Genomic DNA, 72,089 nt, shown 5'->3' with positions numbered 1-72,089 from the left:
TGCACCTGGCCTGAAATACTTTTCATTTGATATTTTTGGTCCATGGTTGCCTGCAGTTAACTGAAGCCACAGGCAGTGAAATGTGAATAATGCGAGAGGACTACTGGACAGTTGACCCTTGAGTAACATGGGTTTGTGCTGCATAGATCCCCTTCTACACAGAATTTGTTTCTCTATCTGCCATCCCGGAGATCTCAAGACCAACTCTTCCTCCTTATCATCCCCTTCATCCTACTCAATGTGAAGATGAAGTGGATGAAGATCCTTATGATAATCTACTTTCACTTAATGAATAGTAAATATATTTTCTATTCCTTTTGATTTTTAATCACATTTTATTTTCTCTAACTTTATTGTAAGAATACCTTATATAAAACATGTAATATACAATATATGTGTTAATCGACTATGTTATTGGTAAGGCATCCAGTCAACTACAGGCTATTAGTAGTTAAGTGTTGGGGAAGTCAAAATTCATCCAGAGATTTTCTACTTTGAGGGAAGCCAGCATCCCCTACCCCCATATTGTTCTAGAGTCAACTGTATTTTAAAATACTTTATTAATATAAGTCAAAAGATCTAGAGATAAGTTTCATAGATTTCGTAATTTCAAAATAAGGATAAGCACCAATAATCTTTCAAAATGTCTGCAGGAACCACAGTGTTATATGAGAGTATGTGAAGTTTACATTGGTGATATTGTGTTCTGTTCTCTAGGACACGATGGCTCACACCTGTAATCCCAGCACTTTGGGAGGCTGAGGCGGGTTAATCACTTGATGTCAGGAGTTCGAGACCAGCCTGGCCAACAGGGTGAAATCCTGTTTCTACTAAAAATATGAAAATTAGCCGGGCATGGTTGTGGGGACCTGTAATACCACCTACTCGGGAAACAGTGGCAGAAGAATCACTTGAACTCAGGAGGTGGAGGTTGCAGTTAGGTAAGATTGCTCCATTGCACTCTAGCCTAAGTGACAAGAGTGAAACTCTGTCAAGAAGGGAAGGGAAGGGAAGAAGAGAGAAAGAGAGGAAGGAAAGGAGGGAGGGAAGGAGGGAGGGAGGGAGGGAGGAAGGAAATGGTATTTTAAGAAGTTACTAAAAATAATGACGTATTATTTTCTCTCAAGATCACAGACCCCTTGCTTCTCTCCATGGATTCCTTAGGTGAAGACCATTCTCTGTAGATCAACCCCTCCTCATCCCTATTTACTAACAGTTTATATCATAATGCTTCGTAACAAATAATTTTATTCCCTTTTTCACTGATATGATTGGAAGCTTTTTGAGGTCATCAACTTTTATATGTTTGATGACATTGCCAGTGACGAATCAATAAATATTTTGGAACAAGTAGAAGAGATCTTGCTGTTCACTCCCAGTGTCTCTCAAAGAAATCCAGCCCTGTGTAGGCAATTGCTAATAAGACTTATCTGTTCCTAATATGAATGTGAGATGTGGTGCAGCATCAGGATTATGACAAATTCCCAAAGACTTTAGTCCTCCCGATACTTTGGAACCAAGGCTAAAGTTTAGACTGTCTCGTATGTCCACCCTCAGTAAGTAAATAAACTTATTTATGTATCTCATAAATTACATTAGGATAAAATGTAAATGTTCTTAGTCAAGGAGAGGGAGATAAAGAGGAAGGGAGAAACTGTCTTACTTGGCCCTATTTATAACCCAGAAAACATAGGAAAATAAAGATATAAGAACAGGAATTTATGGAATATAAATGGAGATGAGACACTAGCCAAGGGAAATTCAACCCCAGGTCCCTTTGAGTTAAGAAAGAACAACATTAAATTGGCCCAGTTCTAATAATTCTGATAGACATACCTCTTAACAAAAACAAATCATCAAATGCTTAGGAATGAAATGCCTCAATTTTCAAGTCTTTTTTTGCCATGTAGAGAAGGCCCCTCCTCTGGAAAATCTCTCAGGGCATATGTCAGTCATGTTATCTCGTTATAGTCAAAGCAGTTACCACCTGGAAACCCTTCAAGATCAATGACCAAATGCTTAAAGTATCACTCAGTGATTGTGAAAGGATTAAATGTCAATAAATGGCTAATACTGCACCTGGTAGTGAGTATGGTTGAGTTTCTCTCCCAATTTTCTTTTTGAAAATTTACAGAGCCTTGATTACAAGCAATGTACTTGATTCAGAAACATCAGTCAACTTGGAATTACAACTTGCACTGCTGGGTTTGTTTGCAAATAAAATAAAAGCAAGAAGAAAAACACAGAGACATGATTATGAAAGACACTAGAATTTGGAAAAGAGATTAAATATTTATTAAAGTATCATTCATAGGAATTAGAAACAGTCATATAAGGAATAACCTAATAGTTGACTGCACAAAACGCCATAACGGAAATTAAATTTTCGTTTGTGAACAGGAATAATGCGGTAATATAAAAGAGATGGGCTTAGATTTTTTTGCCACTAAAGATTTGTAATTGTCTAAGGTTTGTATTCAGAATTAAGATGCACATTTGGTTCTAGAGAAGGATCTTTTATTAGGTGTGCACATTCTTTAACCTTGGACCACAGTCATGGCATGAAATAGATGCAATTTCTATTTCATCACCATTGGTGTCAGGTTATTTCAATACATATACTAGATAAAATATGTATACTAGATACAATATATATTTCAATATATATACTAGATAAAAGTAAAGGTGTCCTTTTCAGAGAAAAAATGCAATATAAAAAGGGCATATTATGGCTGGGCACGGTGGCTCACGCCTGTAATCTCACTCTTTGGGAGGCTGAGGCGGGCGGATCACCTGAGGTCAGGAGTTCGAGATTAGCCTGGCCAACATGGAGAAACCCTGTCTCTACTAAAAGTATGAAAAAAAAAATTAGCCAGGCGTGGTGGCACTTGCCTGTAATCCCAGCTACTTGGGAGGCTGAGGCAGGAGAATCGCTTGAACCTGGGAGGAGGAGGTTGCAATGAGCTGAAGATCGTGCCATTGCACTCCAGCCTGGGCAACAAGAGCGAAACTCTGTCTCAAAACAAAACGAAACAAAACAAAAACATAAAAACGGGCATATTAATAAAAAGTAGTCCTTTTCAAGATGAATGTTGGACACGATATTGTCAAGTTAGTTGTTGGGAAAGATTGACATCCAAAAGGTGCTCTAACCGTTTTGAAAATAATTTATAATTATGAAATTATTACTCTAAAACCATATTGTATTGGCATAATGCTTTACTATACTTTTATTTCTTCAAGGCTTTAAAATCATTTTATTGTGTTTCGATTCCGTATAGTGTATCAAATAATACGATATTTATTTTATTTCCATGCAAAAATGTAGAGTTTATATTTTTAGTTGTGGTGTATCAAGATTTATTTGAAAACTAAATATATAAACTATAATATTCAAAATATGTAAATTATACTAAGTGGTCAATTTGTCTCAAATTTTTAATTGTAAATTATCAGTATCCTTTGCCTGGATATCCCTATAGACTGGGCTGTCTGTTTCAGTTAGATAAGTCAGCAGGTTCAGCAGTAGATAGGAGTTGATATTCATTAGAGGGCTAAGATTACACCAGTTTTCATCGTGTTTCCCATTATATCCCAAAACATTGCAGTAAAGTAGAATGTTCTGTCCATGTTACAGATGAAGAAATTAAATCTAATATAGATGAAATAACTTAGCCCACAATTTTAGGCTAAATTCAAATTTAGTCCAGAATCCAATCCAAATCTGTATAGTACATTTTGAAATAAGAAAGTATGATGCCTCCAGCTTTGGTCTTTCTCAAGATTTCCTTGGCTATTCTGGTGTTTTGTTTTTTTTCTCTATATGAATTTGAATTTTTGTTTTCTATTTTTGTAGAAAATACACAGCTCTACCATTCATCCTAGTCCCTTGCATGATACGTTGGGTTCCTAATTTGCTTGAGACATTAAAAATTCAATTGCAACACTATCACAATTTATCATTCTTTTCTGAGTTCAACAGTTTTTTCCAGCCCTTAGACTAGGATCATGGTAAACTTATGGTAAATTATGTTTCTTGGTGGTGGTGTTATTATTTTGGATTTTTCAATTTGTATATGGCAAGAGAATGTTTTCCTAATAAGTACTGTTTCTCATTCCTAGATTCTTGATTTGGGGTGGGAGGAGAGGGTTTTTTCCCAGGACATCTCCATTCAGATCTACGTTTTAGCCCTGCCTTCCAAATATAGAATATACATATGTGAGAAAAAGACTTCAGATTTGTAAAAGTTTCTTATGTATTTTGAAAATTAACCACTTAATTTTGTCAATCAGGTTTGGAAATGTTTTCTCCCATTCTGTAGCTTGCCTTTTCATTCTGTTGATTGTTTTCTTTGCTGTGCAGAAAATTTTACTTTGATGTCATTCTATTTTTCTATTTTTGCTTTAACAGCCTATTCTTTTGGTGTCATAGCTAAGAAATAATTACCAAAACCAATTTCAACAAGTTTTTCCCTGTGTATGTGTGGTTTTTTCCCCCCTAGGAGTTTCACAGTGTCAGGTCTTGTGTTTAAATATTTATCCATTGTTAGTTGATTTTTGTCTATAATCAAGATAAGGATAAAATTTTATCATATTTGCATATGAATATATAGTGTTTCCAACACCATTTGTTGAACTGTACTCAACACCACTGCACTCTTCTCATTGCATGTTATTGTCATCCTTGTCAAACCTCAGGTAACCATAATTATTAATATATGCACAGGTTTATTTCAGGGCTGTATATTCTGCCCTATCTGCCTTTACATCTTTCTTTATGTCAGTACCATACTGTTTTAATTATTATAGCTTTGAATTTTGAATTTTGAAATAAGAAAATGTGCTGCCTCCAGCTTCGGTCTTTCTCAAGATTGCTTCGGCTATTCTCATTTTTTTGTGACTCTATATGAATTTGAATGTTGTTTTCTATCTTTGTAAAATGTGCGAGTGGATTTTGACAGAGATAGCATTAAATCTAATAGAGAAATAGCTTTGGGTATTGTAGATATTTTCACAGTAATAAGTATTTTAAGCCACGAACATGAGATATTTCTTTCGTATGTTGTGTCCTCTTTAATATTTTTCATTGTGTTTGTAGTTTTCAGTGTACAAATATTTTACCTCCTTGGTTAAGTCTATTTCCATATCATTTATTCTTTGTTGATGTTATTGTAACGAAGACTTTTAATTTCCTTTTTAGATGTGTTCTGTTAGTACATGGAAACACAACTGACTTTTGTATGTTGATATTGTACCCTGCAACTTTACCAATTCCTCTGGCTAGGTATTCCGGTGCTATGTTGAATAGAAGTGGTGAGAGTGGACATTCTTCTCTTTTTCCTGATTTTAGAAAAGCTTTCACTTTTTCGCCATGAAGTATAACGCTCCCTGTGAGCATATCATATATGACCTTTATTATGTTGATATACATTTAATTATTACTTCCATGAATTCTCCAAAGATGGAGGTCTGGAACTGAAGAAATACGCAAAGACGCATAAAATGCAATTTACATACAATTATATGGCAGTAAGTAAATGCTATAAGAATAATGGAGAACAACAGGGGACAGAAAAGGATAGTGTAGTTGTTGGGAGCTCTTTCTTGAGGGTAGTCAGATTCTAATTGAACAGAAATGTGAAGGTAGCTGGGGGCAGGTCAGGTGGATAGCTGACAGAAACCTGTTGCCAACAAGGGAAACAACAAGTCCAGAAGTTTTGAGGAAGCTGTGTGCGTGACTTGTTTGATGAATAGCAAGGAGGCCAGTAATGCTAGAGTTGAGTGAGCAAAGAGAAGTGAAAGGAGATGAGATCTTGCAGGAGGGAAAGTAGCTCATGAAGACTTTTAAGTTAGTGAATCGCGAACTCCTACCTGCCACAAAAAACTTGCCCACGTGCTGGAGGCTTTGGCCAAACTTTAGCCCAGCTTCCACCCGCACTAGACTTGTCCTCATGGTGGCCATAACCCCTGAGCAATGTTATTCTACCAAACCACAAAATATAATTCATACCAACCCACATTGTCAAACCATGTTCAGTAATTTTTTACTCACTCTTCTTCTGTAATTTTTCATTTCCTGGTAGCCCCCTTTTTGGTTCCTCAGGCACCCTCTTTTCCCCATCCCTTCCTTTTCTTTTTCACATCCCTGTGTCCCCTTCATGTTCTCTCTCAGTTCTTCCTTTAAAAACCTTAGTCGGCCAGGTGCGGTGACTCACGCCTGTAATCCCAGCACTTTGGAAGGCCGAGGCGGGCAGATCACGAGGTCAGGAGATGGAGACCATCCTGGCTAACATGGTGAAACCTGTCTCTACTAAAAATACAAACAATTAGCCCAGTGTGCTGGCAGGTGCCTGTAGTCCCAGCTACTCGGGAGGCTGAGGCAGGAGAATGGAGGGAACCTGGGAGGCGGAGCTTGCAGTGAGCCAAGATCACTCCATCCTGGGCGATAGAGCGAGACTCTGTCTCAAAAAGAAAAAAACAACAAAAAACCAAAACCGTAGTCATCTTTATTTTAGTTGGCATTGAGTTCATTCCATATTGGACTCTCTCTTCCTGCTATAGTCTGAGTATTTTGTTCCTCAAAATTCATACGCTAGAATCCTAACCCCAAAGGCGATGGGGACTTTGGAAGGTGATTAGGTCATGAGACTTCTGCCCTCATGAATAGGATCAGTGCCCTTTTAAAAGATGCCCAAGGAATCCTTCTCTCCTGTTCCACCATAGGAGTTACAGTGAGAAAGTGATATTTACAACATGGAAACCAGACCCTTGCCAGACACTTAATTTGCCAACAACTTGATCTTGAATTTCCCAGCCTCCAGGACGGTGAGGAGTACATTTATGTTGCTTATAAGCTACCTAGTTCGTGGTAATTTTTAAATAGCAGCCTGAAATGATTAAGACACTTTTCTACTGCAATAGTTTAAATAAAATTTGTCTTGCTTTTTCATTCTGGCAACCATAAGGATTTTGACCTATATTTCACGTAATAATGGAAAGTCATTGAAAAGGTTTGGACAAAGAATGACATAACACTTGTGTTTTATACAAACATCTCTAGCTATTATAGGAAATAATAGAGAGCTTCAAAAGCAGAAACATTCTGAAAGACCATGGGTTTGCTGAATTCTCCTGAGCTAAGTCCAAGGCCTCCTTCAGACCCAGGAGAGTTTCCTTGACATTGAGTGCTGAGGCTGGGTTGATTTAAGGAATAAATACAGCAGAGATTTAGGAGAATGGAATGGCCAAATATAGCTGTTCAGTCATTCAGTGTCACAGAGTCCAGTCTCTTCACTTAAGTTGATAAATTTGGGACCTAATTAGCACACATAGGATAAGCAAGATGAGCCTACTGCGAATTGAGATAGTGTTTACCCATTGCGATGTTAGGGACACTGTGAAGGACGCACTCTCTTAAAATCTTTAGTCCTCGGCCGGGCGCGATGGCTCAAGCCTGTAATACCAGCACTTTGGGAGGCCGAGGCCGAGATGGGCGGATCACGAGGTCAGGAGACCGAGACCATCCGGGCTAACACGGTGAAACCCCGTCTCTACTAAAAAATACAAAAACTTGGCCGGGCGTGGTGGCGGTGCCTGTAGTCCCAGCTACCCGGGAGGCTGAGGCAGGAGAATGGCGGGAACCCGGGAGGCGGAGCTTGCAGTGAGCTGAGATCCGGCCACTGCACTCCAGCCTGGGCGACAAAGCGAGACTCCGTCTGAAAAAAAAAAAAAATCTTTAGTCCTGAATTCCTAAAATTCCTCAGTTAGGTATCTATATCTTTGTATTTAGAACTGCTTTATCTACAGTCTCCTGTTCTAATTTAAATACACCTAGAAGAGTATCACGTGAAGGTCTCATCTCTTTACTGTGAATACATTTATGAACACATAGGAAAAGCAGATCAGAATAAAAAACATTGATCCCTGAAATATGGGAGTAAAAATATGCTGAAATAAGATAAAAGTGTTAAAAGCTGGGGGTGTCAATGAGCCACATTCAATCTCTGCCTGCTCACAATTTTGCCAAGGCCTGGCCAGAGAGCAGAATAAAATCTTGAACTAGCTGTAGTCAAAAATAATTTTTCAAATAAATATAAACAGATGCAACAAATTATGAGAAAATTGACTGGAAAATTATGTATAAAAATATTTAACAAAGAGTTTTCAGGAAGAATTATAATAATAGCTGAAATTTATTAACAGAGCAGTTCACATAAGCTAGTTACTGTTCTAAGGTATGTATACATGTATTTATATAATGTGTACATGCATGTATGCACACATGTATATATATATATGTGCACATATATATTCCTTTTGTCTTTATCACAAGCCAGTGAGTTAGAAAATGCTATTTTACCGTTTAATAGTTGTAGAAAATAAAACACAGAAAAATTAAAGGACTTACCCAACCCTATGCAGCTAATACTTGACTTAGCAGAATTTGAACACGAGTCTCACTCCAGAGTCTATGAAATGTAACACTGCAAAGCGTATCTTTAAAGAGCAACATAACATTTTGTTTCCTGCAAATATAGAAACTCTTCATTTCATGTAAACACCTACTTTTATGTAAATGCAATCTTTGAGTGCAATTGATAATAAAATCAGACACACACACACACATACACTCCAATTCTACCTCTCAGGTATCAGGAAAAAGAAAATAAATGTAAAAATGTTTAAGAATAAGATAATAACTGCACTCGGGGAAGTGACTCATTGTACATAAAAGAACTTTGGAAACTCTTTGAAGTCTGATAGACCTGGGTTTCAGTTCTTCCTCAGCAAGTTAATAACAGTGACAATAAGTGAGTTCCTTTACTTTTAACAGTCTCATTTTTTTGTCTGTAAAATGGTAATGATAACCATCTAAAAATATTGTGTGAAACAAAAATAATATGTATGAAACAGCTGGTACTTAGTAGACAAACAAGGAAGAATATTTGCGTGAATAAAAAGTAACCAGAAAAATTTGGTTTTGTTCACTTTTTTAAGTGTTAATAATGCCACACTGGAAATGAGGATTTTAGTTCCAGCATTAGCTTTTTGATAACAGAATAGAATATCTACTGTGGGCTCTCCCACAAGGAAAGCCTGTAACATACTTGGAAAGTTATAGGCTCACTTACAACGGAAAAAGAGAACAAAGAGCCTCAACTAGAAAATATGCCTTCATGTTCTCAACACATTTTGAATTATAGTAGACCCAAAGGAAAACAACACAGATCTATTGAAAGCACTAAGACGTTACAACCACTCTGGGTAAGTCTCTATTTGCCCTATATACAATGTAAATATAATATAATACTACCATTTATTCCATATATTTTAGCTGCTAGAAAACAATCAGGATCTCTGGCTTTAAGAGAAATGGATTTCTTGGCATTAAGAGCCTGAATTATCAACTCAAAATAAAATAGCAATTTCCCCACAAATCAATTCCTCATTAGGGAGAAAACCACTGTTCTAAATTATATAACAAGTGTGAAGTGTTTCTAAAGGCTTCATTCAGAATGAAAGCTTTACAATTACTTATATTATCTATGACAAAGTATTTTCTAAGTGCTGATCACAACCACAAGTTGCATACATATCCTCAGATTTGGGTTGGGATATAAGAGATTAATGTTTAGGCTGCTTGCATTTAATTATTCCATATTTCTTGTAGAAAAGAAAGAACCATATAGCCCTTATAGCAAAATACTGGTCCTTGAAGACCACCATTTGCATTTGTAGCTCCTTCATAATTTAAAATAAGCAAAGATGGTCTGTTTCTATGGAAAGTACACGTCTGCCTGAATTAATTTTCTTAGATTCTGATTTTTAAAAACAGTACATTTTTTTGTTTTATTCCAATCTTCAATGAAGAAAGATAAAAAATGTAGGGCAAGAAATAAATAGACAGATTTCTAAAGGTGTGTTACATGATTTGACTGTGTCCTGACCCAAATCTCATCTTGAATTGCAGCTCCCATGATTCCCACATGTTGCCAGAGGGAACTCGTGGACGGTAATTGAATCAGAATCATGGGGGCTGGTTTTTCCAGTGCTGTTCTCATGATAGTAAATAAGCCTCATGAGATCTGATGGTTTGATAAAGGGGAGTACCCCTGCATACACTCTCTTGCCTGCCGCCGTGTAAGATGTGACTTTGCTTCTCCTTTGCCTTCTGCAATGATTGTGAGGCCACCCCAGCCATATGGAACTGTGTGAGTCAATTAAAACTCTTTCCTTTATAAATTACCCGGTCTCAGGTATGTCTCTTATAAATTACCCAGTTCCAGTTATGTCTTTATTAGCATCATGAGAACTGACAAATACAGTAAGTGTGTGATTTTTGGAAAAGCATATTGATTTACAGGATGGAGATATAGAGAAAATAATCAACAACAACAACAACAAAAACTAAGAGTGTTGGCATTTAAAAATATTTATTGTTCCTCACCTATTTGCATTGGCAAAACTCCAAAAGTTTGACAACATGCATTGTTGGTTAGGCTGTAGGTCATACATTAGCTGGTGAGGATACAAAATGGTTCAATGTCTATTATGGAAATTTGTTGATATCTAGCAAAATTGCATCTGTTTTTCCCTTTGAGGCAGCAATCTTACTTCTAGGAAACTATTCCCAAAATACAAAAGAACAAACACAATGCTACGTATTCAATGAAACACTGATTGTCATAGCAAAAGACTGGAAATAACCTAAATGTTGATAAACATGTAACTGGTTGTTAAATATTGGTAAATACACAAAAGAGAGTAGTGCACAGCTAAAACAATTACAAAGGACTCTTTCTATATAGTATTTAAGGAAAACTTCCAGGATGTATTGTCAAATTAACAAGTTAACTTCCAGGATATATTGTGAAGTTAACTTTAACATAAAGTGGAGAAAAATATTTTTTATTTATAATTCACATTGCTTCATTGTAAATTATATTTTCATTCTAATTTTTTAATTTTCTATTTTTGTAGGTATATAGTAAATTTATACCTATGGCATATATGAGATATTTTGATACAAGCATACAATGTGAAATAAGCACATCGTGGAGAATTGGTGATCCATCCCCTCAAGCATTTGTCCATCATGTTACAAACAATCCAATTGTATTATGTTAGTTACTTTAAAATGCACAATTAAGTTATTATGACTATAGTCACCCTGTTGTATATTCAAAACATTTTATCATGTTTTATTTTATTTATTTATTTATTTATTTTTATTATACTTTAAGTTCTAGGGTACATGTGCACAGTATGCAGGTTTGTTACATATGTCTACATGTGCCATGTTGGTGTGCTGCACCCATTAACTCGTCATTTACATTAGGTATTTCTCCTAGTGCTATCCCTCCCTGCTCCCCCCACCCCACCACAGGCCCCTGTGTGTGATGTTCCCCACCCTGTGTCCAAGTGTTCTCATCGTATTGTTTTAGAAAGTGTTTAATATATTGTCTGTGTCTCTATTGTGGGGCTGAGCATGGTGCTTCATAAAGATCTCATAAAGATTTTTTCCAATTATTTTGCACAACAAGAATTTAAACTTGAAAAAGAAACTTACGAGATTCATTATGTATATGTCTTCATATCAGTACCAAGTTGGACAGTTGTAATTTTCATCTTACCACTTTCATCTTTTTTTTTTTTTTTTGAGACAGAGTCTCGCTCTGTCGCCCAGGCTGGAGGGCAGTGGCGCGATCTCAGCTCACTGCAAGCTCCGCCTCCCGGGTTCCCGCCATTCTCCTGCCTCAGCCTCCCGAGTAGCTGGGACTACAGGTGCCCGGCACCCTGCCTGGCTATGGCTAGATTTTTTGTATTTTTTTTAGTAGAGACGGGTTTCACTGTGTTAGCGTTAGCCAGGATGGTCTTGATCTCCTAACCTCGTGATCCACCCGCCTCGGCCTCCCAAAGTGCTGGGATTACAGGCGTAAGCCACCACGCCCGGCCCACAACTTTCATCTTAAAACTATACTAAACAGTATGAAATCCAGAATCCAATGTTAATGCCTAAGAGTTTTTTCCTTTTTGTACTTTTCTTTTGATTTCCATTATTATCCACTTAGACTGTATGCATTATCTCTATCCTGTGTGATACGTTTCTGATTTCTGTAAGGAAATGCCAAATATATTGGCAAATGTCATTATTTAAACAGTCTTTATGAGAAATTGGATTCAACAATCTAATTTCTCATTTGTTACTATGACCAAGATTACAATTAACAATCTTGCAGTTTGTCCAACCATGTCAATGCTTTTAAAAAATAATTGATTAGATGAGGCAATGTTTTATTGTTTTGATAAATAACACAGAAAAATTGTAAACCACAATAAGCCATAAATTTGTTTATAAGTTCAATGAACAGCTAAAAGAATATATGTATAATGTCGATTACATATATTTTTGAAAGCAGTATGCCAATTATAATCAATTTAATTTTCCTTAATAATAATGTAATATAATAGATATACTGAAATAAACATGCAGCTGACAAACATTTCAAATTCAGGCTTTGTTAAAAATGCCCTTAATGCCAATTTGTTTCAGTGGGAAGAGAAACATAGCAGTGTGTGAAGAGATTGTAAGAAATCACATTTTCTAAACACTGATCAAGCAATAGTCACTGGCTTCCATCTGGAGCTGTCCGGTAACTAGAATAATCCAAAGGAGAATGACACTGATCATGTGACTTGACCAAATTGGGCAACAAAAGTAAGTCCTTCCAGCATGCAAAATTTTTATAGTTTGCTCATTGTATTGATTAATTTTATCAAATTAGATGAGCAATGGGTTTACTGCATTGTCAAAATCAACAACTCACAAGTAATTATCCAGAATATTTTTTCAAATGAATGATTAAATTCTTCAGGTTAGCAAATCACTTTAGTTAATTTGATTATTTCCACTGTTCCACTGCATTTTACATTGCATTGACCAAGAGTGAACTTTTTTATGGCTAGGAGAACATTTAATTACATAACCGTGGTCACAGCTACACCAGTGTGCAAAATTCTATTTTTAAAATATGGCCTTTTCTTTGTTCAAAAAACAAAATGTGTCCTGCTTTATATCAACAAACCATTCAAACATAAAGTTGAGCTTTGGATGACAGGAATAACTAGCTCATAGGGAAAGGAAATGTATATTGTAATACATGAGACACAAAATATTTTCTTTCTAATTGAGTACTCATTGTTGTAACCCTTTTAGGTGAACAGTGCTTCCCCTTACACTGATATTTGAAAAAACAGTTTACTTTTCCTTGCTGATGCAACGACACATTTTATTAATTCTGAACTAAATGCCCTAATTAGTCAGCAACACAAATGTGAGAACATCTGGCTGGTTTTTTTTTTGTTTTTTTTTTTGTTTTTTTGTTTTTTTTTTGAGGCAGAGTCTCGCTCTGTCGCCCAGGCTGAAGTGCAGTGGCGCGATCTCGGCTCACTGCAACCTCCACCTCCCAGGTTCAAGCGATTCTCCTGCCTCAGCCTCCCAAGTAGCTGAGACTACTGACTCACACCACCACACCCAGCTATATATATATATATTTTTTTTATTTTTTGTATTTTTAGTAGAGACGGGGTTTCACCATGTTGGCCCCGATGATCTTGATTTCCTGACCTCGTGATCTGCTCCCTTCGACCTCCCAAAGTGCTGGGATTACAGGCCTGAGTCACTGCACCCTGTGGAAGGTCCGTATGTCTTGTATCTGATAAGTGACTTTTGGCATTGTTGAAAAACACAAGAAAAAGAAGTGAAACGAATATTATCTCTAGGTTCAGGAAATTTAGGATTTTGATTTAATAAAAGAAAATTTTTCCTTAATATGAAATTAGGCAACTTCTACTATGCTGACTCATAGTTGTAGTTTTTTCTTTTTGTTCTATGTGTATGCATGCACAAGTACACATATTGAGACTAAAAATTAACACAAGGACAGGAAGACCAACCGGATGTGGACATCCAGAGCCCAGGTCATACAGCCTGCTGAAGTATGACATGGTTTCATTCTTGCTTGAAGTTTACCTCTAAAATTTACTAATGTGAAATATTTTTGGGTGTGGATTGCCTTGGTGGTAGGTAGGAAAGAATCACAAACTGAGAACAATTTCTGTGGTAGTAAACAAAGTTTCAAAAGAAGTTTGAAAATATTCGGGATGACTGATGAATAAAACTGAAATTAGGGAGAGAAGGGAAAACCACAAATGATCAGAGTGATGCTAGAGACCCTCAGGGTAGCAGTTTATGACTTGTGTGTGTGTGTGTGTGTGTTTTTCCTTGTTATACTACAGTTTAACACTGGCTTTCGAATTGTAGCTATTTCATACTTCCCTCTAGTTAACCCTAAGCTTGCAGCATTTACATTTGCAAGATTTATGTTAATAGAATTCTGTGGAATTAATTATCAATTAATTATCAAGCAGGTTGCTAACCAACAGTTTGAATTTCTTGGCATCACTCTTCTCCTGAAACTAATGCCCTTGGGAGAAACATCATGTCATGTGGACTTAAGTCCCAGAGTTACACAGAGAGGTCGATAAAAATGCAAAGAATGTTCAACGCAGGTCTGAGAGCAAAAGGAAGAGGGACATGGCAGAAGCAGTCACAATATTGACAGCTCTGTAGTATACTTGAGGCAAACTAGCCCATTAGGATGAAATACTTGTATAAGGAAAATAGCACTTTGAAGACAAGACAGCTGTTTCTTTCTTGCCCACTGATTGTGTATTTGGTGTTGAAGCACTTTTTTTTTCTGAGTTCCTCATGAGAAATTTAATCTCATGATTTAACCACAGTAGAAGCCAGCTCAGTAGAGGAATAAGAAACATGCCTGTTCAAAGCTATAAACAATGCCGATTTTCTCCATGGCCTCTCCATTTCTATTATAATGCTCACCGTGAGCTGTTAACCAAAGATGAATACTTTCGCTAGCACATAGTGGACAGAGACTGATCTGTTTTATATGTGAAATTAAATTTCCTTCTCTTTTTAAACTCCTTTGCTTATTTTTGTTGCTATCAGATAATGTGTTAGCAAAATGCTGCAATATTGAAATGTCAATATTCATTTATAAAATTCATTGAGATACTTTAAATGAATCCAAGCAGGGCAAAATAATTTCTATGCAAAAGGCTCCTTGCCTAATCAGACTCATAAATTTGAGTGAACATTTAATCAATTAGGTTTATTTGATTCACTAGCAGTTTATGAGATTCTCTGATGACACAAATGCAGAATAAATAACAGTACAAAAATTAGGAATTTTTCAAATTAAACTCACTGAGTGAGTTTGTTGCACAAATAATGAACATGCAATTAATAGCAAACAAAGTATTGGGCCATATTCTGTTTCTAAAGGCAATTGAAAAACTAATGAATCATAAGTTGTAAACAAAAATAATAGACTTTTTTTTCTTAAAAGTTTGCATTATTTCATTTATGCCTGGTGGATACGTGGAAAATGGTATTTATATTGTTTCTCAATTGATATACTCTAAATATATTACATTCAAATACTGCTTTAAGCGTGCTATGAAATATTCATGTGATGATTTTACCCTTTCTATTTGTATCCATTAAATGAAATGTAATACAACTGATGCTCAAGGGAAATAATTAAAAATCAGTACTCTCAGGATTTCCTCTATAAATGAGCAGTGACAGACAATTTTATTTGATAGGTACTAGCAGCAGGGTACCAAAGTAGGAATCATTATTTTGTCTTTCAAGCGCTGCAGTACTGGGATAAATTTTGGAAACTGGCTATGTAGATGCTGTTAGAAACACCTACTGTTGTTTTCAAACGAAGACACTCAAAAAGAGCATCTTCAGTGCTGTACCCCCTCATTGAACTTCCCTCACATGTCTGAAAACCAGACAAGATGTCATAGCAGGAAGACGAGGTGAAAATAAATGGGAATTGTTTCAGAATGAGAGGGAATGTAGTGTAATGAATAGCGGAGAGAATATTAGACCAAGAAAACCAGAAGTCTGGAAATTTTATCGCGGTTTTCCTGCTGAGTTTCTGTGAGGCCTTAGAAAAAAAAAGGATAAATCATAACTTGTAAACAAAAATAATGGACTATTTTTTCTATCTAAAAATTTTGCATTGTTTCATTTTTGCCATTCTGGGGCTTACTTTTCTCATCTGTAAAATGAAGTGGTGAAATTAATAATTAACAAGGTACCTTCAGCACTCCCCTCGATCATTGCTACTATAATATTAAGCACTGCAAAAATCTGGTATGTATAACCAATACAACTTCACTACAGAAAATTCAGAAATAATGAAAAGAATCTTGGAAGGTTTGAGATGTGAGGAATGAAATTAATAAGGAATGATGTGCAAGAAGAATGAAACTTGCAGGGCAGGAGTCCCCAACCCCCCTGCCACAGACATGTACCAGTCCTTGGCCTGTTAGAAACTGAGGCACACAGCAAGAGGTGAGCAGCCTAGGTGAGCTAGCATTGCAGCCTGAGCTCTGCCTCCTATTAGATCAATGGTGGCATTAGATTCTCATAAGGGCACGAACCGTATTGTGACCTGTGCATATGAGGGATCGAAGTTGTGTGTTACTTATGAGAACATAACCAATGCCTGATGATCTGAAGTGGAACAGTTTCATCCTGAAAGCATGCCCCCAATTTTTCATGGAAAAAATTGTCTTTGATGATACCGATTCCTATGTCAAAAAGATTGGGGACCGACATTGTAGGAAAATATAAAGGATTGATAGTAAGGTATTAGCCCTTTCTCACGCTGCTATGAAGAAATACCCAAGACTGGGTAATTTATAAAGGAAAGAGGTTTAATTGATTCACAGTTCCCCAGGGTTGGGGAGGCCTCAGGAAATTTATAGTGGTGGTAGAAGCGGAAGTAAACACTTCCGTCTTCACACGGTGGCAGGAAGGAGAAGTGCCGAGCAAGGCGGGGGGACGTCCCTTATAAAACCATCAGATCTCAGGAGAATTCACTCACTATCAAGAGAGTAGCATGGAGGTAACCACCCCCATGATTCAATTACCTTTCACTGGGTTCTTGCCATGACACGTGGGGATTATGGAAACTACAATTCAAGATGATATTTGGGTGGAGACACAGCCAAACCATATTATAATGTAATAAAAATACCCCAATAATAGTAATAACAATAATATCTTCACAATAATATCAATGGTTGATTTTTGAAGTGAAAACAGGTCAAAATATTGGAAAACAACCACATATCAGGGAGAGGATGACCAATAAAAATTCGAAAATAAAGAGTTAAGGTTCTCTGTTTTAAAAAAAGAGAATATAGTATAGATTAACTTTAGAGTCTTCTAGGTTTAGTATGGATAGTAAATACTTTATAACAACTGGTCATCTATGCGAAAAATATGAAAATGGATCCCTAGTTTCTATAATATATTATTGTTCATCTATAGGGAAAACATAAAATTAGATCCTCAGTAAGTTCTTACATTAAAAATGGAAATTTAAAAGCAAAAATATTAATATTTTGTTGATATATAACAAATTCTACAGTCTTCGAGGCTTAAAATCACATCCATTTATGATCTTACAGTTCTATAGATCAGAACCCCAGGTGATCTCAGGTGGATTCTCTGCTTAGATTCTCACAAAGTCCAGCTCGAGGTGTTGGCCAGGTTGGTCTCCAGTCTGGAGGCTCAGGAGAATAATCTGCTTCCAGGCTCATTTAGTTTGTTGGCTGAATTCAGTTTCTTGTGGTTGTAGAACTAAGGTTCGTATATCCTCACAGGCTGTCATTCAGGCACCAGTCTCAACTTCTCAATACCACCTACATTCCTCTTCGTAGGGACCCTCCATGGTCAAACAACCAAAGTCCATCACACCTTTCTAGTCCTTTGAAACTCTCTGGCTTTCTAGTCCTTTGAAACTTTCTGCTGCTGCTGTTGCTGCTGCCACTACCTGGAGAAAACTCAACTTTTAAAGACTTGCTTAATTGAGTAAAGACCACCCAGGAGAATTTCCAAGTTAAGTTGGGTCTTAAATGATATAGTCAGCATTCCTTCATGGCAATAGCTAGTTTAATGTGTGATTAAAAAAAAAAAGTAGGGAAGGGGCAGCAATGCTAGGAAATAAGCATCTTTAGAATTATGACTGCCACACAAACCTTTTAACATTTTTAGGAAAACAGCACAAGAAAATATGCATATAACTTAAAGGTGATAAAGACTTTTTTAAAAACAAAAGCAAGCAAACACAACTAAAAATCAACAAATAAATTAATAGATGACATTAAAATAACAAAGTTTTTTTTTTTAATCTAAAGTTTTCGTAACACGGAGAAGTCATTTTCAATATTTAAAACTGACAAAGGAATCATAGTTAAGATATAGGAAGAAGTCTACTAATTAAGTGGAATAAGTGCAATAATCCCACACAAAAATGGCCAAAAGAGACAATTAGACATGTTACAAAAAAGGAGCTCTGAAAAGATTATTAACAAGTCAAAGTATAATCAAATTCTTTAGTCACCAGGAAAGGACACACTCAGTTCAATAACATTTAATATTACATCTATTAGATTGTCAAACTTTAAGTGTTGGTGATGATTTAGAGAAAACATTTCATGTCTTAATGATGGAAATCTAAATTAATATAACCAGTTTGTAAAGTTAATTGCAATTATTCCATAAAACTGAGTATAAACATATCCTGTGGCCAAGGAATTCCACACTTTTATGTACTCTAGAAGAATTGCTGCCTAAGTGAAGGAGACATGTAAAATAGCAGATTTGGATCATAGCAACCTGTTCATACTAACAAAAATGTGGGCCAGGTGCGGTGGCTCACCCCTGTAATTCCAGCACTTTGGGAGGCTGAGGCAGGCAGATCATGAGGTCAGGAGTTCAAGACCAGCCTGGTCAACATGGTGAAACCCTGTCTCTACTAAAAACACAAAAATTAGCCAAGTGTGGTCACAGGCGCCTATAATCCCAGCTACTTGGGAGGCGGAGACAGGAGAATGTCTTGAAACCAGAAGGCAGAGGTTGCAGTGAGCCAAGATTGTACCACTGCACTCCAGCATGGGCAAAAGAGCGAAACTCCATCTCAAAAAAAAAAAAAAAAAAAAAAAAAATGTGGAAACTATGTGATATTATGCAGGAACAATTCTAAAACTTTTGGTTTCAGAACAAATTTACACTCTGGAAATGTATTAAGGAATACAAAATTCTTTTGTTTCGTGGCTCATGTGCATTGACATTTACTGTATTATTAAAACAGTGAGATTATTTTAATACCTATTCATTAATAAAAATAAGGAACTCATGATATGTTAATATCAATAGCTTAATTATATTTAAAATATGTTTTACAAAAAATGGCTAAGCGGAGTTTTATGTATTTGCATATGTCTTTAATGTCTGTCTTAATAGAAAATAGCTGCTTTGCTTTCAAACTGTTTTTGACATATTGTTCTGGTTAAAGTGTATGGTGAAGAAAATCTTGTCTCACACAAATACGTTGTTTAAAATGGGAGGAGTATGTTAATAGATTTTATGTATAATTATTTATATTCTTCCTTAATACTACATCAAATTCTACATCAAAATTATACTAGTGGTAGTTTCTTAAAAGTAGTTGAATGGTTTTGTGACATCATGCATTTATTATTCAAAAGATTATTTTGCAGAATTTTTCAAATTTCCAAATTTTGACATGTTTCATTTTACAATATAAAAAATTCACATTTGTAGCACGTCATCAAAAATATATCCAAGTATTGAGATATTGTTGAGCTCAGACTGGTGGATACATGTTTTCCAAAGTTATAAATTTATTCTGGAAAGTTGCAACAGTCTCCAATCTGCTTTCCATCTTCCACTCTCACCCTGCTCTTCTGTTATGCAGGAAAGTCAGAAAAATATGATTATATATATTAAGTCATATCACTCTCCTGATCCAAGCCTACTGAAGGCTTTCCATCTTTCTCAAGATGAAACATAATGCCTTAACTGGATTCTGTCTGCACCCTCATCTGTAACCTATTTTATTCTTATTTTTGTTCATGTCACTCATTCTGTTTAAGAACAACCAAGTTCCACTCCCACCTTTGGGCCCAGGCATTTACTGTTCCATCTGCCAAGAATATTCCTCCAGGTTATCTTCTTCCCTTCATTCACTTCTCAGCGTAAATGTCCTCTCTTCAGTGGAGCTGTCCCGATGACCTAATGGAGAATATCAAGGTACACTATTTTCTGTTCTGTCACTTTGTTTTCAGTTTTTATAGCATGTCTCTTTTGTAAATATTTTGGCATAATTACATGTACACATGGATTTTATACATTTAACTCTTTAAACAATATTATATGCATAGGTGTATTAATTTTAAATGTATGATCTATGTCCCTCAGTTTGTTGGAAACAAGTTTGTTTCCAGCTACTTCATCTCCAATACCTAGAACAGTGCTTGCTCATTTTAAGCACTCATTTTAAGCACTCAGTGTATCTTTGTGAGTGAATGAATGTATGAATGCATGAATGAGTGAAGAATTTCATAAGCGATATGTTTCTTTCAATCAACTTCTTTACTTTTTTCTAAATTTTATACTTTCTCACCCCATTGCTGATTTTGTGTGTGTGCATGTGTGTGTGTACAAATCCCCTCTCCCATTCACTTCTGCTTCCAGTGATTTCTCCTGTTCACATTTTTTATTGTCCTGCGGGTCCTGCTGAAAGCCTTCTCTCTTTGTGCCTTTCAAGCTTTATACCACTCAGCAGCTCTGTACTTCTTGTCTTCTCCATTTGGTTCAGGAAGCTGAGACCAAGTCCTAAGCCTGGCTGTGATTTATGTGGTAACCTGAAGCTCTGAAAACTTATAATGAAATCCTGCTCTTCAGCTATATTTCTAAGAGTGAAAGTTATGGGGGGAAAAAAGACACTAAATGAAAAATAATGGGACAATTGCTAAATTATGAATCACAATGTAGTAGCCAATCATGATGCAAAATTATTCCTCACAGTCTGGCCTTTAGTGCTGACTGGCAATTCCACTGTATCTTATAGTCCATGTCTTCTAGGTGACAATCTTACACTTCTTGCTGTATCTGCAAACCTTTAAAATCACCCTCTTAATCTCAATTGACACCCTCTTCTGATCAACTATAGCTTCATAGCAAACCACCAGATGGTATGAAATGGAGCTTAAAACACATTACACTCTCTAGTAACAAATTATTTACAGTATTCCCGTAAGAAAAATGGATTATTGCATCAGATGTGGTGGCTCGCGTCTACAATCTCAGCACTTTGTGAGGCAGAGGCGAGAGGATCACTTGAGACCAGGAGTTTCAGACCAGCCTGGGCAGTGTAACCAGATCCTATCTCTACCATAAAATAAAGAAAGAAAGGGAGAGAGAGAGAGAGAGAGAAGGAAGGAAGGAAGGAAGGAAGGAAGGAAGGAAGGAAGGAAGGAAGGAAGGAAGGAAGGAAGGAAGGAGAGAAAGAGAGAAAAAGAAAGAAAGAAAAGAAAGAAAGAAAAGGAAAGAAGAAAGAAAGAAAGAGAAAGAGAAGGAAGGAGGGAGGGAGGGAGAGTGGGAGGAAAAAATAAAGAAAAAGGGAAGGAAGGAAGGAGGGAAGGAGGAGTGAAGGGAGGGAAAGAAAGGAGGGAGGAAGGAAGGAAAGAAGGAAAGAAGGAAGGAAGAGAGGGAGAGAAAGAAGAAAGAAAAAGAAAAGAAAGAAAGAGAAAGAAAGAAAGAAAGAAAAAAGAAAGAAAGAAAGAAAGAAAGAAAGAAAGAAAGAAAGAAAGAAAGAAAGAAAGAAAGAAAGAGAAAGAGAGGGAGGGAGGGAGGGAGAGAGGGAGGAAAAATAAAGAAAAAGAGAAGGAAGGAGGAAGGAAGGAAGGAAGGAAGGAAGGAAGGAGGGAGGGAGGAAAGAAGAAAGAAAGAGAAAGAAGAAGGAAGGAGGGAAAGAGGAAGGAAGAAGGGAAAGAAAGGAGGAAGGAAGGGAGGGAGGGAGGGAGGGAAAGAGAGAGAGAGAAAGAAAAAGAAAGAAAGAAAGAAAGAAAGAAAAGAGAGAGAAAGAAAGAGAAAGAAAGAAAGAAAAAAGAAAGATTGATTCATTCTACCTTTCCAAAGCACGTATAAAGTCTGCTCAGTGAGCACTTGCTTGACGCCCAAGATCCCATCATCTAACTAAATTCAAGTGAGAATGAGGCTCTTTGATTATGACTCTTTCGATGCAGACACCCTCCCCCAAATTCTGTGTCTTATAGTCTGGAGCACTGTGAACTACAAAGAAAAGATACCTGTCATATCATACTCCCAACTTGCAATAACATGACAGGCATAGAGTAACCATGATTTTAAAAAAACTTCCATTCAAATAGGAGAGCAGAGAGGAATGGAAGGCACATGGAATTCACAGGTTCATAGCAACTTTGAAATCAAGCCAGAGTCACATTGACAGTTTCTTGATTGGGACCCAGGTATGTTCCTTAGGAATGATTCGCTGCGGGGTAGGTCCCTCTGCCTGAGTCATTCTTGCATTTGTATGAGGAGTCATCTGTGATTGCGGCCAGTGAAGTTTGGGAGTCCAATGTCTTCTTTTCCTTCTTGTACCATAACTGATTTTTCTGTCTGTATATACAATACTTAAAAACTCCCCAGTAATACGTGCCTATTTATGGTTATATCTATCAACAAAAATCACAGTCCCTTTGTTTTCCAGACCTGCTATACCTTTGGATTACTCATGAGGATGACGTGGGAAAATGTCTTAAGATTCTTAGAGACTAATATAAGATAGTACATATGGCATAATCTTATATCTTTCTGAAGTCTTAATAAAATGTCTCACAGACATACCTTTGATTTTTTTTTTTTTTCTTTCTTTCTGAGACCACATTCTATTGACGGTGATCTGGGTATTTGCCATAATGCTGTTTCTTAATTTAACAATCTCTCGCTGCAAGGGACTGGAGATGAGCATTGATCGTATTTTATTTATTTTATTTTATTTTATTTATTTATTTATTTATTTATTTATTTATTTTTATTTTATTTATTTATTTGTTTTTCTTTTTTTTTTTTTTTTTGAGACGGAGTCTCGCTCTGTCGCCCAGGCTGGAGTGCAGTGGCGCGATCTCGGCTCACTGCAAGCTCCGCCTCCCGGGTTCACGCCATTCTCCTGCCTCAGCCTCCTGAGTAGCTGGGACTACAGGCGCCCACAACCGCGCCCGGCTAATTTTTTGTATTTTTAGTAGAGACGGGGTTTCACCGTGGTCTCGATCTCCTGACCTTGTGATCCGACCGCCTCGGCCTCCCAAAGTGCTGGGATTACAGGCGTGAGCCACCGCGCCCGGCTATTTATTTATTTATTTATTGAGACAGAGTCTCGCTCTGTCGCCCAGGGTGGAGTGCTGTGGTGCAATCTCGGCTCACTGCAAGCTCCGCCTCCCGGGTTCCCGCCATTCTCCTGCCTCAGCCTCCTAAGTAGCTGGGACTGCAGGCACCCGCCACCACGCCTGGCTAATTTTTTTTGTATTTTTAGTAGAGACAGGGTTTCACCGTGTTAGCCAGGATGGTCTCAATCTCCTGACCTCGTGATCTGCCCACCTCGGCCTCCCAAAGTGCTGGGATTACAGGCGTGATCCACCGCGCCCAGCCTCGCATTGATTTTGTATTTGAACTCAACTAGTCTTTGTACATTTACCTTTTCTCTCAGTTCTTCTGAAAAATAGACCAATTCTGTCCTTAGAACATTCTTTTCATAATTTATTATATGTAGCTTATTCGTAGAAATAAACTTTTCAAAATTTATTATATGTAGTTCATAGAAATAATTTCAAACTCATTTGCATAGATATATCCATAGTCAGATCCAATAATATTTTTTATACTACAGTTCAGGCAATAGTTTTGTTAAGATTTCTGCCTCTACATATCATTAGCTATCCTTTTTTGCAGCCTACAATAACATTTTTCTCACTTTCTCCAAGTTTTTGCAGTAACTGCCGATTCCCAAGACTATACCATAAGTTTATTATTTTGTCATAACAGCACTGAATTTCTAGTACTAAATTATTTTTCAAGCATCTAGTTTTATGTGAAACAACACTAAAAGATGGCAGATTACAAAAACCACGGTCGTTTGATTTATCTATGTATATATATCTTAGGGTTATCTAAGTGAGGGCAAGTTTGTTTTTTCTCACATAATTTCAGCTGGGATGGCTCAGCTTGGGCTGGTTGATATCCTTCCAAGTTAGCTCACAAACTGGCCAAGGTGTTCAACAGAGTTTCACAGTAGTTGTAATACAAATCCAAATGAGGCATCTCCATCTGGGGGAAAAAAATATGTCAGCAAAGAACCACAGACCTTGGACAAATTCCAGTATGCTTCCCTATTGCTTTGCATCCTCAGGACATTGCATTCAAAATACGATCTTTGTCTCTATTCCCCAGTTCCTCTGTAAGATAAGACAAGAAGACAACAGAGAAGTGGAGAGTCCTTTTCAAGTTGCTGCTCACTTCTCAGTATTCTAATCCAGAATTTTCTCCATTCAAAGCACCCAAATAAGAGCTTTCCTAATTGAGCTTTTCTTAAATTGATTTCATGAAACTATAGGTTGTATTAAGTATCTGAAATGGTATGGAATGATGTACATTTTTCTTCAGTGTAAATGCATGGGAAATGTCTTTCTTCTGAGTAAATTCAGTGAGTTAATATATAACTAATAAACTGTTTCCATTACACCCATATTTTTCCTACTCTTCCCTGTCCCTTCATGTCAATATTCCTTTTAAGCTTGTACCCAATTTTTCACCCTAACACATTAGTTGAAATGGATTTCCTCTTTTCTACTTCTATCTATAACTGATTCTTCCAAGACACTTTTAAGAAACACTGGTATCAGAAGTTCGATACCAGCCTGGGCAACATGGCGAAACTGTGTCTCTCATATATATTTTGTTGTTGTTTTTGTTGTTGTTGTTTTGTTTTTGAGACGCAGTCTCGCTCTGTCACCTAGGCTGGAGGTCAGTGGCGCGACCTCTGCTTACTGCAACTTCCGCCTCCCAGATTCAAGTGATTCTCCTGCCTCAGCCTCTGGAGTAGCTAGGATTACAGACATGTGCCACCATGCCCCATTAATTTTTGTATTTTTAGAAGAGACAGAGTCACCATCTTGGCCAGGTTGGTCTCAAACTCCTGACCTCAAGTGATCTGCCTGCCTCGGCCTCCCAAAGTGCTGGGATTACAGGCGTGAGCCACCATGCCCGGCCTCTACAAAAAATATTTTAAAAATTAGCTGGGCATGATGGTGCACACTTATTGTTCCAGCTATTTGGGAGGCTGAGGCAGGAGGTCACTTGAACCTCGGAGGTCAAAAGTATAATGAACCATGATTGCATTGCTACACCCCAGCCTGGGTGACAGAGCAAGACTCCGTCTCAAAAGAAAAAAATAAAGAAGGAAAAAGAAAGAAAAAGAAAAGCAAAGAAATAAAATACTGGTATTATGAGATTTTTTCCTGCCTTCTGCATGCCAAACTGATATGCCTTTTCCATACAATGCCTGTACTTCTAATAGTTCCCTTGCACGACAAAATTCAGATTTATGATTCTAAACTGCCTCATTTTTTTGCCATATCTTTATATTAGTCTTTGTTTCCATGGCTTATACCTGGACTCTGCCTTTTTGTTCGTTTCTTCCAATCTGTTAAGTCCTTTAGATGACATTCTGATATTTTAAATTTAAATGTCAGTAATACTGATCTGGTCACTGTATCTACAATTCCTCCATTTTTCTAGTGTTTTCAATATTTTTGTTATTTAACCAGTATTTGAATATACAATTGACACAATAATGAAATTGTTCACTGAATGAATTGGTAGATATTTCATCTTCCAAACTAAACTAGAAGTCAATGATCAGAAAACACTGAATGTTGCTGGACTAAATATAAGTAAATAAATGAACCGTGTTTGTGTGCATAAGGGAGATAGAGTGAAAGAGAGAGAGAAGGAAAGAGAGAAAGAAAAGAGATAAAGTGACAGAGAGTGTCCTTAAAACCTGGTGAGATGCTTTAAATTTCTAAATGACCAGCTTTCTCCTAGAAAGAACATTAAACCCTAGAAGAGTATGATTCAACATTTTGCTCCTTTTTTAAGACACTTAGGAAAATTTTCATATGCAGCTGTTTTATTTTTACCGTTTCATTTTTACCATTTTAAATGTTAACTCTTGTTCCAGTGATGGCCATAATTTTCTGGTGACCTTTACGTCTAATTTATTAGAAATCCTTTCTTGCTTTCCTGACCCTTTTCAGGATTTATGTTTCAAAATTTTATCATGTTCTATCTCTCTGAAGTTTGATATTGTTAATATTAACCCTTAAAACTCATCTTTAAGGAGCTAAGAAGTTTTTAATATTTGCTTTACTTTCTAAATATAAATTACTGTCTTAGACAGCTTGGGGTGCTATAATGAAATACTGTAGACTGGGTGGCTTAAACAGCACACATTTATTGCTCAGTTCTGGAGGTCAGGAAGTTCAAGATCAAGATGCCAAAAGGTTTGATTCCTGGTGAAGGCTCACCTCCTGATTTGTAGACAACTGTCTTCTCACTGTATTGTCACATGGCATAGCAAGCTGAGAGCTCCGATCTCTTCCTCTTTTCAGAAGGACTCTCATTTCATCATAGAGGCTTTACTCTCATGGCTTTATCTACGCCTAATTACCTCCAAAAACCCCTCCTGCAAATACCAACACGTTAAGGGTTAGGGCTTCAACATACAAATTTTGAAGAGAGAAACCAAGATTGAGCCTATAACAATGATTTGGATTTATTTATAGAGAAGGAAGCTATTCATAGAAGAATAACTAAAATGCATAAAGGCAAGTTGAATGTTAAAAGGGTAAACGTGGGTCTGATTGTTAATATCACTATTAGCTCAGCTACAAATGAGCATCTCAGAGCTATATCATCTCTCTAGGTTTGAAGAGGTGAGTGGCGGTGCCTCAGCCATCTCCTCTGCAGTGTAGGAAATGATGGCTCTTTCTTTCCTCCTGGAAGCGTGGCCACAAAAGCCCTCCTCTGAAAGTGCTCTTGCTACACTGACTTTGCTTGTCAACATGTGGCACTCTTCGCTTAACAGACGCTCCCTACATCAATATTGGTGTCCTCTGAAGGAAGGCTGAATCTTCCCCACCTCTCTTTCCTCTTTATGTCATAACTGAGTTTTAGAATGTGAAAGCCTACACTCCTGGATCTGCTGTGTGGGCTTGACCCTGACCAGGGAGCTCCAAAAACCAGTGGTGATAACATGATGTAATGAAAGTGAAAGGATGGCAACTGAGAGAATAAGAGAATGTGAACAAGAGGTGAGAATATTCCCGAGTTAGTTATGCAAATGTGAACATCATTATATCTTTGGAAGTTATTTCTGGGGTTTGGTCATATCTATGAGAAATGTACCTTTCCAGGGCTGAGTACAGAGCGGACCCTCAATATTTTGCTGGTAGTGGTGTAGTTGTTTTTGAATGGATCAGTGAAAGCAATTGCACAAGGTACTGCTTTGGAAATAAGAAAATGAATATGCATACAGCAAATGTATAATATTTGAAAGAAAAAGAGGATTATCAATCTATTTAGTACTAATTTTGCATTTAAAACAGTTGAGTGGTGACTGACAGTTTGCAATTTTTCTACTAAACCATAATGAGAAAACACAAGTAGTTTGTATTTTGACCTAAACATCATATTACTTTCTGGTGTCATATGCCCTAAATCCTTTCTTTCTGTTTTGTTTTTTTTGTTTTTTGTTTTTTGTTTTTTTTACAACTTCCTGAATGCACTGCATTTCTTACACTTAATAATGTCAAGACTTGTCTCAGTAGGGTTTACATTTGATTTTGCCACACAATAGACAATTTCCAAGGCAACATATAATTCCAAGCCATTAGGCTAATGGACTGCAGCTGCTGTGAACAGTGGGCATGTCATTTTTCAATAATGAAGTCTAATAACACATAAAAGATAAACTGAAAAAAATGACAAGACTCTAAATATAGCTAACATAAGTACTTATTTCTATTTATATAAAAACTCAGTGTTTTTTTCTTCTTTTTGTTCTAGAAAATCCTACTAATTTTACATGGCTAACAGAACTTTTAAAACATGAACATCTAATACATATTGATAATTGCATTATAAAACACTCAAGAAAGTCATTAGAGTGATAGACTTTGACTTTTATAAATCATGTTTAATCAATATTTTTATTTCCCTCCTTTCAATTTCTATTTGTAATAAATCGATTATAATTACTCACCTTCACTTATTTATCACACTGTTTGTTGTTATAGATTTTGCTTCCCCAAAGGAGCAAAGCTCCAATTTGCTACCAAATTGGCAAAGCTATCTGGTGGAACAATCTGTTCTCAGGAAGAGTGAGACCTGATATCACAGCAACACTGCCAGAAGTTCATGATTTTAACTTTGACTGCTTTCTGTCTTATGTTTGTCTTTTTGAGAAAAGTATATTGTTTTACTATTTTCTAAAATTTAAAAAGTGACAATTTTTATATTTATGATTATACCTGACTGTTCTGATCTGAAAACTGAAATCCCCCACCTTGGCTGAAGAATAAAAAGGAAATGTGGCTGGGTGTAGTGGCTCACACCTGTAATCCCAGCACTTTGGGAGGCCAAGGTGGGTGGATCACGAGGTCAGGAGATCGAGACCATCCTGGCTAACACGGTGAAACCCCATCTCTACTAAAAATACAAAAAATTATCCAGCGTGGTGGCGGGCACCTGTAGTCCCAGCTACTCGAGAGGCTGAGGCAGGAGAGTGGTGGGAACCCGGGAGGCGGAGCTTGCAGTGAGCTGAGATATTGCCACTGCACTCCAGCCTGGGCGACAGAGCAAGACTCCCGAAACAAAGGAAGGAAGGAAGGAAGGAAGGAAGGAAGGAAGGAAGGAAGGAAGGAAGGAAGGAAGGAAGGAAGGAAGGAAGGAAGGAAGGAAGGAAGGAAGGAAGGAAGGAAGGAAGGAAAGAGGGAGGGAGGGAGGGAGGGAGGGAGGGAGGGAGGGAGGCAAAGTACTAAACCCACTGGCTTTAGACCTATATATTTATGTGGGTTCCCAATCAACCATATATTCATTAAAACTGCCTTTCTTAAAATAAATATTCTTCCCCCCTTTTCTATAAAATGTGGCTCTGCCTTCATTGTTAAAATGTATTCCGTGGTAGTAGGTAAGTGGAAGTGTCTCTGTCTTCATATATAGTAAATGTCTACCTTCTTTCCATTGTTTATTCGCAGAGTTTTCATTCTAAACTTATATTTTTATTCTTCATCATTATCAATTTATCTCAATATATTTTTGTATTGTTCATGGAAAAGAGATATCCTACTCTGGATGTTTACATGTATATCATATTACATATCACCATATTACATATGGTATGTGTGTGTGTATGTGTATATATATAATGTGGAGGATATATATACACACTCAAACACACCATATGTGGAGGGTGTGTGTGTGTGTATATATATATGGAGGATATTAATATGTAGAGGATATATATATATCCTCCATATATATATATATACACACACACACACCATATGTGGAGGGTATATATATACTATATGTAGAGGGAGAGAGGGAGACAGAGTCAGAGAGAGAGAGAGAAAGGGAACAAGTCAAGAACAGAAAAGAGAAAAGAGAAAGAAAAGGAAGAAGAAAAATGAGGGGGAGAGAAGAAAGGATAAGTACTACAGACCTTGAGTTACACACAATGTTTAATATATATACTTGGTAGGATTTGCACACACATACACACACACACAGACATGAGCACACATGATTCCTAGAGTCAAGAGGAAGGATGTGAGAAAATATAGTTAGTAAAGCCCAGCTAGGAATAGAACACTAGCAACATCTATCTTCCTTAAAGAAATGGAGGTAGAAGAGTGAGATGGGGTATTTGGGAAGGTACGAGGTGTCTTTATCCTGTGGAAGTGCTGAGATGCCCACCCCACCAGAATTTATGGTGACATGGAGGCTCCAAGGGAGAGAGGGTTCTGGATCTCTCCATACTGTAAGAAGAATTAAAATTGGTAACAGAAATGTGTCCTCTATCACCACCTAGAAGGGCAGGACTGAGGATGGCGTGAGCGTGAGAAGCCTGAAAAAGAGTTTCTATGAATTGCAGATGCTGTTGAGAACTGCGGGACCAGCTTCCCGCCTCAGCCAGCCTGAGTGGCCAACACATTGTTGGAGCTCATGCTAGTTCCCACAGAGGGAGCATGCGTAGGTCTGAGGGGACAGCACAGCTACATGCTGGCCAGCAGCAGGGGCGACAGGAGTGGCAGCATCAGGGCAGAGAGCTCAGGTAGAGCCTGCGTGGTCAGCTGCTGGGCTAGAGAGTGCAGGTGACCCACATGAAGGGTGTTGCCTGCCGCAGCTCTTGGGTGTGACGGAGACTAGCCCGTCACACTCCACAGGCAAGAGGTCAGAAATGAACTCGTCCTTGGCGGACAGACTTTAGGGAGGGAAGCCAATGAGGAGAGCTCTTACTTATATTTCTCCTTGTGTTCCCCTGGTACTACCTATCAAGGTCACCAACAGCAAAGACAGACTGAGATGCTGTCAAACTGAAGCCAACAACAAAATGAAACGTGGGATCCTGCAAGGAATCCTGGAACAAGAACCAAAAAACACACAAACAAAAACAACAACAACTATAGCACACAGCATCAAGTTCCACCAACTATAGTAGATATGCCTAAATTGTTTGCTAGTCTTACCACCTACAATTTCATTGGCTCTCCAAAACTATCTTGGGAAGTGGAAAAAGAATGAATTTTTTAGTCCACTTTATATTTAGAAAACAAACAAAAAAATGAATCCTAAATGAATCATTAAGATGAAGCAGAACATATTAGTAATACGGAAAACTGGAATTAAATCTGAAGATGTGGCAATCTTGTACTTAAAGTAATAGTGTAGTGGCAGCTGTAGAGATTGAGTTGCTGTTGCAGCAGCATAATTTATATCAACATGTCTTAGATGTGAATATAATGTAAATATTGCTACTTCTCTATTTTAGCATACCCTGGAATTATCTTTTTGTGTCATATAGAAACAATGCAGTAGAGAGTAACCAATCCACCATGATTGTTTCCTGGCATATTTTCTTTATTCATTATCACATAGCCAACGAATTTATTTTGACCATAATAGTAGATGATTTATTATCTTGAGGCTACAGAATGAGACAACTGAAAGGGGGTTTTGAAATGGAAATTGTGACATTTACTGTGGGAGCAATGATCTTATACAGAAGACAGGTGGTGACTGTTTACCATTCAGACAGATGGAGGTCCTGCAGTGGAGTTATTTGTGTGTGTGTGTGTGTGTGTGTGTGTGTGTGTGTGTGTGTGTGCTTATTTTTTTTCTGTTAGAAAAATTAGCTTAAATAATTCAAGTTTCTTTTTTTCTTCCAGCTAGATTTTTGCACTGTGCAAAATGAAGTATGAAAATACTTTTTCTACTGAGCAAAATGCAGTTCTGTGTATATCGATTTCCTTTTGTGTCACCGCAATTGTTTTAGCCATTTCAAGTTTTTATAACACTGTAATGACCAGTTAACGTGACCAAATGGTAGTAAGGATCCCATGCAACTATAATTATAAAGATCTATGACAATAATACAATAAACATTTGTCTCAGGAGAATTGCCTAAATTGACTTTCTATGTATCTTTCAGACAGTATGAACATTAAAACAATAATATTAATTTTTTCTTAAACATTCAGCCTATTTGCTTAGAAATTTTATCTACACACTGCATGTTAAAAAATAGATGTATATTTTTCATGCAAGTTATGCCCCTTTTTCTTCTTTTCTTATCTAGGTATTTTGGGATTCCCTCAACTCACTTGTATAACTTGGACATCACAGAAGTACTAACAGAGATATTCACTTGCTCACTATCTTGATCTCTTCTGGCTGCTTAGCAAAATATCTTAGACGGGACAATTTTTAAACAACATAATTGTATTTATCACACTTACAGTGGCTAGGGAGTTCAAGATCAAAGCGTGGAAAGATTCAATGTCTATAAGAACATTTTGTTTCAAAGATGGATGGTAAAATTTAGGGAAGAGGGAGGGGTAAATAGGCAGGGCACAGGAAGGTTTTAGGGCAGCTAAACTATTCTGAAAATATTATAATGGTGCATACATGGCTTTATATATTTGCCCAAACCCATAGGATGCATAATACCAAGATATCTTTGTTGGACTTTGATTATGATGTGTCAATGTAGACTCATCAGTTTTACTATATATATATCACCTTGGTGGGAGATATTAACAATGGGGGAGTTATGCATATGTGGGCGTGGAAATGTGTGTGAAACCTTTTATATCTTCTGCTCAATTTTGCTGTGAACCTGGAACAACCCTAAAAATTAAAGTGTGTTAAAAGGAAACTAAATAAACCAGACTCTAAATATTTGTAGATAAGTCATACATAGATGTATCAGTAATTCTATCAGCATGCATCATTGTTATTACTTGACTCAAAAGTTTTAAATAATTCTTTTTGGAAAATGAATCAAGTGACATTTTATTCAAAATGAAAAACTATGTAATAAACCACTGTTGTAATACAGATTACTCAACTCTGTATTTGTTTTCTGTTACCACCAACTTAACATACAAGTTGTCTCACAGTTCCATAGGTCAGAAGTCTGAAACAGGTCTTACTTGACAAAGATCAAGGTATAGGCAGGCTCTGTTTCTTTCTGGAGGCTCTAGTAAGTAATTCAGTTCTTTGTAACGACATTCAGATTGGTGAGAGCGTTCGGTTTCTTGAGGTTATAGGTCCCTGTTTCCTTGCTGGCTGTCAGGGGCCACCTACCTTCCTTGGTTTATTGCTTTCTTGATCTTCAAAGCCAGGAGTGGTAAGCCAAGCCTTTTTCACATTGTTAGATATTTTCTATCTCTTCTTTTGCATCTCTCTGATGTTCCTATTTTTCTTCTTCCATTTTGAAAGCCTCATGTAATTACTCTGGGCCCCGTAGATAATTCAGAATGATCTCCTCATATTAGGATCTACAATGTTAGTCACCTCTGGGGTCCTCATTTTGCCATGTATTGTAATGTATTTACAGGTTTTGTGATTAAGATGTGAACTTTCTGGGTGTTAGGCATTATTCTGCCTACCACAAGTTCACATATATTAAATATACTGATATGGTTTGGCTATGTCCCCACCCAAATCTTTTCTTGAAATTTAGCTCCCATAATCCCCACGTGTCATGGGAGGGACCCAGTGGGATGTAATTACATCATGAGTTCGGGTTTTTCCTGTGCTGGTCTCGTGATATGTAAATAAGTCTCACTAGATCTGATGGTTTTATAAAGGACAGTTTATAAAACTGTGAGGCCTCCCCAGCCATGTGGAACTGTGAGTCCATTAAACCTCTTTTTCTTTGTAAATTACCTAGTCTCAGGTATTCATTCATAGCAGCATGAGAACAAACTAATACATATACATATGTGCATATACTTATATAATTATATTGTTATGTAGTTTCAGAAAATAATTTCTAACTTTTCTGTGCAATAGATGATGGGGATTGAAATTCCAGCTAATTAAGTGGATACCAGGATCTCACTTTATTTAATCTCTTAAGAGATTAATTAAGCATAAACATTTATATATAGTTAATGGTGAAGATTATGTTGCTATTATAAAAGGTAAAATTTTGATCATCAAAAAATATATGAAAATTATTAACCTGAAATTCAGGAAAACTATTTCCCACAATTAAATAAGGAGACAAGAAACAGATACTGTAAACAGACAGGGAAGTTCTCTAGGGATTATAGGATTTTAATCAACTTGAGCAATCAGCCTGTTTTATAGCCTCTTGCCCTCTAGCCTGTTTCTTCCTAAATCTTGTGTAGAATGCAGTCACCTAAGTTGGCCACCTAAGCTCCTGGCAGACTCCAGCAACTTATAGATGAACTTGAGTGAACTTTCCTTACTCCTGTACTAAAGTCTCCACCCCAAGAGGAGATATCGTTTCATTACCATAATATGCCACCTATGAGCGGGCAAAGTGACTCACCGCTTTTGGGCAGCAAGGTCTCCTTCTCAACATGTGATAGGGTACCCTCTCCCTTCTCCATCACTTCATAAAACCCTCCTGTCACTTACTCTAGGGCAGACACTGCTCTGAAGAATACTTCTAGTTTTCTCCTTCCTTGCCTAGCAATATCACCCTTCTTGAGCAAAACCTGCATCCTCGTGAAGAGTCATTTGTTACTTACCAGGTGAATGAACCCTGTTTTTGGGGGGTAACAATACCACTTCCCAAAGAAGAACAGGTAATGGGAAAGGATTATGGTAGCAGTCCAGACTTTAGAAGATAGGTTTGATGAACACAGTTGTCTAAATGAACACAGTGTCTACAGGCTACTTGAAATTATAGGAAAAGCCAGAAAAAGGATTTTGGAGAAATTCATATGAAACGTATTTTGAAATCAACTGGGATTATGCATAAATTTCAGAAGTATATGTTTTAAAAGAAAATCATAGGCAAAGCAGTTGAATTACTAATTACTGCACCTGCATATACACACCAACATAAGTACACATACATATATATGTGTGTGTGTGTGTGTGTGTGTGTGTATATATATAATATTTATATGTAAATAGGTCGGGCGCAGTGGCTCACACCTGTAATCCCAGCACTTTGGGAGGCTGAGGTGGGCAGATCATGAGGTCAGGAGTTTGAAACCAGCCTGGCCAACATAGTGAAACTCTATCTCTACTAAAAATACAAAACATTAGCTGGGCACAGTGGCCTGTGCCTGTAGTCCCAGCTACTCGGGAGGCTGAGACAGGAGAATTGCTTGAACCCAGGAGGCAGAGGTTGCAGTTAGCTGAGATCACGCCACTGTGCTCCAGCCTGAGAGACAGAGTGAGATTCTGCCTCAAAAAATATATATGTAAATATATAGAAAAATATATGAAAAGCATACAAATATACGACTGCGCACTAGACACTGATACTCTGCTAACTGCTAATAAATAGCATGTATCTATATTTGTAAAATTAGTTTCAGGCTCTAAGTAAATGGTTGTTTTTCCAAGGTTATTAGAAATATAATGAACAATAATATTGTACATAAATACACATAAATTTAGCCTTTTGAAGGCATGAATATATATCTGATCACTACTATTATAGATGTAATAAACTCAAACAGTGAATGACATGAACATTAATGCATCATCTGATTCCAGAATTCCTAAGTTCATTGGCCTTTTTAAAATAAAATTTGACCCTTATGTAATATTAATGATAACCTGCTATATGAATATTTTAAAATACATTTTAATGTTGGTGTCCCTGTTTCAACTGTAAAGACAGGGCACATTTTATAAACCTATATGCAACACAGCAGAATTTAAAACATTACATTGCAGTGGTGGTGATTTTGTTAATAACAAAATCAGCTGTGACATCCTTATAAAAAAAGTTTTTGTGTTATTATCTATCTAGATACAGACGTGCCTTATTTACCTAGAACCACGAATGGACACTCTATCACATAGTCCTGCTTTTTCAACTAGCATGTGATTCACTCAAGTCTTTGTTTAGAATCCCCTTGTAACCAATGTCTGTTGGACTGCTCTGGTAGAACAGTAGTCATGGATAATAAATAAATAAACACTGAAAATCTCTATTTTAAAAGGTGTCTTGATTTGGTATCATAAAAGAAATAAGTGTAGGCCAAAATCTCATTATGCATTACTCAAGATAAAATTATATCTTATACCAGAAAAGATTGCAAAAAGTAAAAACTCCACATTGTTAAGTAGCATTGAATGAGTGCTTATTTACTAAATTATTCTATTGAGATTCTGATACTATTATAACTTGTTAATTTTCAAATATATCTGTACCACTAGTCTGCAAACTCCTTAATAATAGGGATTATGCTTGACTTTCTTATTATCCCTAAGATCTACACTCTTCACTTTATACTAGATGTTCAGTAGATACCTGCCTCATAAGTAATTAACCTGAATTTTTTAAATTAATGAGTTTTTTATTTTGTGTGCATTTATCAACTTTAATTAAGAAATTAATTTGGCCAGGTGCAGTGGCTCACACCTGTAATCCCAGCACTTTCGGAGGCTGAGGCAGGTGGATCATGAGGTCAGGAGTTCAAGACCAGTCTGGCCAACATAGTGAAATCCTGTCTCTACTAAAAATACAAAAAATTAGCCAGGTATGTGTGCCTGTAATCTCAGTTACTTAGGAGGCTAAGGCAGGAGAATCGCGTGAACCTGGGAGGCAGAGCTTGCAGTGAGCTGAGACCACAATGTTACACTCCAGCCTGGGCAACACTGCAAGACTCCATCTCAATAATAATAACAATAATAATAATAATTTATTCATTTATTTACAAATATGTGTTTATTGAATGCTTATGCAACATTGTAGAGCACAATGATGAAGAATGAACATAATTTATACATTTGGGTATAAAGTAGAAAAGCATTTCAAGTAAGTTTGATAGACTAGGAAAGGAACCATGGTTGGGAAAAGTTAAGACATACATGGTAAAGGTGGTGGCTCAGTTCAGTCAATATAAAAAAAAAAGGAATTATGTTTGTGAAACCCACACAATCCATAGCACTGATGTTTATGGTTTATTTGGAATAAACATAGTAATTGACCCAGTTACATTTGTTTTATCTGAGTTCCTTTATCAGGAAATTGACCATCAGGCCTCCCAGATAGTATCAAGCAATGGAAATTTATCAGATCAACTCTTGGAGACAAGGAGTAGCCAGACCCCTCACCCATCATGATTGCATAACCCACTTTTTGCTGACCAATTGCCTAACCTGTTGACCAACTGCTCTACCTTATCCCTCCCTAAATACTGTTTTTTCACCCGTGGTTACATTTCTTCCCTGCTTTATAAACTCCTCATTTTAGTCTGTCAGGGAGATGGATTTGGGACTCCCTTCTCCTCACCAGCAGCACTCAAATAATGTCTTCTTCCTTGGCAGTACTTATTATTTCACTAGACGGCTTTCCAATCAGGGAGCAGCAGGACCTAGACAGAACTCTTGGTGTTTGGGTAACATTTGCAAGGGAATAATATAGTAAAAGTAATTTGAGGCCTGGGTAATAAAGACCTTAAGAGTTGATACATTTGAATATTTTTTATTGTAGACCGTGGAAAACAGAGACTGAGAATTTTTGCTGAAATAAAGAAATTCTTAGATTTGTGCTTCTAGAAGTTTAATCTGCCAGTGAAGCATGAAAAGTATCACTGAAGCAGAGAATGGAGGCAGAGAGACAAACGTAATGGTTCTGCCTCTATTTCAAACTGAATATTAAGGCCTTAAGGATGGTGGAAATAAAAATGAAGAGGATAAAAGAAATGATAAATATTACAAAAAATGTATAAATAGAACCTACAAATACAGTAAATGTGGGGAAAATGTGCAGAGGTTTAATCAAGCACGAGGCTCACATTTATATAATACTGACACTAGAATGGATTTACTGTCTTTATTATCATAAATTTGATGTGGTAAAATGTCATAATTTTTTATTCAATGCCACAAGGCATTCAAATTTGAAAGCTAATCAAGTAGAAAAAAATTGGTAAAAAGGATAGCTGCCTCAGTTTATAACATATTTTGTCACAGTTTCTCCTGGCATTAACAACAAATAATTCTTCCTCAGGGTGAAACATTTAGGCAAAACAACTACTTAGCTAAAATTCCTAAATAAGTCAGCCCAGTCTTATCTGGACTGAACTTGTAGTTCTTGGTTAAAAGAAGTTGGTTTTGTGCATGTCACCAATCATGAATCTTCTTAAGAGCTCACCTTTTCTAAAACTGTATATTTTATGTCTTATATAATAAAACATATGAGCCTGAAGGTTTGGAGACCAGGTTATAGAAATAGTTTTACACTCTAGTGCTTAAATATGCAATATCCATTTAGTAATTTAGATTAAAAATTACTGAAGCAGGATTCCTCATGTTTGTAATACAAAAAGTTTTCATGGTACAAACTTACGTTTGTACCATAAGTTAGCTTTGTCTCACTTTCTTCTGTATTTGGCATTACTGATTTCCATCAGTTTTTGTAGATAAACCCTTTCCTTGCTCCTGTCAAGTTACATGCATTAAATTTGTTAACCAGCCAAAATATTTAAAGAGGGTCCAGCTGGAGATATATATATATATATATATTTTTTTTTTTTTGGCATGCATTTGCAGAAGTCTGTCGAAAGAGCATCAAGGCTTACTTTTAAACATTCTAGATCCAGATTTTTTCCTTTAAATCTTGTAGTATACATACTGAAAAATCAAATGTTATTACTGTTAAAGTATAAACTGGTCTACACCAAAATTTTAAAGAGTTTAACTCTTCAAAATAAAGAGAACCCAATTCAAAATCATAGGTATGTGAAGAGAAGGCTTTTTTTTTTAAACATAGTGAACATAGAAATAAAGCAAAGCATCTGTTTTATTGTTTGCAGGTATGTAGTGGCCTTATCTGGTCTATTCCATTAGAAAGTGTGTCTGGAATTGGTTCCTTCCGGTGAGTTCTCGGTCTCACTGATTTCAACAGTGAAGCCGCAGACCGTGAAGGCATTTCAGTTCTTAAACATGGTGTGTCGGGAGTTTATTCCTTCAGATGTTCCTGGTCTCACTGACTTCAGGAGTGAAGCTGCAGACCTTTGCAGTGAATGTTACAGCTCTTAAAGGCGACGCGTGCGGCCACGTCCGGGGTTGTTTATTCCTTCTGGTGGCGTCCTGGTCTCGTTGGCTTCAGGAGTGAAGATGCAGACCTTCATGGTGAGTGTTACAGCTCATAAAAATACTGCAGACCCAAACAGTGAGCAGCAGCAAGATTTATTGCAAACAACAATGCTTCCATGGCAAGGAAAGAGATACACGCAGCTTGCTGCTGCTGGCACCCTGGCCTACTTTTATTTCCTTATTAGACCCCACCCACATCCCGCTGATTGGTCTATTTTACACAGAGCTGATTGGTCCACTTTACAGACTGCTGATTGGTCCATTTTTACAGAGTGCTGATTGGTGCATTTACAATCCTTTAGCTAGACAGAAAAGTTCTCCAAGTCCCCACCCAATCCAGAAGCCCAGCCGGCTTCACCTCTCACAAGTGCGTAGTTACATAATTGTAAGTTAATTGGCAACTTGCTGTGGGTTAAGCTTAACTTTCTTTTTTCTTAATATAGGCATTTACACAAAAGAGCCTAAATTACATTTCACTTATGCTTGAGTATCAAGCAAGGTTAAGACCACTTTCAGGCCTGTCTTTTTCTGCTCAGGGATTATTTTCAGGCCTAGTCTACATTTCATTTTACTAAAACTAGACCAATGACACTTGATTACAAATTAGAAATGGTTAAATACGAAGATAACAGTGTCTAGTTTATGAGACAGATAGGCTCACAAGCTGCATTTCTTCTCAGACCCAACTTATCTCCATGTGGTGCATCTACCTACGTCCTGAAGCAAAAGCCTAAACACCTTTAAAATAACCCAATAGAAGGAAAAAGGGGTAAAGAAAAAGAGAGAGTCAAGAAAGAAGGAGGCACAAGTGATGGCAGTGAAAAGGAGGGACACATCTCTTCAGTTGGAACTTCCTACAGGAGGCTTTGCCAAGCCACCAAGTGATTAATTCTGATTTTGGCTGTACCTTTCAGGAAAGAACACCTTGGAACACAGTAACTTTACTACTGAAACAGAGAAAGTTCTTTTGTGCCCCTGGCAGGGCATGCAGTTGGGGTGGGGCTCACTTATACAGAGCCCCACTGCTCCAACTTCTAGGGGAGCATAGAGACGGGCAGGCTGTGGGACTCCGACCCTACAGCAGTGTCTAGGGCTGAATGTTTACAGCTCCTGAAGCCCCAGTGGGCGTGTGGTACAGGGTTCTATTTTAGTTTACGTCTATAGGCAGCTTGTGTTAACCAGCTCAATTAGACCCTCTACCTTGTCACAAGGACAGAGGGCTTTCTGTATCCTGGGATCTTGCCCTGGTGTACCAGAAAATTGGATCACATGTGGGCGTGGAGAATGAGTGCAAAGTTTCACTGAGTGGAGGTAGCTCTCCGCCAATAAGTGAGCCAGATAGATGGATTTCCGCTGGAGTTGAGCCACTCGGTGGCCTTGGCTCTCCTCCAACTGCCCAGCCAAACTCCACATTGTTCCACTAGTCAGTGGCCTGCTGGCCTGCTGGTGCCTGTCAGCATGCTCTTCTGCTGGTGTGCTCTAGTTGACCAGCCACTTGTGTCTTCTTCTGCTGATGTGTTCCTCACGATGTCCAGCCACTTGTGTCCGCCTGCTAAGGTTTTTTTATAGGCCCAGGATAGGGGCGTGATGGGCCATGTGGTCTTGGGAAATGGAACATTTGGGCACGAAGGCAGGAGTGCCTGTCCTCACCTAGGTCCATGCGGGTGTAGCCATAGCCAGGGATCATGCCCTTCTCTACCCAGCACTTCCCTTCCAACTTCTGTTTCATTTAAAGGGACCACGCTCTTCACTTCCCAGCACTCCTGTATCACTACTCATAAACAAGACAAATATGCAACAAGGTAAGCTAAAAGAAATAAGGTTATTGGCTGGGTGTGGTGGCTCACGCCTGTAATCCCAACACTTTGGGAAGTCGAGGCGGGTGGATCACCCAAGGTCAGGAGTTTGAGACGAGCCTGGCCAACATGGTGAAACCCCGTCTCTCTAAAAATACAAAATTAGTCAGGCATAGTGGTGCGTGCCTGTAATCCCAGCTACTTGGGAGGCTGAGGCAGGAGAATTGCTTGAACCTAGGAGGCAGAGGTTGCAGTGAGCCAAGATCTCACTATTGCGCTCCAGCCTGGGCAGAAAAGAGTGAAACTCTGTCTCAAAAATAATAATAATAATAAGGTTGTCATTTTATCCATTTCTAATACACACAAGTAAATAAAGAATAGAAATTCAGCATTGTTTTCCTAAAATCAGAAGATATTCAGTAGCCCCTGACTCCTACCCCAACCCACAAATTGTTAGTAAAGATCAATTACGCTTCAGGCCCACTGGTAAATGTTAATCTGGCTGTGTCCTGAAGTAGAAAAGATTGAGACTAATTGAGAGTCTGATGGGACTCCTGGATAAGGAATTCTTTAGAAGATTTCCACTAACCCAAGTGTCCTTGGAGACACACTTGGGTTAGTAGAAAGTGGATTGCTGGTAGTGGAGCCTGTCTCTGAGGGCTCTGGGACACAGTGCCTGAGAATTTAGGAGAAGCCCACAAAGCAGCACTGTGCAGTGGCAAAAGATGCCACAGCAATGAGGACTTCCCCATGATGCCATGACAGGTACAGGTGATAGGGACAGGAGGCAGAGAAATTCTAGGCAGAAAAGGGCAAGTCCCCATAAAACCCCACCCTCAAGCCTGAAACCACAGCCCAAAGTGAGAACTTACACCCCTATTTTCCCGCCTGAATGTCGCCTTTTTCTAAACCAACCATGGCCCACCCTGTACCCGCTCTTGTGCCGATAAAAACCCGAGACTCAGCCAGTAGAGAGAGAGAAGCAGCTGGGTGTTGGAGACTATGCCTGGACATCAGAGAGAAGTGGCTTGACTTCAGAAAGACAGCTTGATGGTGTAACCCCAGAGAAGAATCCAGCCAGAGATGGCCGGACTTCAGGGGAAGATGAGCTTCCCACCCCATCTTCTTTTCAGCTCCCTTTTGATTAAGAGCCACTTTCATCAGCCATAACATTCCCTGCATTTACCATCCTTCGATTTGTTCATGTGACCTCATTTCTCCTGGACACTGGACAAGAGCTCGGGAGTCACGAGTGCAGATACAAAAGACTGTGGCACTGACCCTTTGCCCTCGCTGGCAGAAGGCAACTGCCTTATGCAAAAAGGCAGAGACTCACTGAGCAGTTAGCATTCAAGCTGTCCACAGACAGCAGAGCTAAAAGAGCACTGTAACACTCTCTCTGGGGCTTCAGGGGTCATGGGCACTGCCCCAGATGCTGCTGCGGGATCTGCATGGAGTTTGCTCCTGCCACTCCCAAAAGCTCTCGCCCTGGCTCTCGTACCTGCTCACCTGCACACTCCCTCCCACGGGGGGTGGAATACAGCAGGTCTGAGTGAGTGGAGTTTGCCCTTGCGGGTGCTGAAGTGGCTGCCGGCTGGTTCCATCACCCATGCACTCAGTTCCCACCTCGTTCATTTATGTGTTCCCTCCAATGAGGAATTGAGAGCTGCGGGCTGAGTGGCCGAGGCACCCCTGTCATGAGTCCCGTGAAAGGGTCAGGGAAATATCCTGTTTCTCAGACCCCAGTACAGACCTTCCTGTGACCGTGGGAGCCTCAGCTCCCCGCTGTTGAGGTTTAAACACAAAACAGAATTAATCACTAAGATCCTACTTTGTGGCAAACTCATTGAGTTCTATGATTGGGACTAAAATATTTTTGTATTACCATTGAAATTATTTAAGTACTTCCTTTTTGCTAACAGTTGCTAAACACAACATCCTTGACATATGGCTAAACATATTTAAAATTTATTAACTTTTCATGAGATAAATTATAGTTATATTTTATATGTAAAATATGAAAATGTTCCTCATGTGAGCTTGCTAATTAAAAATATTTCAATGTTATAAAATAAACTGTGTAAAGAGAAAAATAGTCAAAGATTTTACTATTAAAGAAATGTAGTGGCCGGGCATGGTGGCTCATGCCTGTAATCTCAGCACTTTGGGAGGCCGAGGTAGGTGGATCACCTGAGGTCAGGAGTTTGACACCAGACTGGTCAACATGGTGAAATCCCGTCTCTACTAAAAATACAAAAATTAGCCAGGCATAGTGGAGGGTGCTTGTAATCCCAGCTACCTAAGAGGCTGAGGCAGGAGAATCACTTGAACCTGGGAGGCGGAGGTTGCAGTGAACTGAGATCACACCATTCCACTCCAGCCTGGACAACAAGGCTGGACTCCGTCTCAAAAAAAAAAAAAAAAAATAAGAAAAAATAAGAAAGAAATTTAGTTAGGAAGATGAATGTCTGTGCTCCCTGGCCAGAAAAATCAAATATATACTTTGTATAGATCTCGAGTGGTAAGGGATAAGAGATCTTCAGGGGCATCTAGTCCAGTTTCCATCTGATGTTGAATCATCTAACAATCTGCCAGACATGTGCTCACCCAGGCTGTGCCTGAAAACTTTCAGTGATGCAGACAATATTATGGCTTACGGTTCTGCCTCTCTAGAGGCAGTCAGAGGTATCCATGGACAGCTGTGAGTGGTGGAAAATTTCTCTTTACATAAGCTAAAATTGTGTTCCCTGGAGTTTCAACATTTTCATTCCAGCTTGAAGCATCAGGGCTATAAGGAGCAAATCAAAGGCCTCTTGCACATGAAAGCGCTTGGTCTGTTTAAGGAGAACTCTCATATTCCCCTGGAGTTTTCTCTTCTAGAGATTCAATATCCACAATTTCTTTAAGGACGCTTCATCTGTCATGTTGTCAATTCCCTTCATAATTTAAGTCTCCTCAGCTCTGAATGTCTTCCACTTTGTCAATATCTTTCTGAAAGTTGGTGACTTGAACTGAACAAACAGATTCGACCAAATGACAGGCAGCATACTGTCACTTTCTTTGTCCTGGGCTTCTTCGCTTTTCTTATTTTATATGTCCATCAGTGTAACCGAGTTCAAAATGATTTCTTTGGCAGTGTGACTTATGATGATTCATGTTATTAACATGAATCGCTGTGGCCTTGCACTGGGTTTGTCGTCCATACATTGTCAGGATACTTTTTAACCAATACTGCTACTCCTCCCTCTATTCGTGTTAAATCCTTGTTTTTCATCTGAGAACCTCACATTAAATTCAGCTAACTTTTATCATATTAAATTGTCAGGATATTTTTCAACCAATACTGCTACTCTTCCCTCTATTTGTGTTAAATCCTTATTTTTCATCTGAGAACGTCACATTAAATTCAGCTAACTTTTATCATATCATCTTAAATTCACCTCTCTGGCTTGCCAAGAAAACCACTGTGTCCTGGCCCTGGTCATTTACTAGCTCTCCCAGATTTCAGAAATACCCTACATTGTTAGATTCTAGAGTGCATGATTCTTTGCTCTCAAGTGTCAACCACACAACTTAGCCAAACACAAAATCACAATTATAATCTAAGGATTTTTTTTTTTCAAATTGCGTCAGAAAAACTTGATTATCTCAGTTATCTTGCATTTATCTTCTCCACACTTTTATTGTTAAAACCTAGCCAATTAAAATTTGTCTGTTGGACTAGAAGCTTCATGCTGTTCTGTGTTTGGGTTTCCGTTGTGTATCCAGGATCCGACAAAGTGAGCACGTGATGAATATTGATTTAACACATGGTTTATTGATGTTATTTGCACCCTATGCTGGCATATGCTGCACTGCTATGAAAAGGCTGTACATAAATAATTTCTGGTGGTTAGATACTCTTAGTGGAGTTACCTTATAAAATATTTGAGTCGATAAGATAAACAAATACAAACATAAGGTAACTCTTCTTAAAATGTTACAGAAAATAGTTACTTAAAACAATCTACCATTTAAATACAAAAAGCCCACACATGTTTGGCACATAATAAAAATACAGCTGGATTTTCAGGAAGTTGTTTTGTAACATCTCTGAAAATAGTTCAATTATGATGTTACCTTGTATCAAAGCAGGAAAGGAGAGAACAACTTTAAGCCAATTAAATGAGTATTACAAGCAGCTGTTCCAGAAAAGGCTGCTGGCATTAGAAAAGCCTACTGCTATACAGAAAATTCTTTCTTTCCCTTTTTTGCCTCCCTGAAACATCCAACATATAAGGATTCACACCTTCATATGTGGCCTATCTAAGACATAAAATCTTTTAAAAGTGTTTTCTGTACACTGTCCAAAACTCTACTTTATGAGCCAGAATTTCATGCAAAATGGTGTTTATTTTGGTCACCGCTCTCCTAGGTCATTTGAAAACCAGAAAATAATGAGGTTTGAGAAAAAAATTCTGGATAAATAAACACTGCATGGAATAGCATTTTAAAGATCTGGGACTTGAATACAGGCTTATCTTTAATTTTAACTAGATTTCTCCATCAGTATCAGCATATGCATGTAAAGAGATATTTGAGGATTTTTCAAAAAACTATTAAGATTCAATATCCTCTTGCTAATCAAATACATATATTAAGAATATCATTAAGAATAAGCTTGCAAGTTGATGCTGTTTTCGAATACTAATCACAGTCTTCACAGTACCTGACAGGTGCCATTATGTGAAAATCATGAAATCAGAGAAGCCATATTCATTGAATGTCACTTAATACTGCAATGACTACATCTTTGACTTAACTATCGCTATTGTGAGCTAATATTTGTGGTTAAATTCCTTCTTTTACATTGAGGGGAATACTCTAATTTACTTTCTGGAGAATAAACAAAAGGAATGGATCCTTCTGATCATAACCTATTGCCTTGCCAATGGTGGTCACTTAAAAGTAGTCGTCCATCTACAATTCCAGGTACAGGTTCAGTTCTGTGAGAACGTTCATCAGCTTTCATCTCAATGACATTGCTGGCTCTGTGTCACACTAAGGGAGCTTGGGAAACGTGCATGAGCAGGGATATCAAGACTCCACTCTTTGTTCATGGACTGTAGGGAAGTATTTGCACAAAAAATATGATTATTGTAAATATGCTTCAAAAAATATTAACATTTACACTTCACTAAGTTCAGCTTGTTTTAATAAACTGTGATCTAATAGAGTAATATGTTTGCCAAGCACTGAATATTGGAAATATCTTCTTAAAAATGATAATTCATACTAGTTCTACTCATTCAAGTACTTGTTTGTGTGACTCAAAGTATCATAGACCATAACTACAGAGAGACTTTAAATATCATTAACTTCATTTTCTTCATTTTATAAAGAACTAAAGCTGAGCAAGACTTGTTAGGAAGTAATGTAACCCAATACTGTGCATCAGTATCCAGACTTCTGCACTTTTTTTTTGTTTTTTGAGACGGAGTCTCGCTCTGTTGCTCAGGCTGGAGTGCAGTGGCGTGATCTCGACTCACTGCAAGCTCTGCCTCCTGGGTTCACGCCATTCTCCTGCCTCAGCCTCCCGAGTAGCTGGGACTACAGGCGCCCACTACCAGGCCTGGCTAATTTTTTGTATTTTTAGTAGAGACAGGGTTTCACCATGTTAGCCAGGATGGTCTCCATCTCCTGACCTCATGATCTGCCCACCTCGGCCTCCCAAAGTGCTGGGATTACAGGCGTGAGCCACCGCACCCGGCCACATTTGCACTTTTGTATGTTAACTACTTTGGCAAGCTATGAAAGATTGAATTATATTCAGGTTTAAGTTAAAGATGAAAATAATGTTACTGAAACACCAGGAGTTTTGTCTAGGTCCTGCTGCTTACCACATAGGATGCCAGTCATAGAGACAAAAAGCACTGAAGGGAAGAGGCTATAATCCCGGGCTGCAGCTGAAGAGATGGGAGATCAGTCTCAAATCCATCTCCCTGACTGACTAAAATTAGGAATTTATATGGAAGGGAAGAAATGTAACCATGTATGGGAAAACAGGAATTAGGGAAGAATAAAGAAGAGGAATTGGTCAATATGTGGTCAGTTAGGTGATCATGATGGGTGAGAGGTCTGGTATCTCCTTGTCCAGATGTGGTGATCTGGTGAGTTTCAGCTCCTCGATTCTATCTTAAGCTCTGATGATTGGTTTCCTGAGAAAGGAACTCAGATAAAACAAATGTAGCTTTCTCAAGTTTCAAGACTGAGAGGAACAGTTTCTGTGTTTATTTAAAGGAAACCACAAACACTGGTTCTATGGGACAGCTTGGGAGGTTTCAGTAACATCTGATAAACCCTGAGCAATGTCCTCAAATGTGTTTTGTTCTACCCACGTAGATTTTCTCTGCACAGTCAATTTCTTGGCCAGTTAATCTGTTTTCTGCCATGTCTGAATGAACCTTTTATTGTCTGTTCCAGGAATGGACTTGAGCCCACTAAATATTTTTTCTTAGCTAGCTGCCACAGTGTTAAGTTTTTTGAGTAGGGGATGCTGAAAATACTTTGCAGAAAGAAAGATCTTTCCTTCTTGGTCTAAGGTGCTTCTCATGGCAGTATCTCACAGTACATAGGGTATCCCCAGTGTCCAGCTCTGCAGTGCAGACACTTCTTTAGTACTGAGTCATGCTGCACACACAACTTCTCCAGCAAATGGCTCCTGCAATGGACAGAAGCCAGCAGCCCAAAGCCTACAGATTAGCCAAAAGCATCCACAGGTTGTTTTGTAGAGGAGTTACTCCAGTGAGTCACCTTCGAGTGAATGGCTTACTTGACACTCTAGAGGGCAGTTTCTGGCAAGTTCTACTTCTGTGGTGTCTCGGCTGCTTCTCTGCCATTCAACAACTGTGCCCTCCCTAACAAGGTCTGACTTTGTTAGGAGGGATCTTGATAGGGAGGGTCTCTCTAACAAGGAGAGAATGGGGACCTGACTCAAGTGCCCTATCTATGCCCTAAAGGTAGTGATTGCCCATTACAGTTTTTATCCTACATTTTTAGAGTTCTTTTTACTTCTTACCAGCCAATTCCTCATTAATCCAATCTCCTAGTATAGTTAACATCCTTTTTCTTCGCTGTTCAAATTGCTCTGCAGTTTCTGTCTTCTCATTGCACCCTTACTGATACACTTCTCTTTTCCTGGAACTTTTTACTCTTCCCATATTTTCTTCATTATTTTATACTCATCTTCCTGCATCCAGCTCAAATGTCACATTCTCAAGAAAGCCTTTTGACATTCACCCTGAGATGAATTTGGATTTTTTTCTTCATTGACCTTATTGTTCCATATACTTTTTTTCATAACCTTTACCACAATTTTAATGTTATATATTTCTGTGACTATTTGATTACTCTGCTATTCATCTCAAATTTCTATGAGGGACGAAGCAGTATTTCTGTCTCTTTTTGTCAATGTATATTTAAATCCCTGTACCAGATCTGGCACACTGAGGTACCTGTAAATATTACTGGAAGAATGAATGAATACCTTTAATAAAGCTTTAGGCTGACTCTCAAAATTTGGAAAACTTCTAGAGAAACAGTAGTTTCTGAACTCCTTTTGGAAAATCAGAAAACCCCTGAAGATTTAACGACAAAGAATTTAAAAATATCGGGTTGGTGCAAAACCTAATGAAACTGCTTTACTTTCAATTGCAAAAACCACAATTACTTTTGCACCAATCTAATAAATAAATCTAAATGTTGCTTATGGTAATTAATATTAAAATTGTCTCTACAGAGTGACCAATGAGGTAGCATTCTGCCTCTGTGACCTATTCTGGTCTTGCTAAAACTTCCACATCATTTCTGGATTCCAAAATCTCTCTTGATTATTTTTTCATTTACACATGGTTTGAACTTTTTCCTCATACTACTGCCAACTACTAAAATAATATACAAGCTCCTCAGTATTCTAAAACATTTTTAGAGTTTTAGAATTAATGCCTGAAAGTACATTTAATGATTTTTTTTATTTGATTAGTGAGAGGATAATGAATAGTCACATAATCTGTTCCTGATTTTTGTAAGCCCGGTGCTGACTATATATTATCCCATCCTAGTTTTGCCGGATTTTTATTCTTGCTTTTTATTGCTGGTTCTCTTCCACTCCATGTCTTTACAAGGTTCCTAGTTTGTTTACCAGCCATTTTTCTTGACTCTTCTGAGATTTATTTATAAAAATTTCCTAAGGTTTTTCTTATCTCAACTATTATTTTCTTATCTCAACTTTTCTATAACTTTTCAAGAAATATGTACTTAATGCCCACTGATTTTTTGTTATTTCTTTTCTATTAATGAATTTCCAAAGATTCTTAATTTGATGATTTAATTTACATATTTTCTTATTTCCACTATAATTCAAATATGATCTAAACTTTTTTTAAATCTATAAAGACACGTTTTGTAATAAAGACTCCAATATCCTAATGCAGGGGGTAGTCCCAGAGTTACATTATGCATAACTTCATATATCCTGTGGGTGCTGAAAACACTCATTCTCATCATATGGAAATGTCAATAGTCGTGTGAAAATCATCTGTTGTTTTCTCCTTGCTTCATGGACAAAACATTCATCATTCTCATTTCAAGTTAAGGTAAAATATCAAAGCAAATATTTATTTTGCTAAGTCACAAAGAGTCTCCAGGTCATAGTTCTTGGTGAAAACTAAAAAAAAAAAAATGTGCCCAAACTTCACCATGCTATTATTGTTCTGCCTTCCTTAGACTGTGCTTATCTTGTAAAATACAAAATGTTTCCCAGTAACCACCAAGTCTAGCTCCTGAATATCTTCTCTTACTCTGATAAACTGCCTTTTGTAAATATTCATCTTTTAATTACTTTACCTATCAATCCCTCATTTGTTTTTCTGAAGTCAATATTGACTATCTGTTTATCTTCGTTTGTACCATTTCAATTTAATGAATCAACCTACTGATATTTCTTTTTCAAAGTTACAATAATGATTATATTTTATCTCTCAAAATGTTCTATTTTTTATTCTATCCTTTCTTCTTTTAATTTGAAACTTCACATGAGGGTGAGTTTTAAAGGAATAATATCTATTCCATAAGAGGAAATCTTTTAATGGTCAGTCTACCTCTAAGATACATGCTTTCTAGAAATAGTAATCCTGACTTTTAAATATATACTAGATATAGTCTTATTTTGTGCGACTATGAAAAGATAGATTGATAGATGGGTGGGTAGACAGATAGATAAATAGAGATAAATAACACAGTAAGCAAGGTGGTTTAGAGAGCAAACACTTATTTCTCACAGTTCTGGAGGTTGGTAAGTCCAAGATCAAGGCACTAGCAGATTCAGTATCTGGTGAGGGTTCTCTTTCTAGTTTGCAGGAAAGTACTGTCTAGATCTTTTATCTAGATCTAGATCTGTGTATTCTTACTGAATAAAAGAGAGAAAGATCATTCTCTTTCTCTTTCTATAAGGACACTAATAAGCGGACTTCACCCTTACAACCTAATTAACTCCCAAAGGTTTCACTTCCCAGTACCATCACATTGGTAAGAGAGCTTCAACATGTGAATGTGGGAGGATGGAAGTATTCAATTCACAGCACAAAGGAATCCTGAGTTACTGTATCTACTAATCAATTACACATTGATACAGCAAAAGGACTAGAAGGCTAGTCTAGGCAAGCAATTCTTGGACAAATGGGATTTAGTATTAACAAATATGTTTTCCATATAAATTGTGTGCAAAAATTATGAGCACCCTGTGAATTATTATAGGAGATCTATAGTGTAGTAGTTGACAGTAAGGCTAAGGAGTGAGGCCAATATGTATTATTAATAATTTGGGTGTACTTTTCTTTAATGTATGGAAGCATAAAAATTATTAAAGCAAAGACTGAAAACTCATCTGATGGTCTTTCATCCAGCTTTGCCTAAGTTTTTCAAGAAAATATGGATTTGAATAATCTAAAACAATGTGTTTTTATACTTTTCTCCTCAGCAAATTGAAAAATAACTCTAAATAGATTCTGACTCATTGTTTTTAAGAACATTCCACCCTCTATATATTATTTTATATACTAAATGTATTATACATTTATAAATATTTATATACCTATAAATTATTTCATTCTCATACCTCCTTATCAAGAGGAGAGTTATGGGGACTATTTGTGGAGGAAAACGAGAATGGGGAACATGGAAAATTATCACAATCGGATAACATGTTTATGGACACTACAACTTCTGAATTTGGTTTAGATAGGACTTTGTCTGTTCCCATGGGATAGTAAAGTAGCTTGTGACCAAAAAACTTGTAGAATTCAAGATTTTAAGCATTTGAGAGACAACACATATATTTTAATATCCTATGGGTGAAGAGGAATGGTGAAACAGTAGGATTTGTGACCATTTTTAAATGAAATATTTTTGTGGAGAGGATAATAATAGATAGGACATTATCACACTGGGAAATTGATATTGATAGACTCTACCACCTTATAAGATTTCACTGTCCATTTTGAAAATTATCACAATCAAAGTGGAGTCACTTACCTCAAACCCTGGTAAAATTGAGCCAGGGGTCCATGAAGGGAAGGTCTTCATGAACGTATGCGTAAAAGCAAAACTGTTACAACTACATTAGTCTGTTTTCACACTGTTATAAAGAGCTACCTGGGACTGGGTAATTTATTTTTTTAAAAAAGAGGTTTAATTGACTAATGGTTCCAGAAGCTTAATAGGAAGCATGTCTGGGAGACCTCAGGACATTTCAATCATGGTGGAAGGTAAATAGAAAATAAGCAGGTCTTATAATGGCGACACATGAGAGAGAGCGAGCAAGCGGGGAAGTGCCACACACATTTAAACCATCAGATCTCATTAGAATTCACTCATTATCACAAGAACACCATTGGGGAAATTACCCCCATGATCCAAACACCTTGCATCAGGTGTCTCCCTCAACATGCAGGGATTAAAATTTGGCATAAGATTTGGGTGAATATAGAAACCCAAATCATATTATTCTGCACATGGCCCCTCCCAAATCTCATGTTGTTCTCACATTTCAAAACCAATCATGCCTTCCCAAGTGTTACCCAAAGTCTTAACTCATTCCAGCATTAACTCAAAAGCCAATAGTCCAAAGTCTCATCTGAGACAAGGTAAGACCCTTGTGTCTATGAGCCTGTAAAATCAAAAACAAATCAGTTACTTCCAAGATGCAATGGGAGTACAGACTTTGGGTGAATACTTACATTCCAAATAAAGGAAATTGGCTGAAACAAAGGGGCTATAGGCCTTATGCAAGTTTGAAACTCATCAGGGCAGTCATTAAATCTTAAAGCTCCAAAATAATCTTCATTCACTCCATGCCTCACATCCAGGGCTTGCTGATGCAAGGGGTGGGCTCCCTAGGCCTTGGGCAACTCTGACCTCTGGCCCTGTGTCTCTGCAGGATACAGCCCCCTTGGATGCTTTGACAGCCTGGCATTGAGTGTCTGCAGCTTCTCCAAGTACATGGTACAAGCTGTCAGTGGATCTACCATTCTGGGGTTTGGAGGACAGTGGCCCTCTTTTCACAGTACCACTAGGTAGTGCCCCACTGGAGACTCTTTGTGGAGTCTCCAACCCCATATTTCCCCTATGCACTGTCCTTGTAGCATTTCTCCATGGGGGCCCAGCTCCTGCAGCAGACTTCTGCTTGGACATCCAGGAGTTTTCATACATCTTCTGAAATCTAGGCAGAGGCTTCCAAACTATTACCTTATGCACACCTGCAGGCCCAACACCACATGGAAGCCACCAAGGCTTGGGACTTGCACACTATGAAGCTATGGCCCAGGTGTACCTTAACGACTTTTAGCCACAGCTCCAGTTGGAGCAGCTGGGACATAGGGTGCCATGTCCTGAGGCTGCACAGAGGAGTTAGGCCCTTGGCCTTGTCCAGGAAACCATTTTTTCCTCCTTGGCACCCAGGCCTGTGACTGGAGGAGCTTCCATTAAGATCTCTGAAGGGCCCTGGAGATATTTTTCCCATTTTCTTGGTTATTAACACTCTTCTCCTAGTTACATAAGCAAATTTCTGCAGCGACCTTGGATTTCTCTTTAGGAAATGGGTTTTTCTTTTCTACCACATGATCAGGCTGCAAATTTTCCAAACATTTATGCTCTGCTTCCTTTTTTTTTTTTTTTTTTTTTTTTTGAGACGGAGTCTTGCTGTGTCACCAGGCTGGAGTACAGTGGCACGATCTCAGCTCACTGCAACCTCTGCCTCCCAGGTTCAAGCAATTTTTCTGCCTCAGTCTCCTGAGTAGTTGGGACTACAGGCACATGCCACAACACCCTGCTAATTTTTGTATATTTAGTAGAGACAGGGTTTCACTATGTTGGCCAGAATTGTTTTGATCTCTTGACCTTTTGATCTGCCTGCCTCGGCTTCCCAAAGTGCTGGCATTACAGGCATAAGCCACCATGCCCAGCTACTCTGCTTCCATTTATTTATTTATTCATTTATTTATTGCTTCCCTTTCAAATATAAGTTCCAATTTCAGACCATTTTCTTCACAGATATGAGCAAGCATACACTTTTAGAAACAGCTAGGTCACATCTTGAATACTTTGCTGCTTAAAAATTTATTCCGCCAGATACCCTAAAGCATCTTTCTCAAGTTCAGCATTCCACACATCTCTAGGGCAGGGGCAAAATGCCCCCAGTTTTTGCTAAAGCATAGCAAAAATGACTTTTACTCTAGTTCCCAATAAGTTCCTCATCTCCATCTGAGATCACCTCAGCCTGGACTTTATTGTCCTTATCACTGTCAACGTTTTCATCAAATCCATTCAACAAGTCTCTAGGAAGTTCCAAATTTCCTCACATCTTCCTGTCTTCTTCTGGGCCCTCCAAACTGTTCTAACCTCTGCCTGTTACTCAGTTTCAAAATTGCTTTCACATTTTCAGGTATCTGTATAGCAATGCCCCACTCTCCCAGTACCAATTTTCTGTATTAGTCTGTTTTCACACTGCTATAAAGAAATACCTGAGACTGGATAATTTATGAAGAAAAGAGGTTTAATTGACTCACAGTGCCACAAGCTAAACAGAAAACATGGCTAGGAGGCCTCAGGAAACTTACAATCATGGCAGAAGGCAAAGTGGAAGCAATCATGTCTTACCATGGCAGAGTAGGGAAGAGAGAGAGAGCTGGGGGGAGAAGCTAAACACTTTTAAACCATCATATCTCATGAGAACTCACTCACTATCATGAGAACTGCATTCAGAAAACTACCCCTGTGATTCAATCACCTCCCGCCAGGTCCCTCATCCGACACATAAAGATTACAATTTGACATGAGATTTGGGCAGGGACACAGAGACAAAGCATATCAATAACTTTTCACAAAGACCACCAAAACTTTACACCAAAAATACTTCTGTGAGGACATCTGCCCAGTAACTGCCTGTTCAACCTTGAATTCACACTACCCTTGTTACTGACCCTTGTTGCCAAACTTTCCTTCCTTTACTTCCCTAAATATGCCCATAGCTTACTATGGCATCATATTCACATTGCAATGTTCACTCCCAAAGAAACATGTTATCTTTGGAGAATCTTTGTACATCTGTTATTTAGGTTGACAAAATGTGTGTGCATTTGTGTCAGAGAGGAGTGGGTGTGGGTGTGTGTTTTGGTCTGTGAAGTTTTACCACATCTGTAGATTTGGATAATCCAAAAACAGACAAGATACAGAACAGTTCTATTACAAGGATCCCCCATGCTATCCTTTTATAGCCATATCCACACACACCCCTATCCCTAAGCCCTGGCAAACATTAATTTGTTCTGCCTCTTTATAAACTTTTCACTTCAAGAATGTTATATATGTTACTTTGCAAGCTGTTTTTTTCTTAACTCAGCATAATTTCCATGACTTGAATTCAAGTTGCTTAATGAATCAATAGTTTTTTCCTTTTTTATTGTTGGGTAGGATTCCATACCATGAGTATATGATATGGTTTGGCTCTGTGTTCCTACCCAAATCTCAAGGTGTACCTCCCATAATTCCCATGTGTTGTGGGGAGGACCCGGTGGGAGAGAATTGAATGATGGGGCCAGGTCTTTCCCCTGCTGTTCTCCTGATAGCAAATGAGTCTCGCAACATCTGACAATTTTACAAAGAGGCATTTCCCTGTACAAACTCTTCTCTCTTGCCGCCACCATGTAAGAGGTGACTTTCACCCTCTGCCATGATTGTGAGGCCTCCCCAACCACATGGAACTGTGAATCCAATAACCTTTTTTTTTTAATTGCCCAGTCTCCGGTGTGTCTTTATCAGCAGCATGAAAGTAGACTAATACAGTATGTGACAATTTGTTTAGCATTCACCTGTTGAAGGACATTTGGGCTGTTTCCAGCTACTGGATATTAATTAATAAAGCTGCTATCAACATTCTTGTACAGGTTTTTGTGAGAAAATACATTTTGATTTCATTAGGATAAAAGTCTAACGAGGTAAACTGCTAGATCATATGGCAAGAGTATGCTTAGTTTTATATGAAATTGCCACGCTATTTCCTAGAATAGCTGTATAATTAAACATTCCCATTAGCAATGAATGAGTGATTCAGTTTATTTTCAAACTCAGAAAAAATGATTGTGGGGATTTCGTTTTTTTTTTTAATTATAAATGTTGTGATAAGTGTAGTAATATATCATTATTGGTTTTAATTTACATTTCCTAATGACAAACAGTGTTGAACAACTTTTATTTATTTATTTATTTATTTTGAGGCAGAGTCTCTTTCTGCCGCCCAGGCTGGAGTGCAGTCGCGCGATCTCGGCTCACTGCAAGCTCCGCCTCCCAGGTTCCCGCCATTCTCCTGCCTCAGCCTCCCAAGTAGCTGGGACTACAGGTGCCGCCACCACGCCCGGCTAATTTTTTGTATTTTTTAGTAGAGACAGGGTTTCACCATGTTAGCTAGGATGGTCTCCATCTCCTCACCTAGTGATCCACCCGCCTCAGCCTCCCAAAGAGCTGGGATTACAAGCATGAGCCACCGCGCCCGGCCACGATGTTCAACAACTTTTCATGCATTTATTGGCTATCTGTCCTCTTCAGTGAAATACATGTTTATGTATCTTTCTAATTGAATTGCTTTTACTGTTCATTGTTTCAAGTCCTTTATACATTATAGACTCTGGCCCTTTGTTGAATATGTTACCTGCAAATATTTTCTCTCAGTCTCTGCCCGGTCTTTTTTTCTCTTCATGGGGTAACTCAGAGAGAAATTTAAAAACAAACAAACAAACTGATGCGCTCTAGTTAATCAATGGTCTTCAACCATTATTTCTTCAGACTCACAGACACACTCTGCTTTTTGTATCCATATTGAACTTTTATCGTAAGAACAGTGAAGCAATTCTATCAATTATTGATCTGTTCTCAAATTCACTAATTCTGTTTCCTTTCATCTCTAGTCTACATTTATCCTATCTAGCAAGCTATTTTTTTCCTCCCTCTTATTGCATTGTTTAGTTATATAATTTCCATTTGGTTCTCTTTAATAATTGATAGAATTATTTGATATTTTCCATTTGTCATCTGTTTCAAAAGAATTTTTAGTTGCTTTTTGCAATGAAAGCATTTTTGTGATAATTGCTCCTAAATCCTTGTCAGCTAATTGCATCATCTGATTCTGCTCAGTGTTGTCACTGATAGTGTTTTCTCATTCAAGTTATGATTTTTCTGATTTGTGGTATTACATTCTGTCTTTTGTTAGAAGATTACAACTCCTACTGAAGTCTTTATTTTAGCAGGTAGCCACCTTATCTAAGTTTAGCCTACTTTTATGGACTGTGGTTCCAATGACAACTTCATTTTTAGAGTTTTTATGGTGTTATTTTGGTCACTTGTTGGGTGCCTTATGGTGCCACTGGGCTCTCACTGGTCTCTACTGGTACTGCCTGGTGGCCAGAAGATGTTTCCCAGGCCTGGACTCATAGTGCCTCGATCTAGAAAATGGAGCCTCCAGCCTTTAGAAAGAGACTTTCCCTGGCAGTACCACTCATTGTGACAGGTTTTCTCTTGTGGGCACAGCCCAATGTCTGGTGTTTTGGGGTGGGGAGGGGAGTCTCAGGCACACAAGAACAAGCATTAGTTGTGGCAGAATTTTCCTTGCTGCTTCTGCCCAGTTGACCAATGTCTCTTGGTAAAGAAGGGAGTCTCTGACCCACAAGGATGGATGGCTTCCTGGGCCAGCCTGGTTATGATAGCAAGATCCCCCTCCCAGTGCTTCAGGACCCCCTAGGTTTCCCTTAGTGTGTGTGTCTGTGTGTGGTAGGGGTGAGGGAGGAGTGGGAAGCGACCATAGTCCTTGTTCACTAACCTCGTCTGCTTTGACCATCAGCTGGTGTCACTATCAGTCCCCATTCCTGATACTGCTGGGCTGACCTGGGGTTATGGAAAGGACTCTCATTCAATCTGGTAGAGGAATGAGCCTACCTGATCTGCCTTTTGAGGCAAAACTGGGGATAGGGAACCAGTGGCCCTGGCTTGCTTTGCTCTGTTGGGTGGGCATCAAAAGACCTGTTTCTTTAATCTAACATCTACCTATCTTTCAGAGTTCTCTCTCTCTCTCTCTTTTTTTTTGTCTCTTGCAGTACTTCCAGTGTTTGTGGTTGTACTTAGTTGAGAGGATCAGGAAGAAATAGACGTATCCTATCTTATCTGGCCAGAAATAACTTTATCTTCTTTTAAATTACACTAGGACCCCCAAAAAAGCACACCTGCTGGTAGTATCCTTAAAAGTGAGAATAATGTTTACATAAAATGTTGGTTTTATGATTACATAAAATAATACTTAAAGTGGTAGCTTTTATTATCATTATCATTATGTTATTATTATTGTCATCTTACCATTATTATTATCAATATATTATCAAAAGTTATGGAAACTAGCTATAGAATTCTAGATCTTTTGACAAAGTGTAATTATAAAACATTAGTATTGGCCAGGCGCAGTGGCTCATGCCTGAAATGCTGACAGTTTGAGAGGCTCAGGTGGGCGAATCGCTTGAGGTCAGGAATTCAAGACCACCCTGGCCAACATGATGAAACCCCGTCTCTACTGAAAATACCAGAATTAGCTGAGTGCAGTGGTGGGCACTTGTAATCTTAGCTACTCGGGAGACTGAGGCAGAAGAATCACTTGAACCCGGGAACTGAAGGTTGCAGCGAGCCAAAATCATGCCACTACACTCCAGCCTGAGCGACAGAGTGAGACTCCATCTCAAAAAAATAAAATAAAATAAAACAGTAGTATCATATTAAAGTACGTACCAAAAGAGTCTAATTTAATAACACAACAGGAACAGAGAGCAGCATAAAATCTCACCTATTATCTATTTAACCAATACTAAAAATAACACTGAAAATTAAAATATTGGAAGTTCCTAAAATTTTGAAATATTCTGAACAACTTAGAGGAAATTTTAGTTTTCATAAAATAATTAAGAAGTAATACTTATATTAATTTTAATATTTATATTTTTCACCTAAAGCTGAATTATGAAATAAAACTGTGACTCAAACATTTTAAGTTTATATTTACTGTATTCATATACATTTTTATTTCAGAAATGTTTATTGGAAATAGTATAAATTTCTGAGTAAAGACTTGAGAAGTTGTATCTGTGACCCCAAGAAGATAACCGTCAATGTGAAGTAGGCTAAAAATGATCCAAGAGACCATTTCAGAAAAATAACAGTCTTTGTTCAAAAAATACCTTGAAACCACTAGATATATTACAAGAAGGCTTAAGTATAGAGTCCGGAAAAGATGTTGAAACAAAGACACAGCTAGACTCTTCTGCACAAGTCTTCTGCGTATCAAATATAAAATGAAGAAAAGTAAAGATTGAAAAGCTAAAAAAAGAATGGTATGCAATTATATTCCAGATATATTAGGCCTTAATTAATGTATTGATGATTTCAATAATAAAATGCCCACTGTTGTCTGAGAAAAAAACAAAACAAAAGAAACAGCTGTGAAAGAGGCAACTGACAATTTGTAAAAAGAGTAGATCCCAGTGAATGGAGCAGGAAACTGAAGCTTTTAAATCAGGGAGCCAGTACGATATTTCTGATAATTGGTTAGGCAAAGTGCTTTTAAGAGCTGTGTTAACTAATATTCAACTTGAAGTTTTTTGTGATGACATGATGTAAACCTATTCATTATCCTATTCCATCAATGGACTTAACACATAATTTTGGAGGAAAGTGAAAGAATTATCATAGTGTCGAGAATGTAGTGATTAGCAAACAGTGTATATGGAACATCGTGATAACCCACACACCTAAAACAGTTCTTTGAACATAGTCTTAGCTGAGATAACTGGAGAAGCATAATATCCCCCTTTTTTTCCAAGAATTCTTTGCAATAATGAAACAGACACTAGGTCCCTTAGAATACAACATTTGGCAGTTTGGTCAATTGCATTTGACATACACTGTGAAAATTGCTCTGTATTACATGGTAATACCTGCTAAATTAGAATCAGGACCAAAATTATTGGACCATGATAGATGACCCTGTGTCTGCTTGGAGAAGTCAAGTTTTTATAGGCAATGCTTCAGCTGAAATTGAAAAATATGTATGACTCTGTCAGGTAGACAAGGAAAAGGCAAAACGTTTCAGAAAGATAAAATGACCTGACCAAGTGTAGAGGCATGAAAGTAATAGGCATATGGAAGCAGGTAGTTTTTGGCATGGCTTGAGTGTAAGAGATGAATGGAGACGAATGGGAAGTTGGAGTTTGGGATGATAGGAGCTCTCAATGTCAAGTTAAGCATGATACAAATAAAACTTTATTTTATAGGCAATAGAGTACTGGAGATCCTTAAACACTTTTAAAGCGAGAAGTTACATGCCCTATCTTAACTGTTGGAAAAGTAACTCATGCGTGTATATAGTATAGTTGGTAGGAAGGTAATGCCAGCAAAAAATAAGAGTAGCCTATGAGAGAATTCCATTTGATTGGTGATAGGCATCTAAAGTAGAACAGAATAGAGCCACAGAAGTAGAAGGAATTGGTGGATACTGAAACATTGCTAATGAGACTAGAAAAAGACTGTCCACAGAGATCTGAGAAAATTTGGAAGATGTTGATGGCTTTCACCAATTTCCAAAATAAATATGTAAGTCAGTACAAGCTTTGATGAGGCAGGATGAAAAGACTGAATTCAGCTTGAGGACTCTGTGGAATATGCACATTCTCAGTAAGTAGGTGATCCAGAACTGTCTAGGAAGGCTGATGTTTTCTATCTAGAAAAAAAGGTAAGTGACTACTTGTCAGCAGGTAGATGAAGTTTACAGTATAAATGAGATGACTCAAATAGATTTGTAAAGTGAAAAGAAAACTGGGAAGAAGAACAAGCTCTGCTGCACATCAAATGCACCAAAAGAAGTGTTCTTTCCTGGGCTGGAGATTTGGGAAGGTCTAAAACATAAGAGAAGAAGCAAGAGTGGAAAAACAAACAAACAAAAACAGGGTGTCAAGCATCAGAAACTTGATCAATAGTATCAAAAGTTGCAGAGAAGTCAGGTAAGATAAGGACTGAAGTGCACCCTTTGGATTGGTGCACATAAAGGCACTGGTGACTTTATAAAAAATCATTTCGGTGAAATAGTAAGAGCTTGTTCTGGGATGAAGTATGTTGAGCCATCAAGGTCAGGGAGAAGGTAATGGCAGTGGCTGGTTAACTTCCTAAAGAGCATGTCTATGAGTAGAAAAGATAATTTCACTTTAAATAACATCATAAATGAAGAAATATTTGTTTTTTTTCTGTTAGTGCTATCTGAGAGCAATTTGAAGGCAACAGGCAGAGAGAGAGAAAAGGAGGGGGGAGACAGGGGGAGACAGAGAGAGAGAGAGAGAGAGAGAGAGAGAGAGGAAAGAAGAGAAGCTGAAGGTATAGGAAAGAAAGGAGGTATGTAATGCGTGTGGTGTGGAGAAGATAACAGTAGATGAGGCCATCCTGCAGGTGGCAGTAAAGATCACAAAGGACCCACATTAATTTTTAAGACGAACTTGTAAAAAAAGAAGGAAGAAAGAACACTTAGATGTATGTATAATTTGATGTTTAAGAGTTTAGGGTCTTTCCACATTCAAGTCTTGATTTTTACTGTGAAATAGAATAAAAGCAATCTCTTGAAGATGAGGAGGCCAAAAATTATCTACTTGAGATGAGTGATAAAATTTTGAAATAGCCAGGCAGATGGGAAATGCATCTGACAAGGGTGATATTATAGGATTTGTAGAACAAAACTAAAATTAAATATCATAAATTTGAAGTGGCAGAAATCCACAAAATTATACATTTTTTTCCAACAGCTTTCAGAACATGGGCATAGGAGTGATAAATGCAGCTGGCAAAAGTCTACCACATTTGGGCTTTGTATAGCAAGGACATCAGAAGAACAGCACCATCAGAAGGGAGGGTACATGTGATTATGGTGGACCTGCATCATAAACTCCAGGCGTTTTGGAAAAACCAAGTTCTTGACAAAAGAAAAGCTAATAGACATTAAAAGAGAAAGAAATCAAGAGAGTATTGATTAGAGTGAGGGCTGACGTGTAAGCACGGTCGGCAGACCCACTCCTAATATTTAAGGTGCCCAGGGCCAGAATGTTATTAGAACTCCTTCTATCACTTACCTAAATATTTAAAGGTAGTAAATCAAGATAAATTATTAATGTAATGTGATTGATACTACTTTGACAATTTATCCTTATAAAAGCATGAAGGAGGAAAGTTCCACTTCAAAATGTGGTGGTTCAGGAAGGGCTGTTCCTTAGACCCTGATGTCCATTCCTCTCATCCCAGCCTCGGCTCCAGCCCATGCTGAGGGAGATCTGACCACACGTGTGTCCCGCAGGTTCTTGTGCCCAACATCCTTTACAACCTTCACAAATGGCTTGTGTCTAGGGATGTGGATACCACAAATGGGTCCCCTGAGGAGAAAAGAGCTTCATAAAAAATCTGTGCAGGCTGTAGAGGCAGGAACAAGGCCATTTAGGCGAGGAATTCCAGCATCCTGTTACTCAGCATATAATCTGAGAAGGAGGTGCAGGGTCTCCAAGTGGGCACTATAACTTGGCCCCACAAATGCTTCACTCCATCAGAAGCGGTATAGTATAAAAAGAGAAGACCAAGGCCTTGCAACGAAGACCCTCTTTTTGGGTCCAAGGGGTAACATTGGTAGAATGAGGATTAAGATTATTAATGATTCCAATGTAGAATACTAGGATTGAAAATTCAACAGGTAGGACATTTAAGATAACAGAAAGAGATGTAAGGCATGTGTGCTTAAGAAACTGAATCATGAAACTCTATATATTTTATTGAATCATTGAAATATATATATATATTTGAATCATTGGAAAAAGGTATATATATGTGTATATATTTATATTTATATCAGGTTAAGGCACTAAAGAACCTGCATGAAGCTAGGTCTCCAGATGAGTCTACTGTCAGATATTCAAGTCTTCAAGGTGAGAACAAGAGTTTGAGTGGAGAGGACCTGGTGAAATGGGAGCAAAAGACTTTGACAGTTGAGAAATGCTGAGGTTCAGTAAAGGGTGATAATGGGCAGGAAGGGATGACACAGCCAAAGTACAGAAGAAGTTTGGGTTAAAGCTTACATGAAATCTGTGCAAGAGACTAGGAGAAGGAAGCTGTCACTGCTTTGGAGTCCTATCATCAGCAGGGCATGGGCAAATAAGCATTCATTATTCTAGGGAGAAGAGATGGGTTTCAGTAAGGGAAAAAATCCAAAAGCAAAGAGGATGGAGCTAGAGGAGTAGTGACTTGCTAACACACTTTGGTAGGAGCCATGACTAATTTGTCACTTTCATTACCAGTGCCCTGCACAGTGCTGGAGCAATATGTATACTTAACAAACATTGGTTAAGTTTATGAATTATTTGATATTGTTTCTATCAGCCAGATCTTCTCAAGGTTGAGCAAAATAGCCTTAAAAAATCACAGTTTTTCCAGTCATAGCAGGCCCTAGAAAATTAGTTCATAGGAAGATTGCAGAGCTCTGGAAAAGAGAAGGTGAATAGTATAGATCTTTTTAGTTCTCTTTCAGAATTTTATGTCTATCATAATAATGTGGGTAATGTAAATTTCAATTACCCAGTATTTAAGAAAATGGAAGAAGGTAAAATGTGACATATCTTTTATATATTTTGCAAATAATTATTGTGGAGCTGTTTTTAACTATTGATTTTGTGATTAATAATAATAATAATAAAATGTGGCACATATACACTATGGAATACTATGCAGCCATAAAAAAGGATGTGTTCATGTCCTTTGTAGGGTCATGGATGAAGCTGGAAACTATCATTATCAGCAAACCATTGCAAGAACAGAAAACCAAACACTGCATGTTCTCACTCATAGATGGGAATTGAACAATGAGAACACTTGGACACAGGAAGGGGAACATCACACACCTGGGCCTGTTGTGGGGTGGGGGGAAGGGGGAGGGATAGCGTTAGGAGACATACCTAATGTAAATGATGAGTTAATGGGTGCAGCACACCAACATGACACATGTATACACATGTAACAAACCTGCACATGTACCCTAGAACATAAAGTATAATAAATAATAATAATAAAATATAAATTCAAGCTTCCTTCTCTCCAATAATAATAATAACTGCATTTAGATTATAAAATAACACAGAGCCCCACTAGGATTTTCACAGTTGAATTTTTTTTAATCCAGAAGAATATGATAGCAAAATAATTACTGAACTAACAAAAATTATTATTGACTTATATTCTCCCTAGCTGAATATCTATAACAATGTTTTTCTAAATGTAAATACTAATATAATAATGAAGTCATAAAATAAATCTTGTGGGTCATAAGCTGATTTTTAAATTAATAACAATGGATCATAGAGTTTAAAATGATGTTTAAACAGAAATTCTAGCATTCATCTACTTATTTGTCCACCTGCATGTACTGAGTGCCTGCTCTAAATGCCAAGTGCTCTGCTGTAATGGGAAACAGAATGCTGAACCTGGTAAGTAAGGATACTCCCTTTACAGAGCTGAAATCTGCAGCATCCAATATCGAGACGTGAAGCCAGCTGGACTTCCTGGGTTGAGTGGGGACTTGGAGAACTTTTCTGTCTAGCTAAAGGTTTGTAAACGCACCAATCAGCACTCTATAAAAACTGACCAATCAGTGCTCTGTAAAATGGACCAATCAGTGCTCTGTAAAATGGACCAATCAGCACTCTGTAAAATGGACCAAGTAGCAGGATGTAAGTGGGGCCAAATAAGGGAATAAAAGCTGGCCATCGGAGCCCACCATTGTAAACCGCTTGGGACCCCTTCTACAGCTGTGGAAGCTTTGTTCTTTTGTTCTTTGCAATAAATGTTGCTGCTCACTCTTTAGGTCTGCACTAGCTTTATGAGCTGTAACACTTACCACGAAGGTGTGCAGCTTCACTCCTGAAGCCAGTGAGACCACAAACCCACCAGGAGGAACAAACAATTTGGGACATGCCACCATTAAGAGCTGTAACACTCGCTGTGAAGGTCTGCCGCTTCACTCCGGAAGTCAGTGAGACCACAAACCCACCGGAAGGAAGAAACTCTGGACACATCTGAACATCTGAAAGAAAAAAATCCGGACACACCATCTTTAAGAACTGTAACACCGCGAGGGTCTACGGCTTCCTTCTTGAAGTCAGCGGGACCAAGAACCCACCGGAAGGAACCAATTGTGGACACAATATGATAACCGCTAGCCAGATGTGGCTACTGAGCTCTTGAAATATTACTGCTCCAAATTGAGACTCACTAAAAGCATAAGATATATTCAATTTTTCAATGATAGTATGAAAAAAGACAAAGTATTGAATTGGTAACTTTATATTGACTACATGTTGGAATAATTATATTTTGGATATATTGGGTTAAATGACACATTAACTCATTTCATCTGTTTCCATTTAAAAAATATTACTGCTAGAAAATTTTTAAGGAAATCTGTGGCTTCATTTGTGGCTTGCATTATGTTTCTATTGTGTAGTACTGACTTTGAATCTAAGGGTAAAATGGATAGTTAAGCAAGCAATTGCAATATGGTGTACTAAGTACTATGGAAGGGAAATACAAGCTGTCAATGGGAGAAATCCATTACCTAATTTAAAATAGTAAAGAAAAGCTTTCCAAGAGGTGGGATGTTTAAATATATACTTGAATAATGGGTAAGAATGGGACAGGAAAAAAAGCCAGGGTAGTATATACTCAAAAGTAGAAAAACAAAAAGCAGGAGGGAAAACATCTGCTTTTGATAAACTGCAAGAAATATAATGGCTCATACCTGTAATCCCAACACTTTGGGAGGCCGAAGCGGGTGGATCACGAGGTCAGGAGTTTGAAACCAGCCTGGCCAACATGGTGAATCCCTGTCTCTATTTAAAAAAATACAAAAACTAGCCAAGCATGGTGGCGAGCGCCTGTAATCCCAGCTACTCAGGAGGCTGAGGCAGGAGAATCGCTTGAAACAGGGAGGCAGAGGTTGCAGTGAGCTAAGATCACACCACTGCACTTCAGTCTGGGCAACAAGAGCGAAACTCTCAGATAGATAGATAGATAGATAGATAGATAGATAGATAGATAGGTAGGTAGGTAGATAATATATAATATATAAAATGAATGTAGAGAATAATGAGTGAGAGTGGTAGGGACCAGTGAGGCAGGAAAGTTAAGCAAGGGTTGGAATATCAACGATTTTTAGAAGGCCTGTAAAAAGACTGGTTTCCATAAGATCAATGAGAAGTCACTGAAGGATTCTTATCAGGATAAGATATAACCAGATTTCCTTCTTTGAAAGATCATTCTGGCAGTAAAACAGAAAATGGATTAGAGGAAAACAACACCGATCTTTTCGAAGGCACTGACCATGAGGATGAAAAACCTGCCATTTGCCTTTGTTATTGGTTGAAGGTGGAGGGCAAGGGAGGCAGAGGGAGCAGGAGCAAACCTTTAGCGAAAGCTTTTTTTGTGATTTCTTCAAGAAGTGGGGGAGAGAGAGTAAACAAATTTAGGCTTGTCTAGTTGAATGATTTCAGTGGGCTCTGAATTTCATGGCTGTCTCTGTTTGTCTGTTATTAGGCCCTGGAGTGATTAGGGCAGCAGAATATCTACTCTGAACCTAAGAGCATAACAAAGGAGGAGGAAGAGGGCCCAGGATAGCTCCCAAATTTGGAGTCTTATCATTCAAGTACACACCGGCACCAGGGTCCCTGACGCTTGCTCATTGAGATTGTCAACAGTGCAAGAGGGAATTTTTGTGGCCAAACAAACATGGATTGGAGATGCTGGCAAGGCAGATGAGTAATGTCTGGGGCTCTGCAGAGAGGTTCGGGCAGTGGATAAAGTTATAGATGAGCTTTCAATGAGTAAATAGTCTTGAGAACAGTTATGGTTTATGTGTATATATAATTATAATTTTATAATATAATTATAATTTATAATTATATAATAATATAATTATATAAGTATAATGTTAAATCAATATATTAATATATGAATAATATATATTATAATTTATAATTGTAATCATATAATTATATATTTATATTTATGCATTAATTTATCTATTATGTATAGTATAATTATAAAATATATATTTGTAATCATATATTGCAACATACTATTTTTAATATGTATAAATATATAAATAATATGTAATGATATATTAATATATTGTCTTATTGATATATTGATATATCAATATTAATATAACAATATATTATATTAATAATATTACTATATTTTTAATATATTCATATTATTATTAATATAATATATAAGTATATATGAAATATAATAATTATATGACGGAATCTCAGTCTGTCACCCAGGTTGGAGTGCAGTGGCACAATCTCAGCTCACTGCAACCTCTGCCTCCCAGGTTCAAGCGGTTCTCCTGCCTCAGCCTCCCAAATAGCTGGTACTATAGGCACGTGCCACCACGTCCAGCTAATTTTTTGTATTTTTAGTAGAGACAGAGTTTCATCGTGTTGGTCAGGATGGTCTCCATCTCCTGACCTCATGATCCACCTGCCTTGGCATAAGCCACCACTCCCGGGTAGATTTACATATCAAAAGATACATATCATTATAAATTATTTCTCTTTAATTCATTTCCTTTGTGCAATATTACCCTTGTTTTGCAGGATGTCTAGTTTCCTCAACCCACTCTCTCAGTTAATGCTGGTAGTCCAACACTATAATTCTTATAATACATAAATATACTCCCAACAATTTTCAAAAGGCTCTGTAGGGAGATATCCAACTACTAATTTAGAGAATGTATAGGTCTTTTAAGGAGTTTTTTTTTTTTTTTTTTTTTTTTTTTGAGACGGAGTCTCACGCTGTTGCCCAGGCTGGAGTGCAGTGGCGCGATCTCGGCTCACTGCAAGCTCCGCCTCCTGGGTTCCCGCCATTCTCCTGCCTCAGCCTCCTGAGTAGCTGGGACTACAGGCGCCCGCCACCGCGCCTGGCTAATTTTTTGTATTTTTAGTAGAGACGGGGTTTCACTGTGGTCTCGATCTCCTGACCTTGTGATCCGCCCGCCTCGGCCTCCCAAAGTGCTGGGATTACAGGCTTGAGCCACCGCGCCCGGCCAGGAGTATTTTTAAATGTAGATTTCATTATTACTCAGGCGGGGTGAAGTCAAGAGATTAGAAGATGACGGTCATTGAAAAGAGAGTCTGTTACAGTTCAAGAGAAGCAAACACACCATGCCATGCCTCCATCTTCTGCTATGATTGTAAGCTTCCTGAGGCCCTCACCAGAAGTGGATGATGGCTTTACCCTTCTTGTACAGTTTGCAGAACGTGAACAAAAGAAACCTCTTTTATTTATAAATTACCCAGTGTCAGGTATTCTTTTAGAACAAGGCAAAACAGATTGATTGGGCACGGTGACTCACGCCTGTAATCCCAGCACTTTGAAGGCCGAGGCAGGTGGATCATGAGGTCAGGAGATCAGGACCATCCTAGCTAACACAGTGAAACCCCATCTCTACTAAAAACACAGAAAATTAGCTGGATGTGGTGGCATGCACCTGTAATCCCAGCTACTTGGGAGGCTTAGGCAGGAGAATCGCTTGAACCTGGGAGGCAGAGGTTGCAGTGAGCCAAGATCATCCCACTGCACTCCAGCCTGCGCAACACAGTAAGACTCCGTCTCAAAAACAAAACAAAACAAAAGAACAATGCAAAACAGACGAACACAGTATTAGAATAAAAAGACATTGTTAAAACAAAGAGACAGCAAACAGAAAGCCAGAAATGTGGGACTAAAACCAGGAGGACTTGGTCTCCTGGAAGACAAAGGAGGAGATCTTTTCAAGGAATGAGGGACCAACACTGTTAGATGATTTTTAGGGTCAAATATGATAAAGGCTTGAGATGTTTAAACTAAACATAGCAACAGGCAGATAATTTTAACGTGATATCAGTATGAGTTGAATTATGAAGAGGAAATCTGATTGCTGAGATCAGAGAAAGGAGGAAATAGAAACAGTGGGCATGCACTCTTTCACCCTAATTCTAGCTATGCCAGCAAGGGAGGCACTGGTTAGCCAGAACAAACTGCCATGTCCAGAAAAGATTTTTTTTAATTTGTTCATTTTATTTTTAATTCCATTAGAAGGCAAAAATTAAGCATGTGTAAAAGCTTAGAGGAAGGAAGACGTTTGTGGAGAGTGGTAGGTTAAATACACAGAGAGGAAATAATTGGTTTTCTTCAGAAAATGTGGGAAGCAAGCAATGAAGGGCACACTTTAAGTGAACTTTCTGCAGTTCAAGGGGAAAATGATTTTATTCTAACAGAAAACAAGAAAACACAGATCAGATGAAGGTTCATAAAAATTTGTAACTTTGAGGGCAGGAGACTGAGGGAGTTTTTATTTTATTCCTTTTTTCCCCTAAGAATTAGATAAACTCACCAGATAAGAATAAGGTGGGTGAAAAAAGGATCCTAAATTTAAGAAGAATTTAGAAAGTTAGAAATAGCTGTGTGGAGACCGGGAGCGAGAGCCCATTAGAGAAATAAATCCCCAAAAGGGTGGAGGGCATCTAAAGTATGTAGTAGGTATATTTAGAATTTTATTACAAGCTCTTTCTGCTTCTTAAAGGATTAAAAAAATGTGTACTGAGAATATATCGTTTCAAATGAAACAGCACATAAAAGATTTTCGTGGTAACTGTAAAAAAGATGATACAGTTTTACAGGATTAGGCATCAGTAATGAAGAAGAATATAGGCCAGATCTGAAAGTCATTTCCTCAGGATGAATCTTAAATACTTACCAAATATGTAACTCATTCACATCAAACCCAAGAAGTTAGAAACTGCTTTGAAACAGCACGTCAAATATCTAGACTCACAGTTTTTCCATTACAGGGGTTGATTCTTACATTCAATTGTAGTTGTCATGGTGGGTTGTTCTCATGGCACATGTAAAAAGGAAAATAAAATGAATATCCACACCAAATTTGTAGCAGTTGAATTGTAGTAAGTTTGATGAATTCTGCACAATATTAACCAAAGAATTGAGTTATGTTTGCAAAAGGCTTACACATTTGCATAAACTTTGACAGGAACAAAGAGACTACCTGTTTATGTATATCCCTATTTTCCTTTACCATTGTTCACACTGAACAAGGGAATGCAAGCCCAGGCCTCAAAGGAAGGGCATTATTATAGGTTTTTAAAATAACAAGTAGCTTTTTCAGCAGTTATTTTTCTTTAAGAAGCCAAAAAGTAAAATTTAAACCTTTATTCTGTCCCAAGCACAACTGAGGAACTTGCCATCACAAATTGAAATCAACAATCATTTAGACACCTGTTCAGTGCTGTGAAGCCACAAAGATGGCAAACCCCAAAGAAGCAAATTATGAAATTCTGGAGACAGCAAAGTATATAGACATGATCCCTGAAGAATGCAGGGTTCAGGGGCTCTGACCTCCATGCAGTCAAAGATCCACTTTGACTTTGCAAAAATGTAACTACTAATAACCTACTGTTGTTGACCAGAAGTCTTAATGATAACATAAACAGTTGATTAACAATATGTTTTATGGGCCGGGCGCGGTGGCTCAAGCCTGTAATCCCAGCACTTTGGGAGGCCGAGACGGGCGGATCACAAGGTCAGGAGATCGAGACCATCCTGGCTAACATGGTGAAACCCCGTCTCTACTAAAAATACAAAAAACTAGCCGGGCGAGGTGGCGGGCGCCTGTAGTCCCAGCTACTCCGGAGGCTGAGGCAGGAGAATGGCGTGAACCCGGGAGGCGAAGCTTGCAGTGAGCTGAGACCCGGCCACTGCACTCCAGCCTGGGCGACAGAGCGAGACTCCGTCTCAAAAAAAAACAAAAACAAACAAACAAAAAAAACAACAAAAAAAAACAACAATATGTTTTATGTTATATGTGTTATATATTGTATTACTACCATAAAGTAAGCTAGAGAACCGGACATGTTATTAAGAAAATCATAAGGAAAAGGAAGTATATTTACTATTTATTATGTGGAAGTGGATTATCATAAAAGGTCTTCATCCTGGTCATCTTAACATTGAGTAGAGTAAGGAGGAGGAAGAGAAGAGGCTGGTCTTACTGGCTCACGGGTGGCAGAGGTAGAGGAAAATCGACATATAAACTGACCCACAAAGTTAAAACCCATGTTGTTCAAGGATCAACTGTATAACTGACAACTACAACCGTAATTAAGAATTATAAGTTAGTGATTAAAAAGATGAGCTTCAGAGTTCGGTATAGCTAGTTGGTGTTACCCACTATAAACTGTGTGACTTATTCATCCTAATAAGATGAATATTCATCTTATTCTTAATATACCTTATCTTAGGGTAAGATACTTATTCATCCTAAATCTCAGGTTTGCTTGTCTATAAAATGAGCAGGATAACATTTACTTCCATTAGATCGGGTACCAGTAAGTGAAGTAAGTATTAAAGTGCCTTTTATGATATCCTTCACATATTAACTATTAACAAATAGGAACTGAAGCAATACATAAGAGTGTTGCAGACATTAATTCAGTCTAAATGCAGTGGGGTGCAGAAAGGAAGGGTGTTTGCTTTACCAGATCCCACTGCTAGCTAAGGCTAAGTACAAAATCTGAGTCATGGACTAGGTGCAGTGGCTCACGCCTGTAATCCCAGCACTTCGGGAGGCCGAGGCGGGTGGATCACGAGGTCAGGAGATGGAGACCATCCTGGCTAACACGGTGAGAACCCATCTCTACTAAAAATACAAAAAAATTAGCCAGGTGTGGTGGCAGGTGCCTGTAGTCCCAGCTACTTGGGAGGCTGAGGCAGGAGAATTGCTTGAATCCGGGAGGCGGAGGTTGCAGTGAGCGGAGATCATGCCACTGCACGCCAACCTGGGTGACAGAACTAGACTCCATCTCAAAAAAAAAAAAAAAAAAAACCAACAAACAAAAAAACAAATCTGAGTCATCTCCAATCAAAACACACACACACACACACACACACACACACGTACTCTCCCTCTCTCTCTTTCAGAAACTCACTTTTCAAGTTGGTGTCAACTTTACCACATTGAAAAATAAATTCCCTGATGCAGTGACTCCCCTGATAAAGGCTTTTTTTCACTTTGGGAGCTACATATGTTCAATTTTTCTATCAGAAAATCCCCCACCTTCAAACATCTAAATTACATCAGCTATAATCTGATTTCTCCGAATTTACTTTAACAGCAACAAAAACCATATTTCTGTCGTCAGTGCTTATATGACTGCCATGACAAATACCAGTAAAAAAAAATAATAGTCTCTTGGATTTAGCCTCAAACTTATAACACATCTCTTTGGGTTCATGACCTAATACAAAACTTGGAATATAAATTTACTCACAAATACATCTATTACAACAGCCTATCCCTTCCAAATGAACCTGCACAAGTTGAAAACACAAAATGGAAACATATATATAACTCCAACTATTCCCTTTCTGCTGTGTACTGAATGTTTGTGTCTCATCAAAATTCAAATGTTGAAGCCCTAATTCCCAACATGATGGTATTAGGGAGTGGGGCCTGTGCGAGATACTTAAGTCATGAGAGTGCAACCCTATTGATAGGATCAGTTCCCCATAACAAGAGATGCCAGAGAGCTTGCTTCCATGTTCTCTGCCCTCTGTCATATGACGATACAATAAGAAGATCACTATCCGCAAACTAGGAAGAGTGCTCTCCTTAGACATTGGATTTGCTGGCACTTTAATCTTAGCCTTTCTAGCCTCCAGACCTGTGA

The 72,089-nt window shown here is 38.0% G+C and overlaps 1 long non-coding RNA gene across 1 annotated transcript; it reads right to left on the bottom strand.

Moving 5' to 3' along the window:
* Positions 1 to 19,120: 19,120 nt before the first annotated feature.
* Positions 19,121 to 64,382, bottom strand: LOC135969813 (uncharacterized). Its single transcript, XR_010585220.1, has 3 exons — positions 64,202 to 64,382; positions 24,190 to 24,316; positions 19,121 to 20,203 (listed from the first exon to the last, which is right to left on the bottom strand). It is a non-coding gene; the product is annotated as an uncharacterized lncRNA (long non-coding RNA).
* Positions 64,383 to 72,089: the final 7,707 nt, after the last annotated feature.

This window comes from Macaca fascicularis, chromosome 3, assembly GCF_037993035.2.
Source record: "Macaca fascicularis isolate 582-1 chromosome 3, T2T-MFA8v1.1".
In the NCBI taxonomy this organism is placed as follows: Eukaryota; Metazoa; Chordata; class Mammalia; order Primates; family Cercopithecidae; genus Macaca; species Macaca fascicularis.
This window is presented reverse-complemented; position numbering and strand designations above follow the sequence as displayed.